Genomic DNA, 72089 nt, shown 5'->3' on the forward strand with positions numbered 1-72089 from the left:
CGATTTTAAGAGCAAATGAAACGAAGTAAATAATCAAAAATCATCAAGTGTCTACTAGCATGATCTCCAATACCTGGTGTCATAAGTGTATGAGCTACTAGTAGAATATACAAAAGAATACTACACTACTGTCTGAAGTGAAATAGACAGAAAGTAAAAGCAAAAGAAAGGCTTCAGGTGCTGCAGAACGGGCTCGGAGGGCAGCTCACCGCTAAGTCTCAGGGAAGTCAAGGATGCGTGCCGGACTGATAACCAGATGCACCTGCCTCAGATCAGTGTAGCGTGAGTACATAAACAATATGTACCCAGTAAGTATCTAGTCTAACCTCGAAGAAATAATGGCGAGGGGCCGACTTCAATACTTATTATGGGCCAATAATAAAATACTGAAATTATAACTAAGCATGGACTAAATAAATACAGCTGAAAGCTCAATAGCAAGAAATAAATGGACAATTCTTTCACTAATAGTAAATCCAAATTAATTCCCATCATTTAACAAATTAATCTCTTAAGCCAATGAAACAATATCAATAATAATTGAGCTCCAAGAATTATTACGTACGAATTATGTCGTTGTCGTACGGCCTGATCCAGCATACAATATATAAACTGTGCACTACCGAGGGTCGAACGACACGAACCATAAATGCATCTATTCTATTACCGAGGCATTTGGCCCGCTCCACAAGAAGAGATAATACTTTATAAACAACCGATTCAAAGATTATTAAGAGGCTATTATTCAAAGAAACACCAATTCTCATTAACGGTCAAGTAACCCATCCAAAACTCAAGTAAATGAAATTTGACCTTTTAAAATTCCTTTATCAAGTTCCCCTACATTTTAAACAATTAAATTAGCAGGTAGAGTGCAAACACCGCAAGTATAACATGATTTGGGTCCTAGACTACCCGGACATAAGCATACTTAGTAGCTACGTACGAACTCTCGTCACCTTGTGCGTACGTAGCCCACAAATAGAAGCACATATTAATTCAATTCACCTATGGGGTTAATTCCTTCTTACAAGGTTAGAAAAAAGACTTACCTCGTCTCAAGGCTTACTTTCCAGTCCAAAATTGTGCTTTAAACCCTCAACTTAGTGCCAAACGACTCAAAACTAGTCAAATGTTATATAAAATAGTCAATACATATTAAAAAGTTCATATCCTAACTATTAAAATGATTTCTCAACCCTAATTGAATAATTCCTAAATTCACCCCCGGGCCCACGTACCCGAATTCCGAAAATTTTGAAGAAAGTTGTTACCCATAACCTTCCGAACTCAAATATATGATTTTCACTAAATTCCATAACCATCTTCGTGATTAAATCCCATTTTTATCAAAAACCTAGGTTTTTATCTAAACCCATAATTTTCACTAATTTACATGTTAAATCTACCCATAATCTATGTATTTAACTCACATGGTGTAGAAATTACTTACCTCAAAGTGTTAGGTGAAAACTCCTCTCTAAGAGCTCCAAGAATCGCCCAAGTAATGAATAAATGAGCTCAAAATGCCTAAGTCCCGTATTAAATTGGGGTTCTGCCTTTTGCGATTTTCACACCTGCGGAGGGTTGTCCGCTTCTGCGGCTCCGCATCTACGAAAAAGTCATCGCAGATGCGGCCCTTGCCCAGTGGCCTACTTCCGCTTCTGCAGACCTCTAGCCCGCTTCTGCGGGTCCGCTCCTGCGACGCACACGTCGCGCCTGCGGCTTAAGTTGCTCTTGCGTTCTCTTCCATCGCACCTGCGAGGTCGCAGGTGCCCACGACCACCAGCACCTGCAGTTTCTGGGCCGCTTCTACGGCTTCCTTCTCGCTTCTGCGAGATTGCACCTGCTGCTAGCCCTCCGCAGGTGCGATTACACCAGAAGTCTATTGCTTCAGCTGCTGCCCCTAAGTCCAAGCTTGGTCCGTGACTAGTCCGATTGACACTCGGGAACCCGGGGCCCCGCCCAAACATTCCGACAAGTTTGAAATCATAAAACAAACTCGCTCGCACCCTCGGAATGCATAAAACAACAACGAAACTAAGAATCATACCCCAAACCAAATCGAATCAAAATATGAACTTCAAGTTCTTCCAACTAACTACGAATGCGCTGAAACATACTTAGACTACTCGGAACGACACCAAAATTTGCGTGCAAGTCTTAAATCACCATACAAGACTATTCTCAATCTCAAAATTCCAATTGGACCTCGATAACACCAAAGCCTACTCCAACCCAAACTTAAAGAGCTTTAAAACCTTCAAAGAGCCAACTTTCACTATTAGGCGCCGAAACACTCTCGGGTCATCCAAAACCCGATTCGAATATACGCCCAAGTCCTAAATCATCATACAAACTTATTGGAATTGTCAAATCCCAATTCCGAGGTCATTTACTCAAAATGTTAACCGAAGTCAAACTTATCCTTTTTGGCCTACCTTAAGGAACCAAGTGTTCCGATTTCAATTCGAACCCTTCCAAATCCCGAAATAACCATCCCTGCAAGTCATAAAATAGTAAAAGCACATATGACAAGTCCTATTTAGGGGAACGGGGTTGTAGAAAGCAAAACGACCGGTTGGGCCGTTACATTCTCCACCTCTTAAATAAACGTTCGTCCTCGAACGGGTCTAGAATCATACATGGAGTGATGAATAATTGTGGATATCCGCTCCGCATGTCCTCCTTGGACTCCTAAGTCGCCTCCTTGACTGGTTGGCCCCTCCACTGAACCTTTACCGTGAAAATCATCTTAGACCTCAACTGGCGAACCTGCCTATCAACAATGGCGACTGGCTCTTCCTCATAACCCAAGCTCTCATCTAGCTGAATTGTGCTGAAGTCTAATACATGTGACTTGTCGGCATGATACCTCCAGAGCATAGACACGTGGAAAACCGGATAAACTCCTGATAGACTGGGAGGCAATGCAAGCTCATAAACAACCTCCCAACTCGTCTCAACACCTCAAATGGGCCTATAAACCTTGGGCTCAACTTACCCTTCTTCCGGAACCTCATGATCCCCTTTATCGGTGAAACTTTCAAGAGAACCTTCTCGCCCACCATAAATGATAAATCACACGCCTTCTGATTCGCGTAACTCTTCTGTCTGGACTGTGCTGTGCTGTGCGAAGTCGCTCCTGAATCAACTTTACCTTTTCCAAGGCATCCTTCACCAAATCAGTACCATATAACTTAGCCTCGCCGTGCTCAAACCATCCGATGGGAGAATAGCATCACCGATGTTGGCCCAAGTGAAGGTTTGTTTTGAAGATTGACAAAGAAAGCTCAGGCATGAACCATGTCCATCCCTTGTGTGCATAGACACGGGCAGATTCGAGCATGTGGGATGCACGTGAAGGAGATAAGCTTAACTTGATAAAATTGATATCTCCTAATCTAAAAGGTTGCATAATTGATAAGCAGAAGGACTCCTTAATCAAAGAGAACACTATCCAAGATAAGGGAGGAGTTAGAAATTGAGATCAACTAGAACTCTTCCACCAAGGAAGAGTAGCATTAGAACTCTAGTTATTTTCTACTCTATTAACTCTATAAATCGCAAGATGTTCTCATTCTACAGGTACGCACAAAAGTAGAAGTTAAACATGAATTGAAAGCAAAATAGCAAGGCATTTTGCAAGCAATTCGTGTGTGATTCAAGTGTGCAAACCTGAAGCTACATGAACCAGATAGAAGAACCAGTTCCAAATGTCTGTCTTTTATTCTATTTCAATTGTAGTAGGTGTTTTCATATTATACCTTTCAGCTTTATCTAGAGGCGATTGTAATAGGTACTCAGAGTATTCAAGTTAGAGTTAACTTGAAGTTGTCGCAGCAGTTAGAGGCTGGTTGTCACAATGGGATTAGAGTTAATCCTAGGTTTACAAAAGTATTTTGTAAATACAGTTTTTGGCTCAGTGATTTAGTGGAGAGTTTGGGAAAATCCTACTGAGAAGTAGGTCGTGTTTTTTTCACCTTTTGAGCCAGGTGTTTTCCATATAAAATACTTGTGTTCTTTACTTTCCGCATTTACTATTTCAGCAATAGTAGGTTAAGGAACACATAAAAGAACCCGATCCTTCTATAATCAGTTTAGGCGAAAAATTGGGTACCACACAAATCACCCCCATCTTGTGTGGTATTGAAGTTAAAAACATTAATTGGTATCAGAGCGGGTTATCCTTGAAGAGGCTAACACCTTAGGAGAAGATCAAGATGAGTGCACCACCTGAAAACTGGGAAGGGCAATCCACTGCTAGGCCACCACTTTTCAACGACCAGTATTACTCTTGGTGGAAAAACAGGATGAGAGATTACATCATAGGAGAAGACTATGAGCTATAGAATATTGTAACAGATGGCCCACTGGCTACCATGAAGATAAATGCCGAAGGAGAAGAGGTGGCAAAGACAAGAGCTGACTGCACTGCTGACGACTTGAGGAAATGGAAGAAGAATGCTAAAGCCAAGAAATGGCTTGTTTGTGGACTCGGTCCAGATGAGTACAGTAGAATCCAAAGTTGTACCACTACTAAGGAAATCTGGAACACTTTGCAAGTGGCCCATGAAGGAACACCTCAAGTGAAAAGGTCCAGAGGAACACTACTATATTCTCAATATGAGAATTTCACCATGAAGGAAGGGGAAACCATCCAAGAGATGTATATAAGGTTCACCACACTTACAAATGAACTTAAGTATCTTGGAAGGATTAATTATGAAGAAGACAGAGTTGAGAAGATTTTCACAAGGGTTCTGCCAGTTACTTGGGAGAGCAAAATCACTGCCATTCAGGAATCAAAGAACATTGTCACTCTTAAGTTGGGTGAGCTAATTGGAAATCTCACTGCTTATGAACTTAGAAGGCAAACCATGAAGATGGATGTACCCAAGAAGGAAAGGATCCTGGCACTCAGAATCACTGAAGGTTCTGATCTAGAAGATGATGAAATGGCTATGATCACAAAGGACTTCAAGAAGTACCTAAAGAGAGGAAAGGGTCCTTCAAGAAATGGAGGCTATAGCAAACCAAAGGCTCCTAAAAGGCAAACCAATAAGGGATGCTATAAGTGTGGTAAGACTGATCACCATATCAAGAACTTCCCTCAATGGGAAATTGAATAGAAGAAGGAAAAAGCTGATTGAAGAAACATAAAGAAGGAACATGTTCAACCCAAGAAGAACAAAGGATCAACAAAGGCTATGATTGTTGCTTGGGGAGAAAGCTCAGATGAAAGCTCAGATGATGAAGATGGAGATGAACAAACACTTACGGCCATTGGAGAATCTGATGAGGAATCTGAGGTAAGTGTAATTCATCTCAAAGACAAGATTAAATTTTTTTCTAAAGAAAGGCTATCTAAATTACTTCTAGATTTCATTGATGAATCTGAGGATGTAAACAATGAAAATGAACAACTGTCTAAGGAATGTGTCATTTTGAAAGCAAAGTGTAAGAACCTGGAACTTAGGGTTAGTGAGACTATAAGTGAAAATACTGCATTAAAGAACCAGGTTCATGCATTTGAATCAAATGTCCTAGAACTTAGATCTGAAAACCTAAAACTGAAATTAGGAACAAGTAAGAAGACAACTGATTGCACATAACTCACTCTAGAAGAAAATGTAGGTAAACTAAAAGATTAGTTGTATAAGAAGGATGAGCAAGGTTAGAATTTTGAAGAAGGATCTAGGCAAAGTCAAGCATGAACTAGACAGAACTTGTAAATGGAACAGGACCTCCGATGCACTTTCATGGCTACATGAATATCATAGTAGCAATAGAAGAGGACTTGGCTTTGGGAATCTGCCACCTAAATGGAATCCCAAAAGCAAGTACCTTACACTTCCTGAGAACAAAATTTGTACTCACTGTGTAAAACAGGTCACTATAAAAGTGAATGCAATGCAAAAGATAAGGCAAGCCAAAAGAACAAAGAATTTGTTCAAGGGAAGAATAGGCTACCAAGTTGGGCTAAAAAGAATTTGATTCATCCTTTTGCCTATAGAAAGGGACCCAAACTAGTTTGGGTTTCTAAGACTAACCCTTGATTTCCTTTTGCAGGTCCAAGTGAAGGGGAGCAGCCAAATATGGTACATGGATAGTGGCTTCTCAAAGCACATGACAAGAAGCAAGAACCAGTTCCTTTCACTTGCGGACCTCAAAGAAGGTAATGTCTCCTTTGAAAATAGGAAGAAAGGTGAGATCAATGGGGTTGGAAAGGTAGGTAAGACTGATTCTTACTCTATTGAGAATGTCTACTTGATAGATGGCTTAAAATACAGTCTAATCAGTGTATCATAACTGTGTGATAGAGGTAACTTGGTAGCATTCACCTCTACCAAATGTTTTATGATTAATCTTACTACTGACAAAATTGTTTTGCAGGGAAAAAGAGTGAATAATATGTATATTGTAGATCTGTCCACACTTTCAGAAAATGAACTCACTTGCTTAAGTGTGTTGGACAATGATTCCCACCTTTGGCACAAGAGACTTGGACATGCAAGTCTAAGTCAACTCAACAAATTAGTTTCCAAGGACCTGGTGATAGGGTTGCCTAACATCAAGTTCAAGGAAGACAAAGTTTGTGAGGCTTGTGCAAGGGGGAAGCAGGTAAGATCCTCTTTTAAATGCAATAAAGTGGTAAGCACCACCAGGACGATGGAACTGGTCCATATGGATCTCTGTGGTCCAATGAGAACATTAAGTAGAGGTGGTAAATGATATGTGATGGTGCTTGTTGATGATTACTCTAGGTTTACTTGGATATTGTTTTTAACATCTAAAGATGAAGCAATTGACATGTTCACTTTTTTTGTTAGAAAAACTTAGAAACAATTAGGTAATCAACTTGCATCAATTAGGTCTGATCTTGGCACTGAATTTGAAAATGCTAAATTTGCTGAATTTTGTGATGAGCCTGGCATAGATCATAATTTTTCTGCTCCTAGGACTCCACAACAAAATGGAGTAGTTGAAAGAAAGAATAGGACACTTGAAGATATGGCTAGGACTATGCTTCTTTCTAGTAAACTGCCCCATAGCTTTTGGGCAGAAGCTGTAAATACTGCATGCTATATCATAAATAGATGCATGACTAGACCTCTTGTAAAGAAGACTCCCTATGAGTTACTTAAAGGGAGAAAACCAAACACATCCCATCTTAGGGCATTTGGATGCAAGTGCTTTGTGCACAATAATGGTAAAGACTCCCTAGGTAAGTTTGATCCCAGAAGTGATGAGGGAGTATTCTTGGGATATTCTTCACATAGCAAAGCTTATAAGGTCTATAACAAAAGAACTATATCTGTAGAAGAAAGTGCTCATGTGGTTTTTGATGAAACTAACATTCTTTCTGAGAGGCAGAAACATGATGATGAAGCAATTGGGCTGGTAAGAAACTCAAATGAAACGTCAGCCCAGACTGAAGCTACACTAGAGGAAGGAACATGCGATGGAACAGGTTCTTCCACCCAGGGCAACATGACAGGGGGAATAGAACAAAGAGGAAATGATTCTCAAACCTCAAGGGAACTTGTCCATGAACCTGTTCCACAATAACAAAGCATTGAAGGAACATCAAGGGGAAACCAGTTGGTTGTAAAATCTTACAAGTATCAAAGTTCTCATCCCATTGAGAACATAATTACTGATCCAACCTCTGGAATCAAAACCAGATCTTCATTAAAAAATCTTTGTGCTTTTGATGCCTTCTTATCTCTTATTGAACCTAAAAATGTTGCTAAGGCTTTGCAGGATGCAGACTGGGTAAATGCAATGCAAGATGAACTCAACCAATTTGAAAGGAGTCAAGTTTGGCATCTGGTACCAAGACCCAAGGACATATTAATAATTGGCACAAAATGGGTCTTCTGAAATAAACTTGATGAAGATGGAACAGTTACAAGGAACAAGACAAGATTGGTGGTTCAAGGATATAATCAAGAGGAGGGCATAGACTATGATGAAACTTTTGCTCCAGTTTTAAGGTTGGAAGCAATACGACTCCTCATAGACTTTGCTGCTTACATGAAATTCACCCTTCACCAGATGGATGTCAAGAGTGCCTTCCTCAATGGCTATCTAAAGGAAGAAGTGTTTGTCAAGCAACCTCTGGGGTTTGAAAGCAAGGAAAGTCCTGATCATGTGTACAAACTTGACAAAGCACTTTATGGGCTCAAGCAGTCTCCAAGAGCATGGTATGAAAGATTATCAAAGTTTTTGCTTGAGCATGATTACAAAAGAGTTAAAATTGACAATACTTTGTTCTTGAAAGAAAAAGGTAAAGATCACTTGGGAGTTCAGATATATGTTGATGATATAATCTTTGGAGAAACTAATGATAAGTTAAGTAAAGAATTTGCTAAACTAATGGGGAGTGAATTTGAAATGAGCATGATGGGTGAGCTTAATTTCTTTTTAGGCTTACAAATTAAACAAAATTCAATTGGAACTATGATCTATCAGCAGAAGTATGTAAAAGAGTTTCTTAAAAGGTTTAAAATGGAAGATTCCAAAGAAATTGACACTCATATTGCAACAGCTACAAAGTTGGATATAGATGAACCTGGTTCATTTGTTGATCAGAAGATGTATAAGGGAATGATTGGCTCATTGTTGTATCTCACTGCTAGTAGACCAGACATTGTTTTCAGTGAAGGCTTTTGTGTAAGAGTTCAGGCAAATCCAAAGGAGTCTCACTTGACTGCTGTCAAGAGAATTTTGAGATATCTAAAAGGCACCACTGATCTCTGTCTATGGTATCCAAAAGGTAGTAATTTCAATCTAGTGGGATATGCTGATGCTGATTATGTAGGTTTTCTAGTGGATAGAAAGAGCACCTCAGGTATGGCACACTTTCTTGGCTCATGTCTTGTGTCTTGGGCTACCCAAAAGCAAAATTCAGTGGTCTTATCTACTGCTAAAGCTGAGTATGTTGTTGCTGCTTCATGTTGTACTCAATTGTTGTGGATCAAACAATAATTAATGGACTTTAGAATTGATGTTGGTTGTATCCCCATTTTTTGTGATAACACTAGTGCTATTAGTATGATCAAGAACCCGGTTCATCACAAGAGAACTAAGCATATAAATGTTAGGCATCACTTTTTGAGGGGTAACTATGAAAAAGAGTTGATCACTGTGAAATTTTGTGGTGCTGACAAACAAATAGCTGTCATCTTCACAAAATCCCTAAGTAGAGATCACTTTGAAAGGAACATGTTAGAATTAGGGATGATTAAGATCACCTAAAAGGACCAGTTCAGAATTCACAATGAAAAACAAAATTGAAAAAAAATTGTTTTTGGTTAGAAAATCTGAAAATGTGTATATAATTAGATTAATTTTTGCTTAGACTCATACTTTCAATAGTATACTCTTGTGCCATGTGTTAAAATGACTCATTAATCTGTAATGATATTTTCTCTATTTTGGCAAATTTAGACTTACACAAGAGAATTATCAGTGAGGAACCTGGTTCATCAAGATAACATGGTATATTTTTTACACTCTGCATAATTTGAAATAATAATATTTGGATCATGAGCATAGTACTACTTAATTCCAAACTCCTTTTGGACTTATCAATTACAAGTGAACCAGTTCCGTTCAAAAGAATCCCAACCGAATTGAAGTACCTAGATTCTAGGGATACACTCCAAAGTCTGTTGCGGGGACCCAAACTGTAAAGATGCTTGCTCGCAAGGTTGTTGCGGGGAGAGAACAAATCAAGAAAATAAATGAAAAATTGAAAGCGGGTAAGGAAGAAGAACCCCAAAAATCTGATGAATCATTCAAATCTACTACTAAGGGGGAAGAAATTGTTTCTTCTGAAATTGAACAGGTACAAATTTGGAGAATAGGTTTGTACTAGTAGGGTCTATGGCAGGCGTTGAAAGTACTGAATCTGGAGAAGTTGGTGGTAAAAATGAAAAGGGAAAAGAAAAATAGAGCAAGAGAGTTAGGAGTGCTATGAGGGAAAAGGGTAAAAGAGTGGCTGATTCTTCACCCACTCCTATTAGTTTAACCAAAGACACTGGTGCAATGGTTGTCTGGGGAGAAAAATCTACTGAAGTAGATGAGAGTATAAAGAAAACAGGGGGAAGTGGGTCTAACGAAGCTGCTGAAGGGCTGGTTCAACTTGGGAAAAATAGAGATGAACCTGTTTCATCTGAACAGGAATCCCTCGCAGACCTCAGGAATCCTTCCTTTCTTCTAAGAAGGTATCAGTGAATAGCAAGGTGCGAGCCTTGGTGCAAGAAAGTGGGGCTAAGGATGCTGAGATTGAGAGGCTGAAGAAGCGGTTGGCATAGGTAGAGACTGAGAGAGATGCTCTCAGAATTGAGCTGGCAAGAGAAAAAGAGAAGAATGATGGCATTCTTCGAAATATGCTGAAACTCCTCCAAGCCAAAAACCAAGCACCCAGTCTTTCCCAGCCTTAAGCCTCCTAGCCTAGTGTAGATCAACCAGTGACCCAGTTCGGGATTTGTTTTGTTTCTTTTGCTCATGTTTCTAGTGTTTTTATTTCTTCTTATACTTTGTGGTAGGATCTTATCAATCATCAAAGAAATTCACTGTCTTTTGCTTTAACTGTTTGTTTATATTTCTTTGATGGTTAAAATTCTTAGCTTGATCTATGATTATTAACCCATGATTGCATTTGAAGTATCCCCAATGGCCATGAGTAAGTTTTAAAATCTGGTTTTCTTTCATATTTATACAACTTTTCGATGATGCCAAAAGGGGGGAAAAAGGTTGTGCTTTACACTTTGAACAATGATGTGTATAACCTAATGTACCTGGTCCTTGATGATAAGTGATAAAAAGGGAAAATATTTCTAACATTGTGTCGATGTTGAGCTAAGTTGAAACAAGACCTAAGCTTATGAAAAAGCACAAAGTTTGTCATCATAAAAAAGGGGGAATTTGTTGGCCCAAGTGAAGGTTTGTTTTGAAGATTGACAAAGGAAGCTCAGGCATGAACCAGGTCCATCCCTTGTGTGCACAGACACGGGCAGATTCGAGCATGTGAGATGCACGTGAATGAGATAAGCTTAACTTGGTATTGTGATTCCAGGCCTTCAGGAGGCTCCGACCCAGACATTGACTGTTTGCACTGGCCTTGCTCAGGAGGTCTTAGTTCCGACCGTAGCAGCCACTTTCTAGGCTGGGGGAGGTACTTAGAGTCCCTCCACGCGTACACCATAGCAGGTGATGCACATATTTCAAACACTGGGGGTACTACCACCCCATTCGATTGTAGTTCCTTAGGCCCAGGTGGGTCCCGTTATGACTGATGATGGGCAGAGTAGACCTTGGTTGGTTGAGCCGAAGGAGTATCTGGAGAAGTGCGCACTGAAGGAGGAAGTCCGACCTTGGTTGGTTGAGATTCTAGCACCACCAGGTCCACCACCACCATGGATCACCACTGGGGTTCCCATTCAGCGGAATACTTTGAGCTTTGAGGCAAAAGGGTGGCAGACCTTTGTCTGTAGCAGGTTGGATCCATGCCAGAACGAGAGTTACCTTCCAATTCCTCGGGGAGTTCTTATGGCTTCCATTATGGCCAGGTACCCAATCAATGTGGGTGCTGTAATGTCGGCTAACATTTTGAGGTTTGCACGTTAGGACAGCTCGGCCTACTCTTATCCCAACACTATCACAGAGAACCTTACTGATGCAAAGGTAGAGCCGAGAGATTTTGACACCAAGGTGAAGCCGAAGAAGCCATTTGACTGGTATTCTCTGATGGATGCGAGAAACCCAAAGAAGAAAGTCCAGCCTTCTACCACCATATGCTAGTCTGATGAGCCAAAGGTGGTAGCTTCTGAGGCAGCTGATCTTCCATCCACCTCTGCCAAGCCTTCTACCAGTGCCACTACTATGCCTCCACCATCATCTTCAGATCCAACCACAATCCCTAGAGTTGCTATAAAGCCAGTTCCCGTGCCCACGGTTCCCCTATCTGCTCTGCGAGTCTCCCAAACATTGGCGAGTCTCAACAACTGGATGTAGACAACTACTTCTAAACTGTCTGACTTGTCTCATACTATTGCAGTGCAGTCTACTTCTCAGGAACCACAGGCTCCTTCTGACATTGATGAGACACTGAAGAAGATTTTGGAGAACTAGAAGACTATCATGGATACCTTAGTACAACACGGGTCAGTTATTGAGTAGTTGGGAAAGGAAGTGAAGAATATGAAGAAGTCCCAAGTAAGCAAGAAATCCGTGGACAAGCTCCGGAAGGAGGTGACTAGACTTTCTACAGCTGGCGACCTTCCCTTTAATATGTTGCTTGATCTGCACCAGTCCGCCCCAGATCCTTCAGCACCATCTGCACCCGTAGCACCAGCTGGACAGTCTGACGAGCCAAACCTTGCTGCCGACACCACTGAGGTAGTGCGTGCAATGTTCGACAACCCAACCACGCCTAGATTTGATGATGATGAGATTCAGTTGGCTGACCCTAAGGGAGATGATATTGCTGGGGACACTGAGATGTCCAAAGATCCTTAGGGAGTTTTCTTCACCCTCTCTTCTTTCACTCTTATTTTCCTTAGCATTGGGGACAATGCTTACTTTTATTCGGGAGGGGAGGGGGGTGGAGTTTATTTGACACAATGGTACACTTTGGTACATTTGGTTTGTAATGATATGATGATACTCTTTCTTTTCTTATTTGTATTTATCTAGCTTTTCTCTCTTCTTAATAGTATATTTATCTCTCTTTAGTAATTTTTGCTTATTAGCTTCTCTATTTTCTCCATATTAGTTCTTGTTATGTTAAGTAGCTTTTTATGCTTTAGTAGACAATAAGCCTTTGGTTTTCTTAATGTCATAGTTCTTTTCAAAGGTAATTGTTGTGTGAACCGGGTGACTCGTCCCAACGATAGATGGCGTGACAACCTTCTTAAGGGAATGAGTCTGTTTTTATGTTTAGGTATTAATAGTAGTAGTAATGAATAAAAAGACCTAATCAAGTCATTCTCGAAGAGTTAATCATGCTTCAATTGGTACCAACACACTTAACTACGTGCTTATGGTTAGAGATAAGGTTTTTGAAAGAAATAGCTCTAGTCAGTGACTTTGTGACTCTTGAGTTGACTTTGGTAATCATCGAGTGGTTTAAATGGACCATAGTGATCTTTAAACTTGAATGTGTTCGTTGTAGGCTATCGAACTCTATCCTCTTTTACAATCTAGTTGTGTGAGGGGTGAGATGAATTGTTGCTAGTCCAAGTCTTCGTGCGAAGGGTCTAGAACTTGCCCCAAATGTGTTTTAAGGCAAAATCCTAAGGTTTGCTTGGTTTGAGAGGTGATTGTAGGCTTTACTTGGCCCGTTGGGATTTCTATTACCAACCAATGTCGTTATCCCTAGTCAACCCCTTTGATCCTCTAGCCTTTCTCATTTGATAACTATGTTATACGCCTTTACCCATTTTGTCGTGATTCTCTCTTGGCATCCGAGCTTTCCTTAACACTCTCGTAAAACAAGTGGCTTAAAATATAATCTTGGGGGATAGATAAGGAATTTGAAAAAGGTATCAAGGCACGAAAAGAGAAAAGAAATGATCTCTATGAAAAGAGAAGGCAAGAAAATAAAAGAACAAAAAGAAAAATACAAAACGTGAATAAGTGGAAGGGTTGATGGATTCAAAAAGAGGTAATGATCCCTAGCATGAGCAATCAAAAAGGGAGAAAAATAATGAAATGAACAAGAAAGAGTGATGTTAAGTCTCTCTAATCCCCAATGAAAAGAAAATGCCTCTAAGAATTGGTAATTGTGAGCCGAGAAATAAAAATGTGGAGTGCTTAAGGAAAGGTGTAACCATTTACCCATATGGTATCCTACCCTAATCCAAAAGCCTTCATTATAACTCGAAAGAAGTACTACTTAATTTCGAACCAAGTGAGCTTACATTAGTGGCGATCTACATGAGGGGCAAGCCTATGGTACTTGAAGCCGTACTTGTGACATTCTCTTGTGAGAGATGAGTGGACCTTTTATGAATCTTAAGATTTGAGTGCTAATTTCTTAAGTGAGCTTGGCAAATGGAAAGTAGAGGAGGAAGATTTTGGAGTCCACCATGAACTACATGATAGAACAAGAGTCCTTGATGAGTAAAGTCAAATTTTGAAGCTCAAATGTCACATTAGAACTATATGTGCATGAATATTTGACTTGTCAACTTGTTGATAATGCATGAGTGGTGTAGGTAATTGTTGGTCCCAACTAATGTGTGAATGACTCACATTTGACTTACTGAAATGATCCTTAACTCTAAGGAGGTGGGAACTAATTTATTTGCTTGAGTACAAGTAAAGACTTAAGTTTGGGGAAGTTGATAAGTGTGGATTTTGACTACTTATTAGCACTTTTTCCTTTGGTTTTAGTCTGAAAGTATTAATTTATGCTCACGAAACTAAAGAAAATGTGCAAATTGCAGGAATGTTAGAAGTTTGGGCTCCTATGATGAAATCTGACTAAAATATGAGTGTTCCGAATCAAAAGGCAAGAAGGGGCACAGAACTTAAGAAGTGCAGTCCACAAAAGGATTTCTGCGACCGCAGAAGAAAGTGCGGACCACAGAATTCCATCTGCGGTCGCAGGACAAGTGAAAGAGCCCAATAGAGTTCTAGCTAATGTGCGGACCGCACATGAATTGTGCGGACGCAGAACAAGGTTTGCACTGACAAATGATTCAAAGTTCAGAGAGTGTGCAAATGATCAAGACCTGAGCCTTGCCCGAAGTGCGGATCGCACAAGAAATGTGTGGCCACAGAAGATGCTTTGCAGCCGTAGACCAGAATTGTGCGGTTGCATAATCCAAGACCCTGCTAGCTGAAGAAATTTGCGGACCGCACATGGAATTGTGCGGCCGCAGAACCTTCCGAGGGGCATTTTTGTCAGTGAATTTTGGGCCACTATAAATAGACGAGATTCACATTTTTAGGTCAAGTTTTGAAGTTTGAGTTGTTGTAGCCGTTATATTTTGCCATTTTAGGATTCAAACATCATATATTATCATTTTAATCTTAGATTATGAGTTTAATTAGTATTTCTTCTTTATTTTCTTCATTTCTCACTATGAGTAGCTAGATTCTTACTAGGGTTGTGACCCAACCCTAGTGTGTAAACCTTATAGGTATTTAATTTAATATTGTTTATGATTGGGTGTTGATTATTTAGCTTAGTTTATGCTTCAATTTTAGAATTAATGGTTGCAAATATTGATTCATGCCATTTTGACTTGGTCTCTACCTGAGAAAGAGGGACCTAGTCTAAGATAACTTAGCTAACAAGGAATTGGTCTAATTGAGAGTTTGATTAGCCTAATTAAAGGGTTCAAATCGGAGATAGTGAGAACCCGACTTGAGCTCATATCAACTATTTAGTTTGATACCCATTTGGGCTTGAGAAAGCCAAAATGGGCAATATCACTCTATGACCTAGAGGTATTGAGTGAGTAACGTAGAGTTAAGAGCTATAATATACCCCAATCAACAAAACAAGTGTTAACGTATTTAACCCATTAGGCGAACACCTAGGTTATGGTCACATCCCTAGGCTTTATAACTATTTGGAAAAATACCAAAAATAATCATTCGCTTCTAGTTTCTTTTCTTAGCTTATAATTACCAGAGTAAAATTAGAATTAGAAATTAAAACCTTTTGTTTGGAAGCGCAATTTAGTTGTTCCATTTGCTTTCGTCAAGTGTATACTCCTAACACCCATAGTAACTCCCTGTGAAAATCGACCCCGACTCTTGTTGGATACTATTCGTTCAACGACTATTTCCACTCTCTATTGAGTGTGGATTGGACGTGGATTAGTTAGCACAAGAAGCGAATATAGTATGGAATATATTGGAGTCAAATTTTGAGGCTAGGATGTTAGAAAAAGTCATATAAATATTTTTAAATAGTCTTGGCATTATTTTAAAACTTAAGGAAAAGTATGAATAACACTTATGCTGGGTTCTAGATGTTGATATAAATCATTGTCATTTGTAGGATACTTGAGTATGTTTTGAAATGTGTTATTTGTCGATGTACTTGATTTTAAAGTTTCTTGAGGACGAGCAAGATATAAGTGTGGGGTGGTGATAAATGACCAAAAATGCATATTTTTGAGTGTGTTTTCATCTCATTTGTTGTATGAGTTACAAGATATTACATGAATTTTGAAGTGAAATATGCTCATTACGTGTTTCTTACATGTAGGAGTAAGTTTGGATGATAAGTGATCAAAAGATATCAATTTGTTGCAAAACAAAAAAGATGAAAGAGTTGGGAGCTCGTCCATTCTCATGCATGGCATGAAAATGGACGGGGAAAAGGAGACAATTGAATGCATAAAACATGTTAATCAAAGGCACGGATCGCTTCGCGAAATAAAAAAAATTCAAAAGCTGATTCCGCGTTTATGGTCGTGTACTACACGAAAGTTGATGCGGATTCCAGCTTTCCTATCCAGATTGGATTGCGTTGGACGACCCTCTACCCTAACTAGATCACATAAATATACTCTAAACATAATTTTTACACAGCTTTGGAAGGAACGGTACTAATCTAGGGTTAGACAACACCTTTGGAAGCAAGAATATGCTAGGAGCAAGGAAGACGATTCAACCACGAGTTTTCCCTTTCTTCTTCATATTTTCTATTGTTGGTTATGAATTTTAGTTTTGTATTTCTACATACTATTATGAGTAACTAATTTATTATCTAGAGTTTTGATGGAACTTTGTGATGACCCAAAATGTTATTTTTAAATTTAATAAGTAATTTTGTGTTCTACGACCTCGAAAAATACTAATTATCATTTCTCGACATGCGTGCGCAATCCGTAAAAGTTTCCGGAAGTTTTTATGTGAAAAATAGATTAAAATGTGAAATAGAGCTTTAAAACTTAACTAAATTGACTTTGGTCAATATTTTGAGCAAACTGACTCAGATCAGTGTTTTGACAATTCCGGTAGGTCCGTATCGTGATTTGGGACTTGGGCATATGCCCGGAATTGAATTCCGAGGTCCCTAGCCCGAGATATGGAATTTTGATAAAAATTTAAAATTTTGAAAGCTTAATGATTTTTAAGAAGTTACTGATGTTGGATTTATTGACACCGGGTCCGTATTTTGGTTCCAGAGCTCGGTATAGGTCCACTATAATATTTATGACTTGTATGCCGAATTTAGCAAAAAACGGAGTTGATTTGACGTGATTTAGACGTCCGGTTGTGAAAATATAAGTTTTAAAGTTTTCTTGAACATTTCATTCGATTTGGGGTTCAATTCGTAGTTCTAGATGTTATTTTGGCGATTTGATTGAGTGAGCAAGTTCGTATGAGGTTTTTGGACTTGTGTGCATGTTTGGTTTGAAACCCCGAGGGCTCGGGTGAGTTTCGGAGGGTTAACAGATCATTTTTGAACTTGGAAATAAATTGCAGAAATTTGCTTCAGGTATCCTTTTTCGCGTTCGCGAGAGAGGTCTCGCATTCGCGAAGAAGAAATTGGAGACAGACGGAATTGTGCTTCGCGTTCATGAGAGAGGGAACGCGTTCGCAAAAGGGTCGAGGTGCAAAGCTTCACGTTGGGGTATTCCTTATCCTATATTGATTATATTTCATGATTCCATACTCATTTACATCATAAATCCGTGAATTTAGGGAAGAAAAATCAGATTTTTATAAAATCTTCCAAAAACGAATATTTAAGATTTAAAGGTCCATTTGACATCGGAATTTGATAAATTTTGTATGGTTGGACTCGTATCGGAACGGGTGTTTGGATTTCAGATGTTTTTTTTGAGATTTGAGACGTGAGTCCCACTGTCGAATATTTTAATAAATTTCAGATTTTATCCGAAAAATTAGTAAATTCATATGGAATTAGTTCCTATGATTCGTATTGAATATATCGAATTGTTTGTGAATAGATTTGAAGCTTTTGGAGACAAATTTAAAAGGAAAAACTGTGGTTGAGTAATTGATTGGAATTTGCAAAGCGAGGTAAGTGTCGTGGTTAACCTTGACTTGAGGGAATAGAACCCTTAAATTATTTGTTATGTGAAATACATGTGAACGACGTATAAGCTGTGAAATGCATGTCACACACACACACACACACACACACACACACACACACACACACATATATATATATATATATATATATATATATATATATATATATATATATATATATATATATATATTGGGGGATCGGGTTGCACGCCGCAACAGACTTGATTAAAATAAATATATTGGAGGAGCGGGTTGCACGCCGCAATAGAATTGAATGTGAATATATTGAGAGAGTGGGTTGCACGCTGCAACGAAAATTGATAGAATTGATAATTGGTTATGACTGTTGAGTTGGATTCAATTATTATAAATGAGTTACCTGATTTATTTCTATTATTTGTCGTTGTCGATAATATTGCATACAAGTTAATGTAAATGACCCGCCTTAGCCTCGTCACTACTTCGTCGAGGTTAGGCTCAACACTTACCAGTACATGGGTTCGGTTGTACTGATACTACACTCTGCACTTCTTGTGCAGATTTCGGAGTTGGTCCCAACGTCGTACCATAGACTTGCTCGGATTTTAGCTACTCGGAGGAGACTTGAGGTATAACTGCACAGCGTCTGCAGTTCTGAAATCCCCATTTATTTTACATTAGCTGTGTGTTTGTTTTCAGACAGCTTTAATTTATTCAAACCTTTATTTGTATTTATTCTAGAAGCTCGTGCACTTTTGACACCAATTCTGGGATGGTATTTAGATACCGTTATTTTTATGGATTATTCACTATATTTTAGAATTTACTTCCGTAATTGTTCTTTGTTATTAATAAATTTAAAAATTATTTTAAAAATTGATAATATTATTCTAACGTTGGTTTGCCTAGCAAGTGAAATATTAGGCGTCATCACGATTCGAAGGTGGGAATTTCGGGTCGTGACAGTTGGTATCAGAGCACTAGGTTACATAGGTCTCACGAGTCACGAGCAAGCTTAGTAGAGTTTGAAGGATCGGTACGAAGACGTCTGTACTTATCTCTCAAAGGCTATAAAGTTTAGGAATAATATCACTTCTTTCTTATTCTGTCGTGAGAATTTATTCTATCATCGATGATTGAATCATTCTACTCTTGTTCTCTCGCAGATGGTGAGAACACGTAATACCTCTACCGATGGACAGGGACCAGAACCCCCGATGGAAACTATGGCCAGGGGTAGAGGTCGAGGCCGAGGTCATGCTAGAGGCCGAGGCAGAGGCCGAGGTAGAGCTCAGTCCAGAGCTCGAAGAGCTGCACCTATTATAGAACCTCAGGTAGACCTTTAGGAGGAGGTTCCAGTTCAGAATATACCAGTTGGACTAGTTCAGGTCCCGGAAGGATTCATAGCCACTCCAGTACTTCAGGATGCTCTAGTCCGTTTGGTAAGTCTTATGGAGGGCGTGGCCCAGAATGGTATACTCCCGCTCCGGAGCAGATGGCTCCCCAGAATCAGGCTCCAGTAACCCCGCCAGTTGGAGTAGTTCAGCTAGTTGTTGCGGCACAGACCGGTGATAGGCCCGCCATGTCTTTTGAGGCCTTATTCAGACTGGATAAGTTTACTAAGCTCTTTCGAGTTCACTTCAGTGGTACACCTTCTGAGGACCCACAACATTATCTTGAATGCTGCCACGAGGTGCTGCGGAACATGGGTATAGTTGAGACCAATGGGGTTGATTTTGCTCTATTTCAGATGACGGGTTCCGCCAAGAGATGGTGGAGAGATTATACATTGACCAGACCAGTTGGATCGCCTGCACTTACCTGGGAGCAGTTCTCTCAGCTATTTTTGGAGAAGTTCCTTCCTATCACACTGAGAGAGGAATTCCACAAGCAATTTGAGCGTCTACAGCAGGGCAGTATGACTGTTACTCAGTATGAGTCCCGTTTTATGGATTTGGCCCGTTATGCTCTCCTTTTACTACCTACTGAGGGAGAGAGAGAGTGAGGAGGTTTATTGAGGGACTCACTCTCCCTATCAGGCTTCAGATGGCCAAAGAGATCGGAAGTGAGATTTCTTTTTAGGCGGCTGCTAATGTTGCGAGAAGGATCGATATAGTTCTTGCACAGGAGAGAGAGTAGAGGTGTGTTAAGAGGCCTCATTAGTTCGGTGGCTTCAATGGTGCCTCGTCTGGAGGCAGGGGTAATTTTGGTAGGGTTCATCCTCCCAGACTATTTCATTCAGCATTTCATGTATCTCCCAGTGCTTCAGGGAGTCACGGTCCTATTATGCCTTACTCTGGGCAGCCAGCATTCAGTGCACATCCAGCTCCTATCAGTGCATCACCACTCCAGAGTTACTACAGCGATTATTCGGCCCATTTGGGTCATCTTCAGTAGCCACGACATCAGGATGGGTGTTATGAGTGTGGAAATATTGGTCACATCATGAGGTATTGCCCTAGGTTGGCAAGTAACAGAACTCGGCAGGATTCACGTGCCATCATACCAGCACAAGTTGCTTCATCACCTACTCAGAGAGGTAGGGGTCAGGCAGCTAGAGGTAGAGGTCAGGCAGTTAGAGGTGGAGGTCAGGCCATTAGAGGTGGAGGTCAGACCGTTAGAGGTGGAGGCCAGCCAGTTAGAGGCCGTCCCAGAGATGCAGTTCAGAGTGGTGGGGCCCAGCCCCGATTTTATGCTTTTCCAGCTAGGCCTGAGGCCGAGTCATCTGATGCTGTGATCACAGGTATTATTCCAGTTTGCCATAGAGATGCTTCAGTTCTATTTGATCCAGGATCTACTTATTCCTATGTGTCCTCCTATTTTGCTTCATATTTGGTTGTGCCTTGTGATTCTCTGAGTGCTTCTGTGTGTGTATCTACACTGGTGGGAGACTCTGTTATAGTAGATCATGTCTATCGTTCGTGTGTGGTTACTATTGGTAATCTTGAGACTAGTGTGGATCTTCTACTTCTTGATATGGTAGATTTTGATGTCATCTTGGGTATGGATTGGTTGTCACATTATCATGCTATATTGGATTGTCATGCCAAGATAGTGACCCTAGCTATGCCGGGGTTACCTCGGTTAGAGTGGAAAGGAACTCCTGGTCATTCTGCCAGCAGGGTTATTTCTTATATGAAAGCTCGGCGTATGGTAGAGAAAGGGTGTCTAGCCTATTTGGCTTATATTCGCGATCCTAGTGCGGGTGTTCCTTCTATGGACTCAGTACCAGTTGTTCGTGAATTTCCAAAAGTATTTCCTACAGATCTGCCGGGGATGCCACCCGATAGAGATATTGACTTCTGTATTGATTTGGCTTCAGGCACTGAGCCCATTTCTATTCCACCATACCGTATGGCCCAACCGGAGTTGAAAGAATTGAAAGAGCAGTTACAAGACTTGCTTGATCAGGGATTTATTAGACCTAGTTTCTCGCCCTGGGGTGCACCAGTATTATTTGTAAAGAAGAAAGATGGCTCTATGCGGATGTGTATAGATTATCGACAGGTGGACAAGGCCACTATCAAAAACAAATATCCGTTGCCAAGAATTGATGAGTTATTTGATCAGTTTCAGGGTGCCAAGGTATTTTTGAAGATTGATTTGAGGTCTGGTTACCATCAGTTGAAGATTAGGGCATCTGATATCACTAAAACAGCTTTTCGGACTCCGTATGGGCATTATGAATTCCTAGTGATGTCATTTGGGTTGACAAATGCCCCAGCATCATTTATGGATTTGATAAATTGGGTGTTCAAGTCTTATTTGGATTCTTTTGTGGTTGTATTCATTGATGATATCTTGATTTACTCCAACAGTCGAGAGGAGCATGGGCAGCATCTTCAAAGCGTGCTTCACACTTTGAAGAATAATCAGTTATATGCCAAGTTTTCAAAATGTGAGTTGTGGTTAGACTCAGTTGCCTTTTTGGGGCATGTTGTATCGGTAGAAGGCATAAAGGTGGATCCTAAAAAGATTAAGGCTATTCAGAATTGGCCTAGACCTACTTCAGTTACAGAAATCCGGAGTTTCCTGGGTTTAGCAAGTTATTATCGTCGGTTCGTGGAAGGGTTTCCATCTATAGCAAGCCCATTGACCAGATTGACCCAGAAAGGTGTCCCATTCAGATGGTCAGATGAGTGTGAGTTGAGCTTTCAGAAGCTCAAGACTGCTTTGACTACGGCACCAGTGTTGGTATTACCCACAGGTTAAGGATCGTATATGGTATATTGTGACGCATCTCATATTGGGCTTGGTTTAGTATTAATGCAAGATGGCTAGGTGATTGCATATGCGTCGCGACAGTTGAAAGTTAACGAGAAGAATTATCCTGTTCATGACTTAGAACTGGTAGCCATTGTTCATGCGCTGAAGATTTGGAGCCATTACCTCTACGATGTCTCGTGTGAGGTATTTACTGATCATCGCAGCCTTCAGTATCTGTTCAAACAAAAAGACCTTAATTTGAGGCAGAGAAGATGGTTGGAGTTGTTGAAAGACTATGATATCACCATTTTGTATCACCCCGAAAAGGCCAATGTGGTGGCCGATACTTTGAGTAGAAAGGCTGTGAGTATGGGCAGTCTTGCGTATATTTCGATTGGTGAGAGGCAATTAGCTGCATATATTCAGACTTTGGCTAATCAGTTCATGAGGTTAGATGTTTCAGAATCCAGTCGGGTTCTAGCTTGCACAGTCGCTCGGTTTTCTTTATATGAGCTCATGAGAGAGGCAGTATGATGATCCTCATTTACTTGTCCATAAGGACACGGTGCGGCACGGTGATGCCAAACAGGTTGTCGTGGGGGAAGATGGAGTTCTGCGAATGCAGGGTCATATTTGTGTGCCTAATGTGGATGGGCTTCGTGAATTAATTCTTGAAGAGGCATACAGTTCCAGGTATTCTATTTATCCAGGTACCGCCAAAATGTATCAAAATTTGCGGCAACATTATTGGTGGAGGAGAATGAAAAAGGATATAGTTGCATATGTAGCTTAGTGTCTGAATTGTCAGTAAGTTAAGTACAAACATCAGAGACCTGGTGGTTTGCTTCAGAAGTTAGAAATTCCTGAATGGAAATGGGAGCGTATCACTATGAATTTTGTTGTTGGACTCCCACGGACTCAGAGAAAATTTGACGCAGTTTGGATCATTGCGGACAGGTTAACCAAATCAACACATTTCATTCCAGTGGCAGTTACCTATTCTTCAGAAAGGTTAGCTGAAATTTACATTCGTGAGATTGTCCACCTTCACGGTGTGATCATGTATATTATTTCAGATCGAGGTACGCAGTTTATCTCACATTTCTGGATGGCTATATAGCGTGAGTTAGGCACGCGGGTGGAGTTGAGTACAACATTTCATCCACAGACAGACGGGCAGTCAGAGCGCACTATTCAGCTATTGGAAGATATGCTTCGCGCTTGTGTTATAGACTTTGGAGGTTCTTGGGATCATTTCTTGCCACTTGCGGAGTTTGCTTATAATAATAGCTACCAGTCGAGCATTCAGATGGCTCCATATGAGGCATTATATGGAATACGATGTTGTTCGCTAGTTGGCTGGTTTGAACCGGGAGAGGCTCGGTTATTGGGTACCGATTTGGTACAAGATGCCTTGGATAAGGTCAAGAGTATTCAGGATCAACTTCGCACAGCTCAGTCTAGGCAAAAGAGTTATGCCGACCGTAAAGTTCGTGATATTGCATTCATGGTTGGAGAAAGAATATTGCTCCGAGTTTCACCTATGAAAGGTGTAATGAGGTTCAGAAAGAAGGGTAAGTTGAGCCCTAGCTATATCGGACCCTTTGAAATTCTTGAAAAGGCGGGTGAAGTAGCCTACAGGCTTGCATTACCACCTAGTTTATCAGCGATTCATTCGGTGTTCCATGTGTCTATGCTCCGGAAATATCATGTTGATCCGTCCCATGTGTTAGATTTCAGCTCAGTCCAATTGGAGAAAGATTTGACTTACGAGGAGGAGCCGATGTCTATTCTAGCCCGGCAGGTCCGTCAATTGAGGTCTGAGAGTTATCCTTCAGTTCAGGTACAATGGAGAGATCAGCCGATTGAGGCAGCCACCTGGGAGTCCGAGTCGGACATACGGAGCAAATATCCACACTTATTCACCAGCTCGGGTGCTTTTTCTAACTTCGTTCGAGGACGAAAGTTTGTTTTAGAGGTGAAAAATGTGATGACCCAAAATGTCATCTTTAAATTTAATAAGTAATTCTATGTTCTAAGACCTCGAAAAATACTATTTATTATTCCTCGACTTGCGTGCGCAGTACGTAAAATTTTCCGGAAAGTTTTTATGTGAAAAATGGATTAAAATGTGAAATAGAGCTTTAAAACTCAACGGAATTGACTTTGGTCAACATTTTGAGCAAACGGACTCGGATCAGTGTTTTGACAATTTCGGTAGGTCCGTATCGTAATTTGGGACTTGGGTGTATGCCCGGAATCGAATTCCGAGGTCCCTAGCATGAGATATGGAATTTTGATAAAAAATTAAAAGTTTGAAAATTTAATGATTTTTAAGAAGTTACTGATGTTGAATTTATTAACATCGGGTCCGTATTTTGGTTCCAGAGCACGGTATAGGTCCACTATAATATTTATGACTTGTCTGCTAAATTTGGCGAGAAACAGAGTTGATTTGACGTGATTCAGACGTCCGGTTGTGAAAATATAAGTTTTAAAGTTTTCTTGAAAATTTCATTCGATTTGGGGTTCAATTCGTAGTTCTAGGTATTATTTTAGCGATTTGATCGTGCGAGCAAGTTTGTATGAGATTTTTGGACTTGTGTGCATAGGGCTCGGGTGAGTTTCATAGGGTTAACGGATCATTTTTGGACTTGAAAAAAAATTGCAGAAATCTGCTTCTGGTATCCTTCTTCGTGTTCGCGAGAGAGGTCTCACGTTCGCGAAGAAGAAATTGGAGACATACGGAATTGTGCTTCGCATTCGCGAAAGAGGGAACGCGTTCGCGAAGGGGTCGAGGTGTAAAGCTTCACGTTCGCGATCGAAGCCTCGCGTTTGCGAAGGGAAAGGGGCTGGCCAGGAAAATTGCCTTCGCGTTCGCGAAGGCCAAGCCAGGCAAGCATCGCATTCGCGAGGTAGCCCTCGCGTTCGCGAAGAGTAAAATTGGACAGCACAAATTTTTGCTTCGCGAACGCGAGGCACTAACCGCGTTCGCGAAGGGTAAAAGTTCAAGAAACAGAACTTAAGTTCTGGAAAATAGGATTTGTCCCATTTTCAACCCTTTTCCATTTTTGAGCACGGGTAAGGCGATTTTTGGGCGATTTTTACGGAAAACCATTGGGGTAATTGTTCCTTATCCTATATTGATTATATTTCATGATTCCATACTCATTTATATCATGCATCCGTGAATTTAGGGAAGAAAAATCAGATTTTTATAAAATCTTCCAAAAACAAAAATTTAAGACTTGAAGGTCCATTTGACATCGGAATTTGATAAATTTTATATGGTTGGACTCGTATCAGAACGGGTGTTCGAATTTCGTAAGGTTTTCCTAGATTTGAGACATGGGTCCCACCGTCGAATATTTTAATGAATTTCGGATTTTATCCAGAAAATTAGTTAATTCATATGGAATTAATTCCTATGATTCATATTGAATATATCGAATTGTTTATGAATAGATTTGAAGCTTTTGGAGACACATTTAAAAGGAAAAGCTTTGGTTGAGTAATTGATTGGAATTTGCAAAGCGAGATAAGTGTCGTGGTTAACCTTGACTTAAGGGAATAGAACCCTTAAATTATTTGTTATTATAAATGAGTTACCTGATTTATTTCTATTATTTGTTGTTGTCAATAATATTGCATACAGGTTAATGTAAGTGACCCACCTTAGCCTCGTCACTATTTCGTCGAGGTTAGGCTCAACACTTACCAGTACATGGGGTCGGTTGTACTGATACTACACTCTGCACTTCTTGTGCAGATTTCGGAGTTGGTCCCAGCGGCGTACCATAGACTTGCTCGGATTTCAGCTACTCGGAGGAGACTTGAGATATAACTGCACAGCGTCCGCAGTTCTGAAGTCCCCGTCTATTTTACTTTAGCTGTGTGTTTGTTTCGAGACAACTTTAATTTATTTATACCTTTATTTATATTTATTCTAGAAGCTCGTGCACTTGTGACACCAATTCTAGGATGGTATTTAGACACCGTTGTTTTTATGGATTATTCATTATATTTCAGAATTTACTTCCGCAATTATTCTTTGTTATTAATAAATTTAAACATTATTTTAAAAATTGATAATATTATTCTAACGTTGGCTTGCCTAGCAAGTGAAATATTAGACGCCATCACGGTCCGAAGGTGGAAATTTTGGGTCGTGACAAACCTTTTGGAGGATGAATTTTTGTTACGTATTAATATAATTTAGCCTTTGAATTTCTTTACTTGTTCAGTTACGTGCTTATTTTAGTTGATTGAATGTCCATTTAGTGATTATGCCCATTTGTTATGTATTGATTGAGAAGTGTACATATTAAGGTGGTTGTTGAACAACATCACTCCTAATGTATATGATGAATCAATACGATAGGTTTAAAGGTGGATTTAGGAATAATAAAGCCTTGACGTGGTCATAGTGAGCAGTAAGATAATGCCCGTAATTTGGGGAGAATATGTTTAGTAAATTATTGTAGTTGATCAGAGAGAGAATTACGACACGTGAAGTGCTCACGATTAGTAGAGAATACTTAGCCGGAATTATACGTGACGTAGCGGGAAGGATTCTGACAATTGAGAAAATAATAACTCTAAGTCTCCTTAATCTGGTCTCCAACTCTTAATATCTTTAATTGTTAATTTACTACTTTAAATTGTTAGTTAATTAGTTAGACATAAGACTATTAATATATATATATATATATATATATATATATATATATATATATATATATATATACTTCATTGAAAGGTTTGTCTTCTTAGTAATAGTGAACAGTTGTAGCTAAATCCTAGTTCTCTGTGGGATTCTACTTAGATCGAAATATATTTGCAATGACCGCTTAATTCTTTTTATAAAGCATAGTTGGACGTGATCAAATTTTGAATAGAAAAAAAGAGCAAAAATAATAATAATTCTTTGACATTTAGATTTTTCTTTTTTACATTTAATTCTTTCGTGTTTCATGGTTGAAGAAAGAATTAGTGATGCTCTAGTAATTCAAAGAATTAGTGATGCTGTAGTAATTCCAAACTTGCTAGTTTTTTTACGTTCACATGGCTACATTGTTATTAATCCAAAAAAAATTATTGCTACTCGGGTTGTCATTAAACATAGCAGGCAAGTTACTCAACTTTTGGTCAAGTGATCTAATTGTTCAGCTGAAGATAGTACTTGGCGATATAATCATCTCTTCAAGCAACATTTTTTAATTTTGTCCTTGAGGACAAGGACACTTGACATATGGGAGAGCTTGTTATATACCAAATTTATTATAAATAAATAAGAATGGCATATGAGTCAATAAAAGGAAAAAGTTGGTTCGATAGTTAAAATCAGCTATTAAATGTGACAATTATATCTCTCTATATATTGATGATGAAATAATATATCTCTGTATTCCTCTTTCTTTTTCTCGCGATTTTATTTCTCATGTGTGTAGCTTTGTTCAGAGGCTTTTCTTTTTCATAACTTCTTAGGACTACATCTTGGTGTTCTTCATTGAGCACGTTATATATTTGTATTTGTATTTTGGATATTTTTAATATATATATAGAGTTTGAATCAAAACTAAATTATTTGAATGAACCCATAGCATTAACGCCACTTCCGACCATGATTGCTACCCTGGGATATCTTCTTAAGTGGACTAGCGTGCTATCTTTTTTTTTTTTTGGTCAAATCAAAATTTTATATTTAACCAATGAAAATATGTACATCCGCTAGCCCATGGGACTCTAGAGCTAGACCCTTTACAATACTCCTATTGCAGTACTACAATTACGTATCTTTTCCTAGCAGACTAATATACTATACATTGTTGCAAGTAGAAAATCTATTTAACTGTTCTAACAAGGTCTTCCATTTACTCCTTTGCTGGCCTTTGATATGCAATTGCAGTACAATTTCCCGTATTCTCCCTGCATATGTAGTATACTGTTTTTGAAACCTTCTCATGTTCCTTTCCAGCCATGTGTAGTAGATTGTTGCTGCAAACAAAAATATCACAACTTGAGCTCTTGGTCTACCGTTATTAGTTCTCTTAGTTAGCCATTGTACTTCCTTTTCCTAGCTTTCAATGGAGTGCCTTTCTCCCAACCAGTTTAATAGTATAGCCCATATCGATTTTGCATATTCACACTCAAAGAAGAGATGATCAAACGTTTCTTCTTTTTGACTAGTACACAGTACACAGTCTTTTGGCACATCTATCTTCCATTTTGCCAATCAATCTACTGTTGCCAATCTTTGATTGAGTGTTAACCACAGAATGAATTAATGTCTTGGTATAGTATCAGCTCCCAGCACGAGTCTCTTCCATGGAGTTTTCTGGAGTTGAGGCCTTGCAGCTATGTACAATTTCTTGATGCTAAATTTTCCTTGTTTACAAAACTCATTGACATCTCCAGAAGTACTCACAGCCCCAAACCATTCTCTTGTATCAAACACCTTTCTAATAATCCAGCAAACTTGTTGTGGAGTGGACATTGTAATGGCATTTCTCCTCTTTATATAAAATTTGTAGATCCATTTTACCCATACGATGTCCTTTTTTGCATTGATGGCCCATAGGATCTTGCACAAAGCAGCCTTGTTCCATGAGTAGAAGTCCAAAATACCTAGTTCCCCAGTTGAACCTAGCATACATAGTTTTTCCCATGACACTAGAGCTCTTTTTGATGGTTTATTACTTCCCGTCCATAAGAATGTCCTACACGTAGTGGTAACCATGTGTAGTATCTTCTTTGGTAGTAAGAAAACCTATGCCCAATACGTTTGCATTTTAAACAATACGCTCTTGATCAACTGCAACCTGCCACTGTATGATAAAAATTTGGTGGTCCAACACTTGATTCTTGCAATAATTCTCTCCACAAGTGGCATACATTGATGTGTGGATAGTTTTTTTGTTGACAGTAGCACCCCCAGATATTTGAAGGGGAATTCCCCTAGAGTAAAATGCATTTCTCAGAGGATTGAGGCTTTGAATTCCTCATTTACTCCAGCCACATAGAAAGAGCTTTTTTCCATATTTTCTTTTAGTCCAGTTACAACATAAAAGTGATGGAATGCCTGAAGAATTAGCTGTATTGATATTCTGTCTGCTCTGCAACACATGATCAAATTATATGCAAAACATATATGTGTTATCTTAAGCTTGGCACACCTTGGATGGTAATTAAAATCTGGTATTTGTTCAAGTGTCTTCAAACTTCGATTGAGATATTCCATAACCAACACAAACAAGTAGAGAGACATAGGATCCCCCTGTCTCAATCCCTTTTTGGCCTGAAATTTAGGTGTCAACCCTCCATTAAGCAACAATGAATAGCTTACAGTCGTAACACATTCCATTATCATATCAACAAACTTGGCAGGAATTCCATACTCTAACAGAACCATCTTTAGAAATGGCCACTCCATTGAGTCATATGCCTTTCTTATATCCACCTTGATCAAACATCTGGGAGATACACATTTTTGTGTGTATCCTTTGACTAATTCATGGGCCAGAATTACATTGTCTAATATATTCCTCCCTTCAATGAATACAGATTGTGCAGGCCCCACTATGTAGTCCACCACTATTTTTAGCTTCCCTGTTAAGATCTTAGCTATCACCTTGTATAGAGTGGTGCAACATGCAATGTGCCGGTATCCTTTAACATAAGTAGGGCTTGCTACTTTAGACACCAATGTAACAGTAGTGCAATTCACACTTTTCAACATCTTTCCATTTGCAAAGAACTCAAGTACTGCCTCTGTGATCTCTGAACCAATAGTGTCCCAGTATTGTTTAAAGAATTCAGCTAAGTAACCATCAATTCCCGGGGATTTATCATTGGGAAGCTCTTTGATTATCTGATAAATTTATTCCTTTGTGACCTGTTGAAGCATTCCCATTTGTTGCTCTTTGGTTAGGCATGGACCAAGCTTTACAATGTTTACATCCAAGCATGGTAGTTCATTTGCACAAGTCCCCAATAGAGCTTGAAAGAATTGCACAAACTCCCTTTCTACCAGCTTAGGTTCAGTAAGTCTTACCCCTTGCTCACTACATATATAACCTATTCTGTTTCTAGCTTGCCTTGCTTTCACTTGAGCATGAAAAAACTTTGAGTTTGAACCCCCCTGCTTGGATCCAAATGGCCCTAGACTTCTGTCTTAAGACCTGTTCATGTATGCCTTCCCATTTCTCTATCTGATGTAATAACTCCTTTTCCTTTGTGCTCAATTGATTATTGAATAAGTCTGTGCTCAGTTGCTCTTGTACTCCTTTCAACTCATCTCTTATTGGGTTTATTTTCCTTTCCAAAGAGGAAAATTCTCTGTTTGTGTTTGTACTCTGCTCTAACAATTTTAATTTCCTTCGTACTGAGTACATGGCATATCCCTCTATAGTCTGTCCCCAAATCTGTTGCACTACTTCTTTGAATTCTCGATGCTGCATTACTGCATTTAACAATCTGAATGGCTTGGGCAATATCTGTTTAACTCTATCAGTACTTATGATAATTGGTGAATGGTCTGATACACCAGGACAGTCATAAAAAGCTTCAATTCCAATATAAAGAATGAACCATTGAGGATTCCCAAACACCCAGTCAATATTACTGTAAATTCTTTTTGTTGCCTCTCGTTTGTTACACCATGACCATTTCCATCCCTTCCTATTCAGCTTCCCCAATCCCATATCTGTAATGCAATTTTGAAAATTCTGAATTTCTGTTTAATGGACTAGGTTTCCATTCAATCTATCATTGATTGACAATATTGTATTGAAGTCCCCCATCACCAACTACGGATCCTTAATGTTATTATTGAGACATCTCAGTTGATCCCACATTTTCTTCCTATCTGAATTAGTGTTGTAGCCATAGATAAAAGTCAGCTCACAAGAGAAAGCAGAACTTCTATCCTTTACATAACAGTGGACCATCTGGTGATTGGCCATAGTTACATGTACATCCACCATATGATCTTTCCAAAACACCCAGATTCTCCCCTTAGGAGCTACAACATAGTTTGTATATATTGTCCATTCTCCTTCAAACTTTCTTCTTACTTTAGTTACTTTTTTGTCTTTTACCTTTGTCTCAAGGCACCCTATTACAGATACTTTATTCTTAAGCAGGAAGGCCTTGAGTTCCTTCTGCTTAAAGGGCTTATTTAGCCCTCTGATATTCCATGAACAAACTATCATGGGGGAAACTTATCAGAGGTACTGGTGGCCTTTTCTACTCCACTGGTAGTTTCTTTCATTTGAATTCTCAAAGAGATGAATCTGTTTTGGCTTAGCAACTTTTCTACTTCTGCATCAGTCATAATTCCTTCCTGAGACTCACTACTTTGAGGAACCACTTTCATTTTCCCTTTTACTAATATTCCTTGTTCATCAGCATCAACCTTGTCATCTGCCTTCACATTAACTTGACTTTCTTAACTCTGTTGTCCTTCTTATTCTGGTGGTTTAGGCATACTAGTCTTCACTTTCTATTGAGCTATTGGTTGTTGTTTTTTCTGCTTTTGTCTTCTTCCTTTGCGATACTGTTCTTCTCCCTACTCAAGTTTATCAGCAGGCTCATGTTCCTTCTTACAATTACCAGTGTTATGTCCTATTTGCAGACAATGCTAACAATAAGAAGGCTTCCATTCATATTCTAATCTCTGCTCCTTGTAACCACTCTTTTCATCTTCAATCAATACATACTCAGGGAGCGGTTGTGATATATCTATGTCCACCAAAATTTTAGCGTATGAAATTCTATCCCCTTGTGTTGTCAACTTATTAGTGCATACAAGTTTACCTAGGTAGCTTGCAATTCTGCCTAAATTCTCAGTTGCCCAATATTGTATCGGCAACCCAGGTAGTAATACCCATATAGGAACAATACGATTGGTCTCTTTGCTTATGTCAAAATCCGGCTCCCATTGTTTTAGCATCATAGGTCTATTATTGAATGTGTATGGTCCATACTTTAATGCCTTCAACTTGTCTTCATCATCTAGAAATCGAAAGATAAAGTATCCATCATCATGTAAATATATATGTGGTGTATCCACAAAGTGCCAAACACCATATACGAATTTCAGCATCTTCTTCTACTTCAATTTGATTGAGACGGACTACCTTTACCCCTTCTTTCATGACCGGTGGGTAGTACTCAAGCTTCGATCCCTGATGCGTGGCGTGGCTCGATTCCCTCGTACCACATCTGCTAAGGTAACCTTTGATTCATGCGATTCGACTGAAAATGTTAGTTTCCGTGCTGCAAAGTCGCATCGAACTCCACTGGTTTTTGAGCTCCTTGCACTTTTATCAGATCCTCTTTCGCCGGTGCTTGAAGAATAGTTGGGGCGCTCCCCATACCTTGCATCCAGTGAACCAATTGAGGTGGTTCTAGGGTTTGGGGAACCCCCGATTCCGGTGTAACCATCCTATTTCCTGTATCCGTCATCGTATCTGCATCCGCAACTAGATCATTGCGTCGTTTCCGTCGAGTCATTAGTGAAGGCGTACGTTAGCTATTCCCTACCTAACGTGCGCCTCAAGAGCAAACCCTCAAGACTGCACAAGATCAACTTCGGAATCTTTTTAGCATGCTACCTATATCCTTAAAGACTACGAGTATAATAAGAGCGTCTGTCGACAAAAGGATTATCCTAATATGAACATTTTGTAGCTATGATTAAATCAGATGGTTCTATTTTTTAATTTTTATGGCTCGCTCCAGCCAAATAACAAATCAGTAAAACAATAGTAATCACATATATGATTATCAATCAACAAAAATAAAATGTAATATGTGTTTAGTATAGTTGTTTTGAAAAGTAATCTTTTATGGCCTAGACAAAATAAATTGTGGTAGGGAAAATAAAAAATTCCTATGTTACATTACATAACTTTATTCCTTATATATAATACACTTTAATCATTTATATATGATGATTCCTCCAAACAAGTTATGAAAACTGTCCGAAGCTCTACTTTACTTGCAGTCTACTATTTGTGTGTCCACGCTCAAGCTTCCTACTTCAAGTTGTTATTCGCTCAAAAATATGTTGATCAGACCCTTATGTAACCGTTTATAAGTTTTATTGAATTTTAATCCAATAAATAATTTAAACTATATTTAGAATATATTAGTCCAAATAAATATTATTGGCTAATGTAATTAAATTAATTATAAAAGTTTTATGTATACATGAATTAGATAAATAAATCTAAATTCATTGTGCTAGCCCATTTAAATGGGTTACAAATAATGAGCCTACTTCATTAAGTCCAATATATCATCTTCCTAGAGTCTCAGTATGGTGCCACGTGTCAAACGACATGATATGCCAAGTTAAACGAAAGAGCCAATAGGATAAGGTCACGTGTCAAAATGATATGGCAAGCCAAATCAAATCAAAATAGCCAATAAAATTGTGCCACTTGTATAAGTAATATGTTCAGTCAATCAAATGCAGTCTTGTCACGCTTCAATCTGATTGGTCAGAAAGAGTTTATTCTTATGACAACTCTTTTCTCCCACAACTATAAATTGGAGTGTTCATAACTCAGAAAAGATACCAGAATTTAAATCAGATGCAAGAGAGAGCTTGTGAATCAAATGCTATAACTTTCTTTACAAGCTGTAAACATTCAAGAATTCTAAGGATTCAACGATCAATAAGTGTTTTAAGTAATCGAAAATTAAGGTGCATTCTAATGACTCAAAAACCAAGACAAAGGTTCAAGATCAAACTTGAAGCTCTTGGATCAAAATACATACAATTCAAGATCAAGCTCAAAAACCCCTTGCATTTTTCTTTGAAAAGAAGAGTCAGAGGATTTATAAAGACACTTATATTATTTAAAATAAAATACTACGATTGTTATAATATTTTTTAGTCTCGATTATTTTTGACGTAAATTTATTGTCCACACCTTATACTAGAAATAATTACCACAACACTAGTGACTTGTCTGGTTTGTTTTATACGAAAATATATTCTTCTCATAAAGCTTTGTATTAGTAGTATATCATTTAGTTTATAGTATAAGACATTGTATTATGTATTATTCAAGCAGTGTGTGATTTTTTATGTAAGACTCCACATTACTAATACATGCATAACTAATACAATAGTGTGTATGTGTGTGTATATATATATATATATATATATATATCAACCTCGACATAATATAACATATTCATATATATGTTTGTGTATTACCATATTATAATCTTATGATAACTAATATGCGAAGCAAAAGACTCTTAACACTATACTCTTTTTATCCTGTAATATTTTCGACAACGGAAAAGGATCAAATATGTCAGTGAACTATTCGAATTAGGATAAATATGCCCGTCGTTATTAGTTTGGCACAGATATGTCCAAACCGTCCAATACATACTCATTCATTCCCTTAGTTAGACGGAACCCACTATTTTGTCTTTCTTAAATAATTAATAACCGGACCCAATCAAAATCTACTGACCTGATCGATTATGACCAGACCCACCCTTATTTCTAGAAGACCCCACTAGTTATTCCCTAATTTCTAGCCTTTCCTTTTCACATTCTCTCTTCGTGAAGATGGCTCATTTCTAAAATCCCCAATTAGGGTTCAATCTGCTTGTTATAGTGAGTTTATTCTTAAGTAAGTTAGCTATCTTGTTTGATTTTTCCTCACTTTGCTCTCTTACTTCTTTCATTTGCTTTTGAAATGTCGAAATGTTCGAGTTCTTCAAATAGCCGTAGAAGGATGTGGAGTTGCTGCACTCCATCTCACATCGCGGACTGAAATGAATCCTAGAAGACGCTTTTTCAGGTGTCATAAGCCTGATGTAAGTTTTCTCTTTTTTCTTGTTAATATTTATTTTGACAGATTTGTATCGTTGATTTTGGCAGATTTGTAATCGATTTTTGTTATTATGTTAATATTTTATTGTAGAAAAGTGGATGTGGTTATTGGGAATGTGAAGACGATGAATTTCCACCAAGAGCTATTATTGTCATCAACAAATTGAAAAGGGAAAAGGATGCTCTTCTTAAAGAAAGACTTGAAAACAGGGGGAAAAAATTATTTCTTATGTTATTGGGTTTCATTATTGGATTTGTGGTTAGTTTCATGTTTTGAGGGAAGACTTGAAAATATGGTTGTAATTGCTTATGGTTGTTTTAGTTGTATAATTTAGATGCATTGTAATGTAATGGTTCGATGATTATAATTGGAAATGTTTTAAATCATTTGGAATGAAATGTCATTTTTGTGTCATATTGATTGTTTGAAATATTTTTATACTGAACCATGTTCTCATTTAATTGGATTCAAGATAAAGGAGAAATGAAGTTCACTTGATATCTTAACTGCTTTGAAGTTTCTTTCTGATTTTCATGATTGTAAATGCTAATAAAAATTTGGCCTTTCTTATTTCTGTCTCTTAGATGGTAAGGATGCTTTGAAGTAGCATTTTGTTGGAAAAATATAGTGTTGTTTTCCAGGACATAAAGCTATGTTGCACATAGTCGTGTTGTGAGCTTTAAAATATACACACGCACACATATAACATAATTTTACTGGAATGCGAAGAAGCAAACCTGTTGAACATACGCACAATAGAATATTCCTAGTTAACACACATCAAGGCTCTTATTACTGGACCAATTCACTGGGGCCCCAAACAATATTCATATACAAACAACTTTCGCATTCATTATCCAAAAGCACATTCATATCCACAAAAGCAAGATAACATTCATATCAGTTAAACCAAGATAAAATTCATATTAGTTAGACATATCAACCCTCGACATGTCAAATGTGATTGTGAATCACCAAAAACCAACAGTTTTGTGCATAACAGTCACACATAAACAAAGTTAATTAAGTTTTTCACAAAAATAACTAGCCAAATGCCACCAACTTATGATAAATTTCAGAATTTGGTACAGGGACTCCTTCCCCATTTGGCGCCATCTTCTTTTTCTTTTTTCTTACTTCAGCTTGGAGCTGGCTAAGTGTAAGTGCAACTTTCCCCTTCCAAGTTGCCTTAGTTGGTGAGTAAGGCAAGTTTGTTGGCATAGACACTCCATCTGCACCCCCGGTAAATTGAATTCTTCTAGTCCCAGTTGGTAGTCTTGCTTTCAGCCTTCTTTCCTTAGGTATTAATTGTGACTCAGAGATGATTTGTGGCCTCAACGATGGATCTTCCTCATCGCCAATATTTAGACCATAGGCTTGTGATTGTTGTGTTGTGACTTGAGAAGAGTAATCAGATTGTTGTGTTTGTGCTTCAGTTTCAGATTCAAAGTCCAACCAATCATCTTCAGTACTAACGTTCGATATTGTACTATCCTTTTGCTTCTTTTTACTTGATATTGTACTCTCTATGCCATCTTTGCTCTGCCATCCAAAGAATGAGTTAATAAGAATTTTTCATACTTTAAAATTCCATTATAAGTTTGTTTTACCTTGAAACAAGTCCTAGAATTGTGGTTCTCTTTACCACATTTGTTGCTGTCATCACAGTTCCTTTCCTTGAATAACTTCACTCCCCCTTCCACTTCCTTGCTTCATCAAGTTCTCTATTTCTCTTTACTTTGGGTCTGCCCACAGTCTTGACAATTTCATGTGGTTCCATTGCTTGGCTAGGATAAATTTTTCAGAATTTTATACCCTTGACTGGTTGAAACTTGTGCTTGTAAGTCAAGGAATATGCTTCTTTGCTATAGTACCAATGAATTAGTGCCTTAGGATTACCCTTCAAAAGTAAGAAATAACACTAATTAGATAACTTGAAAAATATGAGGTTAAAAAAGAAAACTAAATTAAAATATTTCATACCCTATCGTATATTATAGCTTTGATAGTATGGAGGGAAGGGATCCCAGAAAGTTGCCATAATCTACAATATTTTTTATGTTCAAGATCCACGGTATCTCTATCATCACCTTCTGTGATTTCATATCCAAAGTCACCATTAAACTCAACCTTGCAATAATGAGTTATTGCCCTATAGTCATTGTAAAGCATCAAAGCACTTGGACTAAAGTCACCATTTTATTTTCTGACAAAATACATACAAGGATTCAAAAGAAAATATAAGGAAATGGACGGTATGTAAAACAGAAGCAGAACATTTCATAATAACTAGCCATTACCTGATTTTATCTTCATTGATAGCCAACAGATTCATAACATTTACCCTAATCTCCTCGAGCTTCTTGATAATTGGCATATGTCTAGCTTCAAGAATCCATGCATTAAACAACTTGGTGAAATTATTGTTGACCATCATGTTTTTACACTAAATGTCAAAATATGCTCTACACCAAGACTGGGGAGGATAATGCAGGAGATCTTTGGCAGCAGAAGCATCATCATCCTCACATAGCTCACCCAATCATTTTTAGTTGATCTTTGAAATCTTCTTCATAAGTTCTCCAAGCACACCACCACAACAACTTTTTCATATGTCCACTTGTCTACTTCTTCTGCCAATTTGCCTCAATATGTCTTACACAATATCTATGATGAGATTCAAGAAGTATATTCTGCACAACATCAATTAACCCCTGTGATAAAATAGAACAAACAGTCAGAAAAGGTAAAATATATAAGTGTATAGAAGAGAACAATAGAAATCGGAGATGAATGTTGTAGTGCTTACCTTTTGCATATCTGAGATGAAAGTCACTCCTTGTCCATCATTTAGCTCCAGAGAAAGCTTCAAACACTTTAAAAATAAACCCAAGTCCAGGTAGTTTCCTTGTCTACCATAACCCATGCAAGAGGATAAAATTGGTTCATACAATCTTGACCAATAGCCACTAACAACTGACCCTTAAATCTACCCTTAAGAAAGGTACCATCTGACCCAATCAGTGGTCTTAATCCACTTTTCCACCCATTTTTCAATGCATTGAAGCATATGTATCCTTAAAAACTTTCTTTTCCCTTCTTCAAGAGCATCCTTTGATAAATTGATCACAACATCACTGCCCGGATTAGATTGTCTTATTTCTTATCCAAATGCCTCAAGTTTGTTATAGTCATCAACAAAACTGCCCTCCAACTTCTTAAGAGCAAACCCCTTGGCCCTTTTGAGCTTACTTTTGGATACATTTAAATCAAAACCACTCTCCAACTCAACTTTCATATCATTTAACTTGTACTTAGGATTGTACTGCACCTTTCTCTTAAATAATTGGGCCAAAGTATTCTGATTAGCCCTAGCATTTTTGAAAAATGGATCACATGCATGTTCATCTTTCAATGTTTTGATTCTAATGGTAGGACACTTCTTATCATTTGAAATATACAATCTAAAAGGGCAACAGGTCATCTTATATTTTAGAACTCAAATCTGCACTCTTAAGCCTTAAAAAAAACCTTTATGTTGAAAATTAATAAAAATAAGAATTTTTGCCTTAAAAGTTAATTTTAGTTGACTTCGGTCAATAATTTTGGTAAACGGGCTTGGATCTGTACTTTGATGGTCCTGGTAGGTTCGTATTGAATTATGGGACCTGGGCGTATATCCGGAATCGAATTCGGAGGTCCCTAACTCAAGTTATGAATTTTTTATGAAAATTAAAAGTTTGGAAATTATTTATTTTTAAGAATTGATTGATATTCGGCATTGTTAGTATCGGTCCGTATTTTGGTTTCGGAACCCGTTACAGGTTCATTATGATATTTAAGATATGTCTGTGAAATTTGGTGAGAAACAGAGTTGATTCGACGTGATTCAGACGTCCAGTTAAGAAAATAGAAATGTTAAAGTGTTCTTGAGAATTTCATTTGATTTGGTGCTAAATTCGTAGTTCTAGGTGTTATTTTGGCGATTTGATCGCGCGATCAGGTCCGTATGATATTTTTAGACTTGTGTACATGTTTGGTTTGGAACCCCGAGGGCTCGGGTGAGTTTCGGATAGGCCACGAGATGTTTTGGACTTTGAAAATCTGATTTTTCTGCAGATTCTGTGTTCTGGCATGTCCTTCTTCGCGTTCGCGAAGGTACTCTCGCGAACGCGAAGAGTAAACTGGGCAGCTGAAGTTTTCTTCTTTGCGAATACGAAGGCCTGGTCGCGAACGCGAAGTGATGGGGGACTTATCCTTCGCGAACGCGAAGCATGTTGGGACCTGGGGGGAGGGATTGCTCGTTGCTTCATCGCGAACGCGAGCCATGTCTCGCGAACACGAAGGCCAGGAGGGAGTAATCATCGCGAACGCGAGCTGGGTTTCGCGAACGTGAAGGCTTATCAGCCATTACCCATCGTGAACGCGACAGTGCTCTCGCAAACGCGATGAACACTGTCGCCCAGCACTTAAAAGAATCCAAAAACGAGATTTTAGCCAAAAACTCGTTTTCTCAAAAACCAAACGGTGAGAGGCGATTTTTCAAGAGTCATTCCTTCCCCAAATTGTTGGTAAGTGATTCTAAACCATTTTTTTTCAATTACCCATTACATTTCTTAAAATTTTAACCTAAAATCTAGAGTTTTCATGGTAGAATTAGGGGTTAGGGTAGAAACTAGGGATTTCGGAAATTTGAGGATTTAGACCCCAATTTGAGGTCAGATTTCAAAACTAATTACATATTCGGGATCGGGGGTGAATGGGTGAAAGGGTTTTGGTCCGAACCTCGGGTTTTGACCAAGCGGACCTGGGGTCGATTTTTTGAATTTTTGGAGGAATTTTTGGGAAATTTAATTTATGCAATATAATTGATTCCTTTAGCAATATTTGATATTATTGAGTCATTTTTGAATAGATACGAGTGGTTAGGAGGAAAATTCCAAAGGAAAAGATGTGATTGAGAATTAAGTGGCTTTCAGAGCGAGGTAAGTGTTGTGTCTAACCCTGACTTGAGGAAATTAGGAACCTTAGGTTACTTGCTAAGTGAAATTCATATGAGCGGCGTATATGTGAGGTGACGAGTACTTATGCGCCGCTAATTTACCTGTTTTTCATGTTTCTCTGTTCTTCTTATATTGTCTCATTCCTATGCCAAATTGCTACGTGTTATACTAGTGTTGTTCAATTTATTGTTCTTATCATGTTTACGGATTTTCTGGTGATAATTGAGTTTTTATTTCAAAGTTGAGACTGATGTTTTGGAACCAAATGTTGAGGTAAGATTTGTACTTGTTATTCTATCTCCATGTTGATATTTATGCATTGCATTATGGTAAGAGAAAGTGATAATGCACGAAGGGTGATGCCGTGCCATATTGTGAGTGTTAATGCACGAAGGGTGATGCCGTGACATATTGTGAGTGTTAATGCACGAAGGGTGATACCGTGCCATATTGTGAGTGTTAATGCACGAAGGGTGATGCCGTGTCATATTGTGAGTGATAATGCACGAAGGGTGATGCCGTGCCGTTTCTATTTATTTTATGGTGAGATTGAGAGTAAAAGCACGAAGGGTGATGTCGTGCATTTTTCCTTACTGTATTCACTAATCCTGTTGATTCATGGTATATTGACTGCTCCAGTGATTACTCTATTATAGTTCTTTATCTTGTATTCCCCTCAGTATGTTCCCCTCTCGACATTTCCTGTTTAGCTCTTCATTCCTGTTATTTGCATATACACTGTTAAATTGTACATGTTGATTTGTAGGTGCCTTACCTTAGCCTCGTCACTACTTCGTCGAGGTTAGACTCAACACTTACCAGTATATGGGGTCGGTTGTACTGATACTGCACTCTGCACTTCCTGTGCAAATTTTGATACCGGCTCAGGTTGATCGAGATTTGCTACTGGTCCGCTGTCCGGACAGACCTTGAAGTCCCCGTCTATCCTTTATGTCTTACTGTTTTCTTCCATTCAGACAATTGTATTTCTTTCAGACTATTACTTGTTGTAAATTCTAGAATGCTCGTGAATTGTGACTCCAGATCCGGGTGGTAGTAATTAATACAGTTTTATGATATTTCACTCTTATTATATTTCATCTTAGTTAATTATTGTTAATTACTGAATGAAAATAAGAAATTGGTTAATGATTCTCTAACGTTGGCTTGCCTATCAAGTGAAATGCTAGGCGCCATCACGGTCCCGTCGGTGGAAAATTTCGGGTCGTGACAGTCTAAAAGGGCAGCCTTCACCATACTTGTAACTAGCCTAGTCATATCAGTTTTGAGCAACTTCAACCCTATTTTATTTACCAGTGCATAGAAGTTTACTACCTTTCTAGCTTCTACAATATCCTTAAATATCATAACCTAGCTCTAACTCCTTAAAATGTTCTAATTTATCAGTTACATCCATCTTCTTTTCTTTGATAATACCGTCAAGTTCTATAGAATCACCCTCAGAACTATCTGATTCATCAAAGTCATTTCTCTCAAGACTATGTTCACATTCAGAAGCTACATCAATGTCTATATAATATGTCTCTGTATGATGAGTAATATTTTGACCAAACACCTTTAAGTCAGACTCATCAGCAACAAAGAAATTAATCACATTGAAGTCTTTAGAAAATAAGTACTGAAGAGTCTTCACACCTTCGTCATCAGTTAGCAAGTAGTACCTCCCCGAAGGTTCAGTCACTAAAAGTTGTTTGACAGAGCTAAACCCTAACTTTTTTGTAAATTCTTCACAAATAAAATCATATTTAACCAGATAAGAGACATAACCAGATAAAGTATGCACCGACATCTTGTTATATACTATCTCAGGGGAAAAGACCCACTTACCCCCATAGTGAAACACCAAGTCCACTTTATCAATCATCTTCAACGGACTTCACATGCAAAGGCATAGAAAAAGGGACAAGAAGGGACCACATCAGTATATATAAAGTCATATTCAACTGTAAACCAAAAAAAATAGCAAATACTGTCCAAGGCCCATCCACCCGACAAAACCATCAAAATTCTCAAATTAATTGACTGTATTTTGTTATTTGGTGTATTAAAATACAAAAAGATATCATAAACAACATCACTCTTTAATGGATTGCCTGTCTCTACATATAAAACACACAAGAAAAATTCGAACTCACATGTATAACACACAAAGAAAGCATAAAGTAGTCATACCTTAGTCGAGACTAGCGGAAAATGGACATGCATACACCCTTCGATTGAAAATCCCTCAAAGATGGAAACACTAGTTGGGAAAAAAAGGAGAGAAGCTTGAGAGAATATGAATAGAAATAAAAATAGATGGGGGAATAACTAGTGGGGTCTTCTAGAAATAAGGATGGATCGGTCATAATGGATCGGGTCAGTAGATTTTAGTTGGGTCCAGTTATTAATTATTTAAGAAAGACATAATAATGGGTTCCGTCTAACCAATGGCATGACCGCATGAATGAGCAAGTATTGAACGGTTTAGACATATCTGCGCCAAACTAATAACGACGGGCATATTTGTCATAATTGTGTTCACCGGCATTTGGCCCTTTTCCGTTTCGGCAAAGAAGTTTTGCAAGTCACATGGAAACAAATTGCAACAAAAATATGTATAAATAGATTAAACAAAGCATTTTACGCGATAATTTTGTTAGTTGTAAGATAATTTTTGTCAAATTTAGAGTAAAATTTAGCTCTTCTAGTATAAAACTTTTGATGAACTCTTTGAGACGAGTTTGAGCCGACACCTACTCACCTATGTAAGGATTGGACCATAAAGAAATGCATGTAGTTTACTAAAAGCGGATTGACGACAAGCTAAATTAAGTGCAAACTACAAACCCAGTAAATCTTGAGATGACAAGGGGAAAGCAAAAGATCGAAGCGCAGAGGAAAAGTGCGGAGAAGAATCAGAAATTAAAAGGGTCTCAACTTGAAGCCCGTGCTGTTGGTCTCAAAGTCATATGTCCCATTTGTAAAGTAAAATTTCTCAATCTTTTTCTCTACACCCTTTTCTCTTATTTTTGTAAGATTTGCTTGTATGTGTTAGTATATCAATTCATGGAGCTGTAAATTTTGGATAGATATGCTTCTTTAATGGATAGTAATCTGGATCAAAGTGCTCTTCTGTATAGTCTGCTGGGTGGCGCTGTTAGAAAGGAATTTGCAATCATCGTTAAATAATTTTCTGCTATTTATAATTTGTTTGAAAGGAAAAAGAGAAGTTTAATTTAAAGGAACCAATTTCATTCGAATTGCTGCAGCTTATGTCTTTCTTGGGGAAATGTATTTATTTCAGCTATTTTTGAAGCAGCAGTACATGAGAGTTCTCTTTCTGCTTTCTAGATCTAAGGTAGTAACTACATAGTGGTGCAGCATGTATAGTTGGTGTTCCTTGTTTATGTTTTCTTTTTATATGATTCTCTATACTTTAGGCTACTGAGAGTGGCTTTAGTCGTGCTTTTGTTCCCTCTGGCTTGTTCATTTTTCCCTGTCAAGATTGTTCTTGACTGGGATTTGCTCATTGGACTGCCATCTTGAGTTGGTAGGGCTTGTTATTCCCGTCAATATTGCTATATTTGTAAATAATAATTCTGCAAAATATAAGTTAACGTAATGAAACAATAATAAATTCGAGCCCACTGAATTCACAGTGTTTCCTTAAGGAATTATCCCCTCCTAGTACCCAAGGTAATGGATTATTTCCTCCCAGGATAGAACGAATAACACACTGGTGTAGCGGTACTTTAAACCCCAGTGTTTCAGCGAACACAAAGTTCGGTAGCAAATCACACTTACAGTTGCTTTGTTTGAAGTTAAAAAAACAATGCAGAACGAAGGAATAGAAACTCAGAAAATCGTATGGAAATGCTGAGAGGAAGGAGTGCAATGTATAGCCAATTTGTTGAGCGAATTGTGTGTTGTGTGTTGAGTGTCTTTCTTCAACATCTGCTGCACATATATATAGCAGCCAGTGTTGAAGAAGACCAAACGTCCACCCTCCATGGTGGAGCAAGCATTAGCTTGTTTGTGGAGCAAGCACTTCATGTTTGTGGAGCAAGCACATTCATGGTGGGAAGAGCATTAGGCGGCTGCCAAATGGTCAATACACGGATTGAAAAATATCCGTTACAAATGCGGATAATCTTACGTTAATATTTACTATTAACAAATAAATTTGGTCCAAAAAATTAATCAATCAATCGATCATTTGACCAAATCCAAATCCAAATCCAAATCCAAGTCCGAAGCCGAAGCCGAAGCCGTAGCCGTAGCCGAAGCCGAGCCGAGCGAGCGACGACGACGACGGTGCGAGGCTTGCTTTCTTCTTAACTCTTTAAGAGTTACAAGAAGAGCAATTATATATATACCCACCAAAAATATCTTCCTCTTCCAATATGGGACAATGTCTCATTGTCAAGAGGGGGAAACTTAAAATTTTACTCAAAATTTCAGTTTCCCTCCATTTCCCATTCACCCTCATTTTAAAAATATTTCATCTTAAAAACAAAACCTCAACAATCCCCCACATGAATGGGGAATGGCTATATCACGAAAGTATGCATGGAAAAACTGTGTGATTTGCAAGCAAGGATTAATCGCATCTGGATAAGTAGGTTTCCTTTTGAACTTTCCGTAGTAAACTTATGTCGGATATACTCGGTCAATCGGTAGATTTGATATCTTTGAACCGTCGATCTTTGGTGTATACCTAGACAACCATAAGTCATACAATCAACCCTTAACCGTCTTTGGTTCTCATTGTTGTGTTCGTTTCAGCCATGAACACCGCCTGGTTTCATAAGTGCGTAGAGAACTGGCCTTACAAAGTTCTCCTTGAAGCGGCTAACACTTTACACTTACATAGGTGATTCCTAAACGTGTCATCCTGTAGATACACTATTTGATATACCCCGTATCAAATTTAGAAATCATTAAAAAGCCTTAATACTTTATCCTTGGTACTGAACATTGTCTCATCACGAGAACGGACTAAAATTTTATTTGACAATGTTGAACCGTCATTAATGACTTTGTTTGATCTCCTTGAACCTAGATCTTGGGATCTCCAGTCTTCTAGGTAGAGTTACCGCCACAATGACTTGTTCTCGGCCATAGCCCCATTCCCCTTGATGATTTCTCAACTACCTCTCTAGTTAGGCCTTTTGTAAGTAGATCCGACACATTATCACTTGACTTTACATAGTCAATCGTGATAATTCCTCTAGAGAGTAATTGCCTAACGGTTTTATGTCTTCGTCGTATATGACGAGATTTACCGTTATACATAACGCTCCCAGCCCTTCCAATTGCCGCTTGACTATCACAATGTATGCATATTGGTGCCAACGGTTTGGGCCAAAATGGAATGTCTTCCAAGAAATTTCGGAGCCATTCAGCTTCTTCACCGGCTTTATCTAAGGCTATGAATTCAGCCTCCATTGTAGAGCGGGCAATACATGTTTGTTTGGACGACTTCCAAGATACCGCTCCTCCACCAATAGTGAATACATATCCACTCGTGGACTTAGAATCAGTTGAACCGGTGATCCAATTTGCATCACAGTATCCCTCAATCACCGCAGGGAATTTACTGTAGTGCAATTCAAATTTCTGGGTATGTTCTAAATATCCCAAAACTCGTTTCATTGCCATCCAATGAGATTGGCCTGGATTGCTCGTATATCGACTCAGTTTACTTATAGCACAAGCTATATCTGGTCGTGTACAATTCATGATATACATTAAGCATCCCAACACACGAGCATAATCCAATTGTGATATGCTTTGGCCTTTGTTCTTTGCTAATGCAAGATTCACGTCAATTGGAGTCTTTGCAACTTTAAAGCCCAAGTGCTTGAATTTTTCAAGTACTGTCTTAATATAATGAGATTGTGACAATGCCAGACCTTGAGGAGTCTTATGGATCTTAATTCCCAGAATTAAATCAGCAACTCCCAAGTCTTTCATATCAAACTTGCTATTGAGCATACGCTTAGTAGCATTTATGTTGGCAATGTCATTACTCATTATCAGCATATCATCCACATATAGGCAAACAATGACTATGTGATTTGGAACATTTTTAATGTACACACATTTATCACATTCATTTATCTTAAAACCATTTGACAATATTGTTTGGTCAAATTTCGCATGCCATTGTTTGGGTGCTTGCTTTAGTCCGTAAAGAGACTTAACAAGTCTACATACCTTCTTTTCTTTACCTGGAACCACAAACCCTTCAGGTTGTTCCATGTAAATTTCTTCCTCCAACTCTCCATTTAAGAAGGCCGTCTTAACATCCATTTGATGAATTTCAAGACCATACACTGCAGCTAATGCTACTAACATTCGTATGGACGTAATTCTTGTAACTGGAGAGTATGTATCAAAGTAGTCTAGACCTTCTCGTTGTCTATACCCTTTGACTATGAGTCTTGCCTTGAATTTATCAATAGTGCCATCATCTTTGATTTTTCTCTTAAAAATCCATTTAGAACCCAAAGGTTTATTTCCAGGAGGAAGATCAACCAATTCCCATGTATGGTTGTTCAATATGGATTCTATTTCACTATTGACTGCCTCTTTCCAAAACAATGATTCCGAAGAAGTCATAGCTTCTTTAAATGTTTGAGGCTCATTCTCCAATAAGAAAGTCACAAAATCTGGTCCAAATGAAGTAGACGTTCTTTGACGTTTACTACGTCTTGGATTCTCCTGATTACATGTACTTTCTTTTGTTTCTTCCCGAGGTCGTTTAGATCCTTCACCAAACGACTCACATTCCTTTTTATACGAATATATATTTTCAAAAAACTCAGCATTATCTGATTCTATAACCGTATTATTATGAATGTCGGGATTTTCTGATTTATGAACCAAAAATCGATATGCTTTACTATTTGTCGCATATCCTATGAAAACACAATCAACGGTTTTCGGTCCTATCTTTACCCTTTTGGGTTTAGGAACTTGCACTTTTGCCAATCACCCCCACACTTTAAAGTAATTCAAGTTGGGCTTCCTTCCTTTCCATTTTTCATATGGAATGGATTGTGTTTTGCTATGGGGCACTCGATTTAATATTCGATTAGCCGTAAGAATGGCTTCCCCCACAAGTTCTGTGGCAAACCAGAACTTATCAACAACGCATTCATCATCTCCTTTAATGTGCGATTCTTTCTTTCCGCAATCCCATTAGATTGGGGCGTGTAAGGGGCTGTTGTTTGATGAATAATTCTATATTCTAAACATATTTCTTCAAAAGGAGATTCATATTCACCACCCCTATCACTTCTTATCATTTTTACTTTCTTGTTAAGTTGCGTTTCAACTTCATTTTTGTATTGCCTGAATGCGTCTATTGCTTCATCTTTACTATTCAGTAAGTAAACATAGCAATATCGAGTACCATCGTCAATAAAAGTTATGAAATACTTCTTTCCACCGCGAGATGGTATTGACTTCATGTCACAAATATCTGTGTGAATTAAGTCTAAAGGATTTGAATTCCTTTCAACTGACTTATAAGGATGTTTAACATACTTAGATTCCACACATGTTTGACATTTTGATTTTTCGCATTCAAACTTGGGCAGTACTTCCAAGTTAATCATTTTCCGCAAGGTTTTATAATTGACATGACCCAAACGTACATGCCATAAATCATTTGACTCAAGTAAGTAAGAAGAAGCTGAAATATTATTATTATTTTCCACAACCATTACATTTAGGTTGAAAAGGCCCTCGGTGAGGTAACCTTTTCCTACAAATATTTCATTCTTACTAATTACAACCTTGTTTGACACAAAAACGCACTTAAAACCGTGCTTAACAAGAAGTCCAGTAGAGACTAAATTCTTTCTCATTTCGGAAACATGAAGGACATTGTTCAAAGTCATGACCTTGCCAGAAGTCATTTTCAGAAATATCTTTCCATATCCTTCAACTTTTGCTGTTGAAGCATTTCCCATATAAACTGTCTCTCCGGGTTCAGCAAGAGCATAAGTAGCAAAAGCCTCTTTAACTGCACAAACATGGCGAGTGGTTCCTGAATCAAACCACCACAGTTTAGGATTTTCCACCAAGTTGCATTCAGAAAGCATGGCACACAAGTTATCAACATCATCATGGTTTACTACCATGTTTGCTTGACCTCTTTTCTTGTCTTTCTTCGGAGCACGACACTCCGTAGACTTGTGTCCAGTTTTCCCACCGTTGTAGCAGTTTCCACTGAACCGCTTCTTGCTTGGGTTGTATTTCGGACCAGAAGCCTTCTTCCTCTTTTTGTTAGCTTCAACAATATTTGCTCCCATTATTGTTGAATTTCCACGGCCTCTCCTTTCAGCAGCTTTATTGTCCTCTTCGATTTTCAACCGAACAATGAGATCTTCAAGGAACATTTCCTTTCGTTTGTGTTTTAAATAATTTTTGAAGTCCTTCCACAACGGAGGCAACTTCTCAATCATTGCTGCTACTTGGAATGCTTCGTTGATGACAAGACCTTCAGCAAGTAGATCATGAATAATCACTTGCAATTCCTGGACTTGGGTAATAACAGACTTGCTATCTACCATTTTGTAGTCCAAAAATTTTGCGACAACGAATTTCTTCATCCCGGCATCTTCAGTTTTATATTTCTTTTCAAGCGCATTCCACAATTCTTTTGAGGTCTCCACGCTACTGTATACATTATACAGATTATCATCCAGTCCGCTAAGAATATAATTCTTGCATAAAAAATCAGAATGCTTCCACGCTTCAATCACGAGAAAGCGTTCATTCTCTGGAGTTTTATCTGGCAGATCAGGAACATCTTCCTTGATGAACTTCTGTAGACATAACGTAGTTAGATAGAAGAACATCTTCTGCTACCAGCGCTTGAAATTAATCCCGGAAAATTTTTCGGGTTTTTCTGCCGGTGCCAACGCCGGTGTTCGGCTTGTCGATGCGTTAGCAGTTACCATCGGAACAGCTTGGTTTTTGTTTTCAGTCATCATCTTTTCTGTAAAAGAATGACACAAACAAACGTTTAATACACATTTTCAAACTGGAGTAAAAATCACGTAGATTTTAATATCCAACAAAACGCCACGAAGGCTTAACTCTCCAAAACGGGAGTACACAAACCACAAAGGTTTTAGTTTGCAGAATAATAAGAATAACACAAATACAGAAATAAATATTAAATTCCTTAAGATTGTTATTCCCGTCAATATTGCTGTATTTGTAAATAATAATTCTGCAAAATATAAGTTAACGTAATGAAACAATAATAAATTCGAGCCCACTGAATTCACAGTGTTTCCTTAAGGAATTTAATCCCCTCCTAGTACCCAAGGTAATGGATTATTTCCTCCCAGGATAGAACGAATAACACACTGGTGTAGCGGTACTTCAAACCCCAGTGTTTCAGCGAACACAAAGTTCGGTAGCAAATCACACTTACAGTTGCTTTGTTTGAAGTTAAAAAAAATAATGCAGAACGAAGGAGTAGAAACTCAGAAAATCGTATGGAAATGCTGAGAGGAAGGAGTGCAATGTATAGCCAATTTGTTGAGCGAATTGTGTGTTGTGTGTTGAGTGTCTTTCTTCAACATCTGCTGCACATATATATAGCAGCCAGTGTTGAAGAAGACCAAACGTCCACCCTCCATGGTGGAGCAAGCATTAGCTTGTTTGTGGAGCAAGCACTTCATGTTTGTGGAGCAAGCACATTCATGGTGGGAAGAGAGCATTAGGCGGCTGCCAAATGGTCAATACACGGATTGGAAAATATCCGTTACAAATGCGGATAATCTTACGTTAATATTTACTATTAACAAATAAATTTGGTCCAAAAAATTAATCAATCAATCATTTGACCGAATCCGAATCCGAAGCCGAAGCTGAAGCCGAAGCCGAAGCCGAAGCCGAAGCCGAAGCCGTAGCCGTAGCCGTAGCCGTAGCCGAAGCCGAAGCCGTAGCCGTAGCCGTAGCCGAGCCGAGCGAGCGACGACGACGACGGCGCGAGGCTTTCTTTCTTCTTAACTCTTTAAGAGCTACAAGAAGAGCAATTATATATACACCACCAAAAATCTCTTCCTCTTCCAATATGGGACAATGTCTCATTGTCAAGAGGGGAAAACTTAAAATTTTACTCAAAATTTCATTTTCCCTCCATTTCTCATTCACCCTCATTTTAAGAATATTTCATCTTAAAAACAAAACCTCAAAAGGGCTTACTTTGTGGGACTTTTTAGCTGTTTAAGTGTCAGTGCGCGTAGGCAAGGGAAGATGAGCGTGCTTGAATATAGCATGCAATTCACCCATCTAGCAAAGTATGCTCTGCACACGCTCTCGAATGATAAGGTGGTTGTGGAGTTCCTTTTTCTTCAACGTATCGCGCTCCTTTTGACAGAGGAAAACCATTATCTATGACGTTCTATTTGCTCGTCTTTAGGTGCAGTCCCCTTCTCATTATACTCAAATCACTTAACAATTCATCCCTTCTCAAATGAATGCCCTCTTCCAAACAAAACTCGGAAAGAAAAATTCTGCTTCACTTCTTTAAAAGGGAAGAGAATAGAAGCCCACAGTCCCCTCTCCTATTATCCCCAGAAGTCCTTTCTTACCTCTCAATGCTTACCCACACTATTCATCTTTCCTTGTAGTGATCCATGAGAGTTCTCTCAAGTTCTGATTTCTAGAGCTAAGGTAGTAACAGCATAGTGGTATAACATGTATAGTTGGTGTTCCTTGTTTAAAGTTTCTTTTTACACCATTGAGAGTGCTCATGCTGTTCCCTCGGGCTTGTTCATTTATCTCTACTGTCAAGATTTTGTGCTTGTTTGGGACTTGCTCATGGGACTGCTATCTTAAACCAAATTCTTTATATATAGGGGTGCCTGGGCTGGGGTTAACTTTGTTGGACTTGTTAGCTGTTCAAGTGTCTAGGACTCTAATCGCGTGGTAATTTGTAGTTCTTTTTGTTGGTTGCATTACTCTTACCCCAACTCTGTCTTGATTTAATTAGGATCCCAGGGTGTGGGGAAGGAGATATATATGTTGAGTGACATGCATTCTTTGATAGAGCTCGACAATGAGTGTGTGGAAGGAATAATGATTGAACTCTTCATTTGCCCTTTCAAATGAGTGAGACATGGTCATATAAAACCCTCAAAATAAAGCTGTTGAAACTTGATCCATATGAAATAATGATTGTACTACCGAGTTTCTAAGATTGTTTAAACAGCTCCCTTTGAGAAGTAAATAATATTTGCTGTTTTTCTTTGGAAGCTGCTTGCTTTCTGTTCTCAAATCTTTGAATCAATCAGTAAAAATTGTTAAAAGGTAGAGTCCAAGTTGGTGGTGGTTGCTTTGGAAAATAGAATGAACATTCTCTGTAAATAGTGTAAACAAGAAAACTAGTAAAATTTTAAACGATGAGGTATGTTATTTTTTCTTGTAATTATTTTCATGGGCTTATTTTATTTACCACCCCACCCCCCAAATCCCTTTGAGGGAAAAAAATGAAAAAAAAAATTGAAGGAAAAGAGAATCTAAAGCTACGCGCTACTGGAAAAATATGACTCTAGTATTTGCACATAAATGCCGAGCCATCTTGTCTGTGACAAACAAACTGATTCAAGATTGACCATAGTAATCTTCATAAAGTATTTGATAAATTTGAAGTCTATGATGGTAGAATTAAACAATGTGCTGGTTAGTGATTAATAATATAATAATTTTTGTCCGTCTTCTAACTACTGTTAGAAAATACGTGAAGACTGAAGTTTAGAAAAGCAATGAAGAATTTTTTTTATTGCATATGTTAACCCATTACAAACTATGAAACGGTCAAACCGCAATATTAAAGAATCAAACCATGGTTGCCTCGCTAGTAATTTGGTTGTTGGTTTAAGCTAGCAAAATTCAAAATTTTCAAGCACAAAATAAAAATAAAAGACTCGTTGGATCTTTACCTTGTTAGCATCGCGATGAAGTTCCCATCTAGTCTACAGAATTTAATATTGAACCCTCAAAATTCAATGTGTAGTATTGTTTAGATGAATGTGTAATCTTTCGTAATTATGTATGATTATGCATCGACACAAATTAAAATATTTTTGCCTAGTAAAGATTTGTTCTTATAATCGACATTTTTACGTCTGCAATGTTTTACAAAAATACGTGCATTCACGTATGATTTTTAGATTTTTAGCGCATTATTGTGATTTGTGGTTATAAAGTTATACCACAGACCAATGCTTTCAATTTACCTGTATATTTTTCTTCTTTTATGCACTAAGTTTGCTAGTCGAATGTCTAAGAATTTCGGAAATTACTACTATTCTTTTTATATATTTCAGAAACAAACTTGCTGAAATTGACAGTTCGGGCCCTCATTTGCTAGTTGGCGCGAATTGATCGGTGCACCAATAGGCGCAATTTCAAGAGTACATCGTTTTTCATTTTCATATTCTAAAAATGTAATGGAGTTGGTAAAAGGTCTTCTTCTTATTTATTTTTTTTAGCCATTTGTATTTGGAATTTAATGACCCGATTAATTTGGGTTCGCATTGAACAAGCCTACTAAGAGAGTAAAGCACCTCCCACTAAGAAGTTTTTAAGCTCGAATCCAAAACCTCTCGTGAAAGTATCTAACCAAATACCCCATACCTCTTGGTGGATCTTACTCTATCATAGCTAAGCAAAATGCAACTCTTTCTATACCTTGTTCTTTCTTCTTCTTTGGGAAAACTATACTCCCTCCGTTTTAATTTATGTGAACCTATTTGACTGGGCACGAAGTTTAAGAAAAGAAAGAAGACTTTTGAACTTGTAGTGTAAAATGAGGCACATATATTTTGTGTGGCTATAAATCATTGCATAAAGGTTAATTGTTTCCAAATAGGGAAAGAAGTCATTCTTTTTGGCACGAACTAAAAAGAAATAGGTTCACATAAATTGAAACGGAGGGATTACAATATTTCCCCTAAAAAATTATAGCCAGTATATATATATATATATATATATATATATATATATATATATATATATATATATATATATATATATATATATATTTGTATATTTGTATATTTGTAATGTATATTAACACATAATATACATATTTTATACATAATTAATATATATTTTTTGTATATTGGCTAACGTATATAATTATTCTAGGCTGACTGGCCAAATGCGTAACTTGCCCTCTCAAATTCTAGTAAATATCACTTTCCCTAAAATAAATTAACCTATTAAGAGAAATAATTTTTTAAACTTTTCTTTTCTCTAATTATGCCTTGCACAAATAAAGGGTAAAAGAAAGAATTCTTTTCCAGTTTTGCCTTAGGTCTTCAGTCCCTCTACTTCTCCATCTTCAGAAGGCTTCCCTTTTATTTCTCCCCCTCTCCTCAATTTTCAATTTATCTTCCTTGCCAATTTGAAAAAAAGGAAAAAGAAAAAAGAAAATAAAACAAGAGTAGATGGACCTGTTCATTTTGTTGGTGATTCCCTGTAATTCCCTCCCCATTTATCTCTAAAATAATTGATTTTTTAGTGATTTATACTCTATTAGGTAAAAATTTAATTGATTTTATAGTCCTAAATATTATGATTTTCTATCTAATTTAAATAAGGAATAATTTAAGATGTAAATATCTTAGTGGATTTTAATCGCCTAAATATTATGAAAATTATTATATAAAAGACGATTTTGTCCAATATAAAATGTATTTTAAAAGGATAAAAAAAGCGAATAACATTTCATTAACAACTTATTTGGATGGTTGTTACCCATTGTATTGTGTCGTATTGTTACTTTAAATACGATGTTTATTTTGATTGTTACTTAAATTTTATTGTATCGTATCGTTAAATCTATCGTTACATAACGACGAAATGTGCCACTTTATGTAACGATCGATTTGATGTGGTCGCGTCGTTACCTTATCTTTTTCTCTAAATCTCACCCTTCATTATTATTAAATAATTTAATTTTATCATTTGCCCTACCTTTTTATATAATAATTTTACCCTGTATCATAATTGTTCTTTATAATATTGCAAGTTTATTTTTCATATTGCTGGTGCGTGATATTATGAAACGATGACAAACGACACAATTTATTCAAACATTGTATTTATCAAACGATACAGTATAATACAATACAGTACGATACGATATATTATGAAATGATACGTAACATAGATCCAAATAAGTTGTAAGAGAATTCGTGCTTTTAATATAGTGTATAGATATAGATAGATTATTATTATTATAATTATAATAATAATAATAAGAGAAACCTGTCCATTTATACGAGACCCTAAAGACTGATTCCAATTTCCGAACGTCAAAAGGAGCCCCGCGCAAAAGCGTGCGCTGCACAAATATACAAACACTCTTCCTTTGCAAGCTTTTCCCCATTCACTAGCAAAGTATATAAGTAGTTTTCAATCCTCTCCAATTCCTTAGCGCTGAAAATTTCAACAACTTCAAAACATTCAAACAATGGCCACCATTAACAAGCTTAAAGTGGATGGCCTCCGTAAGCAACTTTCAAGTCGCGGTCTTGACACCACTGGAAACAAACCCATTTTGGTTTGCACTTAATAACCCTCACTAATTCTTTTCTTTAAATGTATTTTTCATAATGCTGTTGTTTTACCCAAATTGCAGGTAAGGAGGTTAGAGGAGGCAATTGAAGAGGAGGAAAACAAGAAACAATTAAACGATGATAGAAAGAGATTGAGGGATGATGATTGTGATTCAAATGGGAAGAAGATGAAGACTCTGACTGTGGAGGAGGAGTATAAGAAGATGAGTGTTAAGGAGTTAAGGGAGTTAGCCACTTCTCTTGGGGTTTCCACTAATGGGTCAAAGAAAGAACTTGTTGAGAGGCTTTGTGCTGCTTCTGATTCACAGAATGACATGTCAAAAGATAATGTTGGAGGTATTGCAATAGGAATTTAAGTTATATATATTGAGTAATGAATTTTCTTAGGGTGTGTTTGGTACTAAGGAAAATGTTTTTGACGGGAGAAGTTATCCCGGAAAATAAGTGATTTTCTTACTTATTTTTGGCGTTTGGTAAGTAAACAGAAAATATTGTTCCAAAAGGATATGTATATGTATATATAATCTAAGCAAACTACTATGGGGCAGGAGTTGAGATAGGGGGTGGTGGAGAGGGGTATGGGGGGTCAAGAGTGTAGGGTATAGTTGTCGAGGGGCGGGGCGGGGTAGGGTAGGATGGTGAGTAGGGTATGGGAGTGTGGGTCGAGGGGTGAGGGTGAGACCGGGGTGAGGAGGGGAGGGTGTCGAGGGTGGGGTGGGGTGTCGAGGGTGCGGAGGAGAGAATTGGAAAGTGTTTTCCTCCGTGCCAACACACTCTTAGCGTAATTTAACCTCACTTATCATTTAAAACTTTAACTCTTACAATAGTGTTGCTGTTTGGCAAATCTCTTCTACTACTTTATAAGTACCAAATTAATTAAAGTTTAACTTATGAAATTTAACCATCAGTTAGTTCATTAACATAACTACCTTTGTTTTGGAACCAAAGCTTAGTTTTTTGGTAGCAGTTCTGTCCAAATTTGAAGATCTTAAGTGAAATATTATACTGAAAATTGGTCAGGCCAATGGAGTAATTTATGTTGGTTTAGGCAGTTGTTTGTGGGATTATGTGTGTCCTAACTGCCATTGATGGTGCTTGAGTGCATTGCTGAGTACAGACTTAACATAGTCTTGTTTTAATTTATTTTCACCTTTCACATTTTTACTTCTACTTCAGCCCATAATTTAAGCTTTTTTAAGTTCGTGAAAGGAAGTGGCTTTGACCAATAACTTTCAAGTGTATTAGTAAGTTGTCAATTTGAGATGAAATGTTTTCAACTCATATTACTTTTCATGTAGCTTTGTGATTGTCTAAATTTTTATTTTCAGGGTGAATTAGTTTATGATCGATTCAAGAATCATTAAATCAAAAGGGACTAAATGTTGATACTTAGGGAATAGCTGTATACTAAGTAGAATTGAACATTTTAGACAGTGGATTATCATCATAATTACTGGCATATACACATTAGTTAATGCCACAAAGTGGTAATATGCACTATATAGTACTGATTGATAACGTAGGTGTGTGGTTTTGTGTTAAACTTAGTGCTACTTGTTTAATCCGAAGCTAACTTGACTATTTACTCTACCTTTTTGGTTGTTCTTTTCATCCTTTTCTTTTAGTGATATATGATTGTGTCTTGTTTACTGTTAAAACAATTGGCAGATGGGGATGAAGGTGAGAGAGAGAAATTGATCACAGCAACAAAGAAGGGTGCAGCTGTTTTGGATCATTACCTGCCAGATGACATCAAGACACGTTACCATGTCCTGCAACAAGTAAGTCTTTTTCAGAAAGTTTTTGCTTCTGGCTGCAAAGAAGTATTTGCATTGTTCCTGTTTTCTCTTTTTCTTATTCTTCTAATAAAGAAGGTTTTGATTCAACGAATTCTTGTTGATATGCAGGGCAATGAGATTTATGATGCCATATTGAACCAAACAAATGTTGGGAACAACAATAACAAGTTCTATATCATTCAAGTTCTAGGTTAAGTTCTCTTTGTTGCCTCACATAAGTCTTAATTTGTTGGTAGGGAACTGCCTAGCAAAGTGTAAAAGGTGCTTTGTTTTCCTTTTAAAATGGTTTTCCATGCTATGGGAGCAATATACACTACAAATTCTTCCAGTTAATTGGTGGTTGTATCATCTGACGACTTCTGATGGCTGGGAAGAACATGAGAACAGCTATGGAATATTGTATTTTGGTTCATCATGTTCTAGGAAAAAATAACAATCTTTACATTTTTTTTGCATACTAACTGAGCATTTTCATTCATCTTTCAAAAAAGTTTACAAGAGATTTGAGGGAGCTTTACAACATATAAAGCCTCCCTAGATGCCTGAGAAGATAGCAAACTATCATACATCTCAGATAGATGAATTAAATGCTAAAGGTATGAAGAATACTAACTACACAAGCTAAGGTATTCCTCCAAAAAATTAGCACCAGGTAAATACTTCAAGGTGGCTCATAAACAATCATAGCTGGCTTTCTCTTCTTGATCCGGAAAGAAGGGATTTGCTGTTTATCGGTATTTAGAAGTCCCTTAACATGACTTGGTAAAGTGTATATGTGCAATTGGTTCCTGTTGGGTCCCAGGGAAGTCATTTTATCAGCAACTTTATTTGCCTCCCTGAAACAATGATTAGTGAAGACTCCAGGAATGCTCAACATCTTCTTTATCTCCTTAACAGTGTCTTCCAGTCTCCACGGTGTTGCCCAGATACCATTAATACAGTTCTGAAGCAATATTGAATCAGCTTCTGTAATGATAAGATTATATCATTGTTCAATGCACCAGTTTAGTCCAAACATGAGAGCCCAAGCTTCAGTCCAATCACTGGTACCTTGCCCCAGAGGATTAGAAAAAGCCATGATGAATCTGCCTAGACCGTCTCTTATAACTCCTCCTCCACTACAGTGACCACCAATGCATGAACCATCGCTCTTTAGCTTGACAAAAAGAATAGGAGGTTTGATCCATTTGGCTATAGTAGTTTGAACTTCAACTGTAGACTGCTCAGTCATCTTGCAGATGTCTTCCCAATTATCACCAAATCTAACTTTCTTGAACTGCAGCTTGATTAGCTGGGAAATATTGAAGCTGACCATAGACTTGGACCTTATAATGGAAGGGTTTTCTTGATCATACTTGGAGCTGCATCTAGATCTCTATAGCTCCCATAGAATAATAGGAGTATGGTCTTGAGTCTTTGCATATTTGAAAGTTTTCTCAAATCTAATTATTTCATTAGCCTTCTCCATATTTGCTTGCCTGATTTTATTCATCTGATTGCAGAGAATGATAATGGTGGGAACTTCCTAGTGTATACTAGATGGGGCAGAGTTGGTGCAAAGGGTGGAACAAAAATCAATGGTCCCTATACCTCCGCAGATGCTGCCACCTCTGAGTTTGAGAGCAAGTTCTATGACAAGACCAAGAACTATTGGTCTAACCGGAAAGATTTTGTTTGTCAACCAAAGCAATATACTTGGTTGGAAATGGACTATGATGAAACTGGGAAAGAGTCATCTGTGAGTTGTTGCTTGCACTATTGAGGCAATTACGTTCATGTGTTTAAACTTGTTATTTTTGCATTAACATAGAATCTGTTGCTATATATCACAATTATGTAGATGTGTTAAATGCATTATTTTCTCCATCAACTTAGAACTTTTTGCTCTCTTTCTGCTGTTGCATCTGAGTTCAGTTGTGAAAAAACAGTATTCACACGATAACTTGAACTTTTTGTCATATGAATAAGCAGTTCCATTTGAAGTACCATTCTTGTTTATCAAGTAGACTTGCAACAGCTATACAGTAATGTGTACTAGTGGATCTGAGGTCTTGATGAACCTTTCAAACAGGTCCAAGAACTGTCCAACTCAATACTACAAAGTCAACCTCATGAGACTAAGCTAGAGGCCCGGATTGCAAAGTTCATATCTCTTATTTGCAATGTCAATATGATGAGGCAGCAAATGATGGAAATAGGTTTTGCACTCTTGTCACTCCATTATGATTCTTATCTTTCATTGCTATGTAATTTTGACACTCCACAATGAGGTTTAATTCATCACTTCTATCTTAACTGCTATCTATTTTTGTTAATGTTGGACAGGGTACAATGCTAACAAGTTGCCACTCGGTAAATTAAGCAAAACAACTATTTTAAAGGCAAGTATCTGGCATGTTATTTATGCATGGGTGTTTCATATCTGAACCACTAATTTGTGTCGTCATATATTTAAATCTGTATGGCGCTGAATGACAAATAGTTGATGAAGCACAAATCAAACCATGTAAAGATCCGTTACACCTACATTTGTTATCTTGAATTTGATACTCCCTTGGTTCCAGTTTACTTGATTTGACTTGACCATTTCCCCTGATGTTCTATTCCTTCTTTCTAACATTCGAACATTCTAAGTGTTATAACCTAATTCTATAACATCGAATATTATTTTTTGTGAGATGAATTTTCCTCCCACCTATTTTTACCCATTTAAGCAATTTCCTTTATTTTGAATCTGATAAATCAGTCAAACTTTATCTATTTCTAAGCAATCAGTATTTGTCAACTAGCTTCATAACTTGGGAAGGATTGTGTCGTGTCTTTCCATGAAAAAAGTTAGGTTTCTAGAATTGGTTCTTCACTTTTTTTAAAGTCAAGAAAACTATTAAAACTCGCAATTTTTTGCTTCTTTTTCCCTTCCCCTGAAAAGAATGACATTTGCTAGCACCAGAATGCTTCCAGGCCTTAAGGAGGTACATCGTAGCATTAGGGCGAATCTGAGCCGCACTCTTGTGCCATATCTGAGATTATCAGAATTAGTCCCCCCAAAAGAAAAGAGAAGGATTAAGAAAAGGAAAAAGATCGGGACAATTAAATTGGATTCAAAAATGAAATCTGCTGGGTCGAAGGTGGAATCTATTTTTTCCAATTAAGAGGTCCCCTAGAGTTCATGACATCAGTGTGTCATCTAATTTATCTAAATTTAGTACTGTCTCTGGGTTCAAATTGTGCCGGGATTAAGGATGGTGGTGGTAGCGGGTTTTGGAAGTCTACTCTCATTTGGCTTCAACTGGTTGGCTTTTCCTATTTATATTGTTTCTATGTAAATAATTATAAGTATTGAAGATTGTAGGGAGAAAAAGTTAGGCAGGAAGTGGATACATGTAGCCAGAAACTTTTAAATTCTCTTTACTATGATCGTTCCAGCTGTCATGCTTTATTACACTGACCAAGACATAAGCGAATAAGTAAAGGGATTACTAAATGAGAGCAAAAGAGAAATACTCTCAACTATTCAACTGAAAATTGGTCTTTGTTTAGGGCTATGATGTCTTGAAAAGGATTTCTGATGTAATTGGCCAGTCCAACAGAAAACTGCTTGAAGATTTGACCAGGTAAGCTTGCTTCATCCCTACTGTGAGTTGTCTGATTATGGTCAGTTGGTCACTGATCGATGCATATCAGCTTATCTCTAATCATGTTGTCTCTGGGACTTTACAAGCTTCAGGAGCAATCTTAAGACATGAATATATGGTTTGATGTTTCTTCGCTCTTATGTTGCAGTGAATTCTATACAGTCATTCCTCATGATTTTGGCTTCAAGAAGATGCGTAAGCCATCTTAGTTCCTATTCCTTTTCCAGGAAACCTCGTGTTGCCTCCTTATCCTGCTTCATCTGCTTGCTTGAACTTCCAGTTTTTCTTCTCCTCATATTCTTTTTCTCAGTGACTCTGAGGTGGATGGTGGTAGTTTTGTTAGAAGGATTTTGCTTAACGTGCTGATATACTTGTTGACTTGCTGTCAGGTGAGTTTATCATCGACACCCCTCAGAAGTTAAAACGCAAAATTGAAATGGTGACTTCCTTTTTCTCTTTGCTAAATTCACTCCTTTTCTCTTTCGTCCCAATCATTATTTGCTATTTGCTATGTATGTATTACTCTATCATGGGTGCATTTCTATTAAAGGGATGGAAGTGTCTGCGCTTTTACCAAGTTAATTGGACTGATCATATGATGTTTCATCAGAAGTATCAACCATCATTTCGATCTAGAAGCATGGATTTCTTATTTATTGTTAGTTGATGTTCTGTACCAATGAGTTTGGTTCAAAGTTGCCAGTTGTATGCCTTTAACGAAGGAGATATAGGTGGTTTATGCAGATGGGCTAACAAAGAATATGTTAGAAAATCGAAATTAACTGGTTTCAGTCACAAATTATCACTACAATGAAATTTTAGTTCAATGGCTTTTAACGTTTATTCTCATGCTGCTTGTTTATTCTGTTACTCATTTTCGCCTGATCTTTTTGCTGTGGTGTAACTCTTGGAACTAAAAGGTCGAAGCTCTTGCTGAAATTGAAGTTGCAACTAAGTTATTGGAAGATAACACAGAGATACAGGTACTACGTTGCTGAGTCCCGTTGAAAGTATTCTTTTATTTCACTTTATCTTTGGTGCTAAAAGAACATTCGTTTATGTATAGATAAATATTTTGGAAGCTCAAAAATAAAAGTCCATAAATTTTGTCTCCATCTTGGTGCATCTCAGTGAAATGATTTTTGATTTATCTTTAAAATAAAAAAGAAACAGTTTAGTTGAAGCTATTTTCCAAGAGATCTGGCTTTTAACACAATTTAATTTGCTTTTGCACACAATAACTGTTTTGAGGATTAAGATATGATTCTGAATTTGCATCTATATGCCTTAACTTGTCATCTTCTTGTAGGATGATCCTTTGTATTATCAATATGAACAACTTCGTTGCAAACTTATTCCAGTTGAAGTTGGTACCCAGGAATATTTCATGGTATGAACAAGTTCTTGCTGGATCTATTACCTCATGGTCTTTTATCTTTTGAATATTGTATTCCTCCTTCATTCAGTGTGTTGATCAGCATGACAAGTATGAAAATTGTGAATATTATTTGTTCATCTTGTCCATGGAGTGATCACCACTTCATGTCTTTTCGTCTCTGATTATTATTCATGTCTGGAGTTTATAAAGCTGAGTTATGTTATTTTTGTCAGATTGAGAATTACATGAAGAATACTCATGCAAAAACACATTCTGGTTATACTGTCGGTATTGTTCAAATATTTAGGGCGTCAAGAGGTGATGAAACTGAAAGATTCCAGAAGGTGATTGCAAATCTCCCATAAAATGCCTTACAACAGCTGTTTCTATTTATAACTTATAACTACTACTACCTAAGCCTGATGTAAACATGTGAACTTTTGGAAGCAGTTCTCGAATACAAGTAATAGGATGCTTTTATGGCATGGTTCTCGGCTGACAAACTGGGCTGGCATTCTTTCACAGGGTTGTTTGCTAATTCTCTTGCTTAAGTATTTTCAAGCGTGATTTAAATCTTCAGTAGATTCACTAAAGATGGTTCCTGCGTGATACCGTAGGTTTACGAATTGCTCCTCCAGAGGCACCTTCGACTGGGTATATGTTTGGTAAAGGTGTTTATTTTGCTGATATGTTCTCCAAAAGTGCAAATTATTGCTATGCATCCTCTACTGCTAGGGATGGTGTGCTTCTGTTATGTGAGGTTGGTTAGCCCTTCAATCCAGCCCAATTTTTGTTCTCGTCTCTTATTCCTCTAGACGAGTCCCTTTTACTTGTCACAACCTCTCTATATCTAGCTTGCTGTTTCATATGATTTCTTTCTCAAGCTTTGGATAGGAGGGAAGCCTCCTGCAATCCAGAAAGTAATAGTAGCATTTGCATACTGATGACCTTGCTACTTCCTTAACAGGTTGCTCTTGGTGACATGAATGAGCTTCTGTCATCAAACTACAATGCTGATAAGTTGCCTTTGGGAAAGCTAAGGTTTCAATCTTCTCATATTTATGTTATTGCTTAAGATAGTAAACTCAAAATACAACAAAAGGAAAAATTAAACAAACTATAGATATAGACAACCATGTCTTGAGCTTGAAAAGAATGATTCACGGGAATATCATGATTCTTGATATTGCAGCACCAAAGGAGTCGGTGCTACTGCTCCAGATTTTTCAAAAGGTCATCTACTTGAAGATGGTGTCGTCGTTCCTTTGGGAAAGCCAAAGAAGCAACCAGACCACAAGGTTTGCTCTAGCCTTGTTGATGAAATCCCTTTTATTGCACGGCTCCTTTTGCTCAAAATCTTATATGCATATCATGTTTGTGATTGCGAAATTGTGAATGATAAATCCTTGTTTGTGTTAAAATGAACATCAATATCTTACTTCATGATAGCTGCCTTGTCCCTTGGGCCTTACCATTTTTGTGATATATATGTATAGCAGATCATGTAAGCATTATTTACATGTTTCTTTGCAGGGACATTTGTTGTATAACGAGTACATAGTTTACAACGTGGAACAAATAAGGATGCGCTACATTATCCAGGTTGAGTTCAATTATGGGAGATAATCACTCTAAATATATGGTTATAGATTTTCATCTTAGTTTTGACAATCAGAATATTGTTTAGGTATTTTATCATGTAAATTTATACTTTTGATCGTCTATGTGATTATAGCAAAGGTAGCACGAGAAAACTTTGCCAGAAATGAGTGGTTATGCTTATAGTGAATTCTCCCTTTTCCGGGCCTGAGATACTAGGTAGTGGTATTCCCTTAAGTATTTTTGTTTATGTAGAGTTTTGTTGATTTGGATGTATCTAGTATTACTGAACAAGATTCACAAGCTATTAGCAAGGGTTAATTTGAAATGCAAAACCTGTTCTATACAACTTTATATTATCTTATAGTTCATCACACATATTGGTATGTAATTGCTTATAAATTCTCTCACGTGTTCGTTGACTCACAACGGCCAGTTATTTTTTTGTTGTTTCTAAATGATGACTATATTTCCATTCAATAATTTCAATACAATATATTCCTATGACATACCCCTTTTTTTCCACTTCTCTTTTTCTGTTTTTTTGTTTTCTCCATTGTGGTTGTTTTCCAACCTACCACAAAAAAGTTAGGGAAACTACCAGCTATATCTATTTATAAGTAGCTTATAACAAAAATTGGTCAATTCACAAAATATTACTAATAATAGTCAAGTGTTACCAACATTAGCAAATTAGCTTTTTCTAGCAAAAAAAGGGTCAAATTTTTGTTTTATTATGAGTGAGTGTTATTATAATAGATTGGGTACACCTTAAGGTGTTTGAATCTCAGTTTTGGGATGATTTGCTAGAGTTTTGAGGTTGTTTGAATTAAAAATTCGAAGTAGACGATGAACATGAAAAAAATTATGTGTATCACATATGTATTGTATTTGTATCAAATGTGTATCACATGTATATTCATATATACCTGTGTGTGCGATACATGCCTGTATTCGCAGAAGAATTTTTTGAATTCGATTTTAACTGTCAATTTTGATACCAAATTAGTCCAAATCACCTCAATATTCCTCAAATTTTGTATATTGACTCATCTAATACGTTTTCAATGAATTTCAACCATACACATTGAAAAAATATCCCCTTTTGCTTAGACTTTTTGAATCTCGTATATATGTATGTATATATATATATATATATATATATATATATTTCATCACCTTATTTGTTACCTCATCCATGAAATTTCCTTTTGCATCTAATGTTGTTGATCATGCTTAAAAATATGAAAGGAGATTTTTGCATGTGATTCTCGGAGAGAAAGAACCTTGTTTATTTGGGTTTTCAATTTTTATATGTGCTTGACTAGTTTTGATAAGTCTATGATTAATGGCTAGAGATTGGTAAGTTATGACTTATTTGGGACATTTCTATAAGATTCCCAAAAAGTTATACTTGTTTGACATAAGTCCTCAATTTTTCATGTACTTTTGTTTCTCAATGTCTATATACAAGTTATTATATAAAAAGAAAAGAAATTCCAGTCTGTGATCGGCTTGTTCACATAAACAAAACCTTTTCATATAGTGTACGCTACACATTGCATGAAAGGGATTCTTTTCCAGGATGCCCCAAATATAAACTTTGCATGAAGAGATACTTTCCAAAAGAAAAAAAAAACATTTTTTTTACGAAAACCTACAATCCAACAAAAGACGTGAAGAATTTAAAATGTTATTTTTAGGGGTGTACATAGATCGAGTTAGTTTGGATTTTTCAATTACCAAATCAAATCAATGGTGTCGGATTTTTAAATCTATAAACCATACCAAACCAATAAAGTCGGATTTTTCAATCTCGATTTTTCTCGGGGTTTTTCGTTTTTTTCCGGGTTTTCGGATTTTTTTCCGGGTAAAGTCATCATAGCACAAAATATATAACTTGTGTTCCAATTATTTCTTTAGTCCTAGTAGGATACAACTATATAATGTATTTTTTAAGAAAATAACACAATAATATGAGATTAGTCACAACATTGTACTAAATAATATATTCAATAACAAAGATAATAAAATCGCATAAATAAAATATTACTAATTAATACGCCATAATAAAAATTAAGATAATCTAAAAATACTATATAGGTAATGCTAAAATAAGTACATCTAATAAGTACTAATTAATTACACAACTAAGTACTAAAGAAAAAAATAAGCTAGGTTATGCATTTTTCATTATAAACCAATATAAAACTAAAAAATGGATATCCAACACTATTGTCATTCTTAGTATTGAATTGAATTTTCTTTTATCAGGATTAGTATTGATTTGAACTTTATTTGACTTACTACTTTTTGGGTAAAATTTATTGGACCATTCAAGAATGTTAAGTCCAAACTTTAAATAATACGTTTAAAGATAAAATTGTGAACAAGTTTAACAAATATTTATAAATTATATTACAATAAATATTTATATGATGAAATATTTTAAAAAATTGTACAAATGTAATGTCGGGTTGGTTTGGTTTCGGTTTGACTTTTTTTTAGATAAAACCAAACCAAATCAATTATGGTCGGATTTTATTTGCCAACACCAAAATAAATCAAACTAACCCACAATCGAGGTTTTTATCCGATTTGACTCGATTTATCAGTTTTCTCTGTACAATCCCTGGTTATTATTCCAAGAAATGAGGTGAGGTGGTAACAAGGATTTTAAACTAGTCATCATCATCAAGCACTAATATACCTAACAAGATAACAAAATTAAAAGTTACAACGATCAGATCATTATATCCAAATCAAAGTCATCCTAAAATCCCAATTGATCATTATATCCGAATCAAAGCCATTAATTAATTAATTATATATCCAAATCAAACAATATATATATATATATATATATATATATATATATATATATATATGATTGAAAGAGTCAGAAAAAGAAAAGAAAATATCAGCATGAAGCCATAAACAGGAAAATAATTGGATGTGAAGAAGCATGGGCCATATATTAATGGGAAAAGGTCGAAATATACCCCTCTACTTTTGTATATTAATCACATGCACCCTCTGTTATACTATAGGGCCACATTACTCTCACCGTTACCCAACTTTATAAAAATATCCCTCATTAAACGAAAAGTTATCAGACATGTTGGCGTGACCCGTTTTTAAAATTAAAAAGTTTCGACCCATCGACCCATAACCCGTTTAGCCAATTACTGCATTCAGCCTCAATGAAATCAGCTAATTTTTGGTCAGGTTTGAGGATTTCCATCACTGCCTCTCTCACTGAAGAATCAGTTATTTGGGTGTTAATGATTCCGGTACGGATATCATTACAAAGTAGAGACTAGTGCTTCTCCAGGAATCGCATGGCACGAACGAAGGTGGTTGCAAAAAAGGAGCCAACCTGGAAAACTTGTTTTGTTTTGGCAGAGGCCACAAAGCATTTGCGAGTACGTGCTTTGGTAAGAGTTTGAGCACAAAATGGTTGCAGTTGGACTAATGCAGTTATCCGCGGGGTGATGAAGAGGACTATACTTGAAATAAGGACTCTTGTAAATATTAGTTAAAAGAAAGCGAGCTATTAATCTTCCTGGGGTCTTGTCTTTAACGGTTATGAACATGAAATATATTCCTTTACCCTTTCCAAAATCTAGAGCCACTTGGCTCAACACAGACATGTCACGATCTAATTTTTTCTCCGTTGGGTATCGTGATGATACATAGTCTTAGGGACTAGGTAAGCCTAATATTTACTAAATAACAACAATAATTAAATAACATCTAACAGTTGACAATAATAAAATGGTACGACAAATAAGTCAACTCAGAAATTTCAGAACTCAAGGAAAACGGAGGAACTAATTCACAAGGAGTAGCAACAATAGAGAATGCTAGTCATAATAAGAACAACTCAACAAGAAAGGAATTATTATGTAACAACGGTCTACAATATACAGTTCGACAACGAGGGAGCTAACACAAGACGAATAATTCTAAATAAGGACAAGTCAACTAAAATATAGGATATCTAACTTCTTTTAAGGTTGGCAATTAAGAAAGAGATACAACAATTTCAATTAGGGATAAGCAACAGAAATATAATCAAAGCCTCAATCAAGGATGGACAATTATAAAAGAGATAATTATAACTTCAAATAAAGATAAGCAGTTAGGGAAAAAATAACATGGCAATAGAAGAGATAACAATTTCAGTTAAGGCACAGATGACTCAAATAGGCATCAAGGGCGGATCATGAAGCAATTAATTCTAATTAAAGCAGGTAGAGGTGAAACTAGTAATGAAGAGACGTATTCATAGCATCATAACTGCATAATCAATGAATACAAGGACCTAGGAATCCTAAAAGACCAATTTCAACAAATAAGTCCGAGCACGCACTCGTCAACTCGCATACACGTACTACAATCAACATAGAAGACTCAAATCCTAAGGGGTAATCCCCCCACACAAGGTTAAGCTAGATACTTACCTCAAATAGAGGAACTCGCCTCGATAAGCAGAACCGAATCAAAATATGAATGGTTCCCCTCTGTAACAAATCAAAAGCATACCTATATGACATCATCTGGCGCAGCGGCCTCCAGCCTACTATATGAGACACATCAACGGGCCAGGCCTTCCCCTCTTGGGCGCCCTATATTTTCCTGAATACTCCGCTGTGACACACTTGTCCGGAGTCTAGGACAATCTCTCACTCTGTGGCTGGGTGTCCATACTCGAAGCAACCTCTCTGCTGATGTGGATGTGGGAACTATGCGTCACGGGTACTTTGAGACCCATGAGCACCTGAAACATTGGGCGAAGCCTGAAGTGCAAACTGAATTGGCTGACTCACAAAACCTCTACCATGTCGTACCCTGCCTCTAAAATAAGGACCAATTGATCTCTCCGGTCTACGACGCTTCCTTGCCTCCCTGTCCTCTCTCTCCTGACCTCGCATGTACTCTCTCTCATGGCCCGCTTATACTCTCTCTCATGGACCCGTTCGTCCTCTCTCTCCTGATCCCACATGCCCTCTATACGGCGAGTGATTCCTACCACCTGCTGAATTGAAACATCTGACTCTAACTCCCGAGCCATGCTGAACCGAATATCATGCCTGAGTCCCTCAATGAATCTATGGACACGCTCTCTAACTATGGAGACCAAAGCATGTGCATGCATGGCCAAATCACTGAATCTCACGACATACTCTGATACTGACATAGTTCCCTGGCGCAGCCGCTCAAACTTCGCGCGCCATGTATCTCGAAGGGACTGCCATGTAAGTGAAGCTAACTCGGCCGGGCTACCCAACTCATACGCCCGCCACCACTGATAAGCCGCTCCCTTAAGCTGGAACGTAGTAAAAGCAACCCCATTCGTCTCAACAATACCCATAGTGCAGAGAATGTGATGGCACTCCTCCAGAAAACCCAGTGCAGTCTCTGAAGCCAAACCACTGAATGTAGGAGGGTCATATTTGTTGAACCTTGCAAGTCTAAGCTGCTCTTCCTCAGATGCTGCTGCCCTAACCACGGGCTGAACTGGAACCACAGGCTGTGTCGCCATGACACCTGGAACCTGACCAACATGAACTCGCTGCTCTAGAGTGTGGGCGGCGGGAGTCTGGGTTCCTCCCCCGATCTGTGAAGTAGCTGGTGCAACCGGAATCAACCCCGTTTGAGCAAATGTACCAAACATGCTCAGGAACTGTGCTAAGGTGTCCTGAAGTTCGAGGGTAATAGCAGGCACCTCCGGTACCCGCCCCCAACTGGAACTACTGGCGTCTCCTCAACTGCTGCTCTGGTAGGTTCCCTAGCTGCGACACGTGCTACTCGTCGGCCTCTGCCTCTGCCCCTAGCGACATCTTCTCCGGGGGTAACGTCATCAGTAACTGCAGCTCGTGTCCTCACCATCTGTGAGAGAATGGAATGATAAAAGTTCCAGATTTCGAGATCAATAAACTCGCACTATAGGAATGAAGGAAGTGAAACTGTCCTAATAGTTCCGTAGCCTCTCGAAGATAAGTACAGACATCTCCGTACAGATCCGCAAGACTTTACTAAACTCGCTTATGACTCGTAGCACCTATGAACCTAGAGCACTGATACCAACTTGTCACGATCCAATTTTCCCTCTGTTGGGTATCGTGATGATACCTAGTATTAGGGACTAGGTAAACCTAACATTTACTAAATAACAATAATAATTAAATAACATCTAACAATTGACAATAATAAAATGGTATGACAAATAAGTCAACTCAGAAATTCTAGAACTCAAGGAAAACGGAGGAACTAATTTACAAGGAGTAGCAAAAATAGAGAATGCTAGCCATAATAAGAACAACTCAACAAGAAAGGAATTATTATATAACAACGGTCCACAATGTACAGTTCGACAATGAGGGAGCTAACACAAGACGAATAATTGCAAATAAGGACAAGTCAACTAAAATATAGGATATCTATCTTCTTTTAAGGTTAGCAATTAAGAAAGAGATACAACAATTTCAATTAGGGATAAGCAGCAGAAAGATAATCAAAGCCTCAATCAAGGATGGACAAATATAAAAGAGATAATTATAACTTCAAATAAAGATAAGCAGTTAGGAGTAAAATAGCATGGCAATAGAAGATATAACAATTTCAGTTAAGGCACAGATGACTCAAATAGGCATCAAGAGCGGATCATGAAGCAATTAATTCTAATTAAAGCAGGTAGAGGTGAAACTAGTAATGAAGAGACGTATTCATAACATCACAACTGCATAATCAATGAATACAAGGACCTAGGAACCCTAAAAGGCCAATTTCAACAAATAAGTTCGAGCACGCACCCGTCACCTCGCATACACGGACTACAATCAACATAGAAGACTCAAATCCGAAGGGGTAGTTCTCCTACACAAGGTTAGGCAAGATACTTACCTCAAAGAAGACAAACTGATACTCTAAAATAAACTTCTCGGGTGAAATGACCTCCGGACGGCTCAAATCTAACCAAAATATCTTCAAAGCACAAATAAAACTCATAAGAAACTATTCCTGATCATAAAGGCTCAATCTTTATTAAAATCTAAAAATCGACCAAAAGTTGACTCCTAGGCCCGCATCTCGGAACCCGATAAATTTTTACAAAACCCGAACACCCATTTCGATACGAGTTCAACCAAACTAAATTTATCAAATTTCGATACCATTTCGTCCCTCAAATCATGATTTTTCATTTTGAAAGTTTTCTTCAAAAATCCTCATTTTCCTCAACTCAAAACACAAATTAAATGATAAAAATATAGATAGAATCATGGAATATAATAAATTCTAGCTGAAGAACACTTACCCAATCGATTTGCTTGAAAATCCACAAAGAATCGCTCAAAACTAAGCTCCACAAGTCAAGATATGATAAAAATGGCCTAACTCTCGATTTGGAAAATATATTCTGCTGCCCAGGTGTTGGTACATCGTGATCCGATCGCGGAAGAGGAGCTGCGATCGCGAAGAGGAAATGGCTACTGCCCGGAATTAGTGTTGTGCGATCGCGAACAAGCATGTGCGATCGCGAAGAAGGAAAAAGAAAATGGCCCAGAAACTGGGCTACGCGAACGCGAAGGAGGGGAAAGCACGCTTACGTGTTCACAGATAGAACAGTGCGAACGCGTAGAGGAAATGGTCATCAGCTCCCAGCTCCTAGTTTCTACTACGCGAATGCGAAGAGGGAGAAAGCAGACTTTCACGATCAATCACATGATCATGCGACCGCGAAGAACAATAAATTCCTCCTCCAAAATTACTCTTCGCGAACGCGGAGGAAGGGACGCGAACACGATTAAGGAAACTAGATGAGAGAAAACATCAGTTCAAAAATAGAAGGAAATGGCATGTAGCCCATCCGAAACGCACCCGAGGCCCCCAGGACACCGTCCAAATATACTAACAAGTTCCATAACCTAATACGGACTCGCCCGAGGTCTCAAATCACATCAAACAACGCCGAAAATACAAATCGCACCACGAATCGAACTTATGAACTTTCAAAACTTCCATCTTCTAAAACTCGTGCCGAAACCTATCAAACCAACCCGGAATGACGTCAAATTTTGCAGGCAAGTCCCAAATAACATAACAGAGCTGTTCCAACTATCGGAATCACATTCCGACCCCGATATCAAAAAGTCCACTTCCGGTCAAAATCTCCAAAAAATCGACTTTTGTCATTTCAAACCTAAATGAGCTACAGACCTCCAAAACACAATTCGGACATGCCCTTAAGTCCAAAATCACCTAATGGAGCTAACGGAACCGACGGAACTCCATTCCGGAATCGTCTCCACGCAGTTCCGACTACGGTCAAAATCTCCAAAAAATTGACTTTTGCCATTTCAAACCTAAATGAGTTACCGACCTCCAAAACACAATCCGGACACGCCCTTAAGTCCAAAATCACCTAATGGAGCTAACGAAACCGACGAAACTCCATTCCGGAGTCGTCTCCACACAGTTCCGACTACGGTCAAAACCCTAAGACTTAAGCTTCCGTTTTTGGGACCAAGTGTCCCAAATCACTCTGAATCATCCGGTAACTGAATTCAACCACGCACGCAAGTCAATACACATAATACGAAGCTGCCCAGGGCCTTATGCCGCCGGACGAAATTTAAATTCACAAAACGACCGGTCGGGTCGTTACAAGACATCACAAAGTTTGTGAAGGTGTAATCTCCTCCCAACACAGACATCAGACATGCAGACGGGTTATATGGGTTATGGGTTGAAACTTTTTAATTTTAAAAATGGGTCATGCCAACATGTCTGATGGCTTTCCATTTAATGAGGGGTATTTTTATAAAGTTGGGTAACAGTGAGGGTAGATGTGACCCTATAGTATTACTTTGAACAATATACGGGTATATTTGAACTTTTTTCCTATATTAATTGTAAGCAGATGAAAGAGAGAGAATCTAGTCCAGAGGAAAAGAG

General features: G+C 37.7%; 2 protein-coding genes across 2 annotated transcripts; one reads left to right on the forward strand and one right to left on the reverse strand.

Moving 5' to 3' along the window:
- Positions 1-29203: 29203 nt before the first annotated feature.
- LOC142177231 (uncharacterized) lies at positions 29204-32694 on the reverse strand. The gene is made up of 5 exons (XM_075245702.1): positions 32607-32694; positions 31873-32241; positions 30408-30931; positions 29403-30097; positions 29204-29342 (listed from the first exon to the last, which is right to left on the reverse strand). Exons 1-5 carry the CDS (start codon positions 32692-32694, stop codon positions 29204-29206), a joined length of 1815 nt encoding a protein of 604 aa, XP_075101803.1.
- Positions 32695-54441: 21747 nt separating this feature from the next.
- LOC107764890 (poly [ADP-ribose] polymerase 2) lies at positions 54442-63477 on the forward strand. Its single transcript, XM_016583475.2, has 18 exons — positions 54442-54701; positions 54780-55053; positions 56386-56498; positions 56625-56706; positions 58019-58254; positions 58588-58714; positions 58842-58897; positions 60057-60130; positions 60300-60346; positions 60541-60590; positions 61072-61134; positions 61461-61541; positions 61763-61873; positions 61980-62055; positions 62147-62289; positions 62497-62570; positions 62722-62827; positions 63063-63477. Exons 1-18 carry the CDS (start codon positions 54612-54614, stop codon positions 63153-63155), a joined length of 1896 nt encoding a protein of 631 aa, XP_016438961.1. The 5' UTR covers positions 54442-54611; the 3' UTR covers positions 63156-63477.
- The last annotated feature ends 8612 nt before the right edge of the window (positions 63478-72089 follow it).

The sequence above is a fragment of the Nicotiana tabacum genome, chromosome 23, assembly GCF_000715075.1.
Source record: "Nicotiana tabacum cultivar K326 chromosome 23, ASM71507v2, whole genome shotgun sequence".
Taxonomy (NCBI): Eukaryota; Viridiplantae; Streptophyta; class Magnoliopsida; order Solanales; family Solanaceae; genus Nicotiana; species Nicotiana tabacum.

Excerpts from the sequence above, each read along its gene's own strand:
- LOC107764890 (XM_016583475.2), top strand. The coding sequence starts at position 54,612 with ATGGCCACCATTAACAAGCTTAAAGTGGATGGCCTCCGTAAGCAACTT. Across the intron at positions 62,056-62,146 it reads GGCTGGCATTCTTTCACAGG|GTTTACGAATTGCTCCTCCA; the intron begins GTTGTTTGCTAA and ends GTGATACCGTAG. Across the intron at positions 62,828-63,062 it reads AGAAGCAACCAGACCACAAG|GGACATTTGTTGTATAACGA; the intron begins GTTTGCTCTAGC and ends GTTTCTTTGCAG.
- LOC142177231 (XM_075245702.1), bottom strand. The coding sequence starts at position 32,694 with ATGACGGATACAGGAAATAGGATGGTTACACCGGAATCGGGGGTTCCC. Across the intron at positions 30,932-31,872 it reads TGAATGGAAGCCTTCTTATT|ATATGGGATTGGGGAAGCTG; the intron begins GTTAGCATTGTC and ends ATTGCATTACAG. Across the intron at positions 29,343-29,402 it reads GATTTTAATTACCATCCAAG|AGCAGACAGAATATCAATAC; the intron begins GTGTGCCAAGCT and ends CATGTGTTGCAG.